Source organism: Ambystoma mexicanum, chromosome 12 (genome assembly GCF_040938575.1).
Source record: "Ambystoma mexicanum isolate Mex_15411 chromosome 12, UKY_AmexF1_1, whole genome shotgun sequence".
Lineage (NCBI taxonomy): Eukaryota > Metazoa > Chordata > Amphibia > Caudata > Ambystomatidae > Ambystoma > Ambystoma mexicanum.
The window spans coordinates 271,872,307-271,944,395 of record NC_090936.1 but is presented as its reverse complement, the minus strand read 5'-3'; positions in this window follow the sequence as shown (position 1 = coordinate 271,944,395).

The window sequence follows — 72,089 nt, the reverse complement described above, 5'->3', positions numbered from 1 at the left end:
TAACCTTTCAGGAAAGTCAATTAGTATTCAGTAGGTTTAGATGCAACATTCTCCATGTTAACAGGAGCCACGCGACCGCTCAGCATTGAGTTACTTAACAATGGGAAAAGAAAATGCTTTCACTACACGCGGGTGTTTCAGTTTTGATAATCTCATTGTGTGTTACATTTCCCTTGTTAAAATGACTCCCCACTTCTATGAACAACTCTAGCTCGCTTGAATATGTAGGCGAGTGACAATAAAGCTGGCTACAGTTACCGGAAAGGTATTTTGGTTGATTTGGACAGGCTGCTTCTGCTTCCTAGTTAGGTTTCTTCTACTGCTACTGCTGCAGGCACCCTTGGAAACCACAACCCTCTGCTGCATGGGTGTCTCCAATCCATCCTCATCAAAGGAGAGGCTTCTACTCTCCAGTTTCCCTCAGCTTGCTTCTGAATGTGGGCCTTGGGTGAATGCACAACTTCAGCCCTGCATTCACAGCAATTAGGCGCACCTGGAAAGACTGCCTGTTTCTTCCATTATCTTTCAATGCTGCCACAGCCAAACAGGGTTTGTGAGCACATTACCAACTCAGAGCCTGCAGGTGAAATCTGCTCTTCCTCTGCTACAACGTCCATTCTGTGGCAACACTTCCTTGTGAACTGTCAGCCTCATGCTCTGCTTCTTCTGCTTCTTCTACTGACAACCTTCCAGCTCCTGTTCCAGCTTCTTTCTACTGCTCCTCCATGCTGCAGCCTATTATGCCCTCGGGTAGGTTAATTGATTTCAGGTACAGGTCCTTAGAATTAATTGCCTCACCCTTCCAAAAGCAGTTAGGCTTGCCTGCCAGACCTGAGCTCCTGAATGTCTCTTTAGCCCTCTTATTCTTCACAATACCTGAGGGATTCTGGGACATGCAGTCCATTGTAGATAGTTTCAATTTCTCTACGTATTTAAAATGGTTAAGTAGAGACTTTTCTCCCTTGATGTTATTATTATAGGATTTAAAATGATTAAACTTTCTAGAGACAGATGGGGCAGGAAACAATCGCAGTTCCTGTTGGCATACCTTTGGCATTGTGGAGGATATGTATTTTTAAGGGTAGAAAAGATAGGTTCTTTAGATTCAATACTAGATTGAAGTACATCTCTAGATTTTACCTTTTTACTCTTAGTAGGAGGCTGAGATATATCAGAATGGCAATAAGCAAATTCATCCTCTAACTCTGGGGTAAAATTATTCTTCTCACAGGAAAAGTACTGTGTCTCACCCTGCAAAATCTCCCCACTATCTTGGGCCTGGTCTCCACCCAGGTGATCCTCCTGCAGAACAACACCCCTAGGATTGGGATCAAGAAGCATCTGCCCTCTCCTGGCGACCTGGGAGGAGACTTTAGGCAGGGTTTTAGTGGGGGATCTCAAGGATTCTCCACATACCCTTCCCCTTAAGACCTGACCTTGCAGTCCAGATTCCACCTTTCCCTCTATTCTGGCCACCCTGCATTTTTATTAGAGGCTTCAATTTCCCAGTTTTTAACTGACTCACAGCTCAAGGAAGTTTTGCAAAACTTTAATTTACCTGACAAGGATCATTCCTTTCCCATGTTAACTATAGTTGCTTTGCTCTTTAAATTCTGTTGGCCGATGTTAACGACCCATTTGTTAAAACATGGAACTTCACTGCCCAAAACGAAGGAAATGGGAAGATCAGACATGACTGTTAACTGTATGGCACAGCTTGTTCCCCGAATGGTGACATTAAGGACAGTAATTGGGTGGTTTTCAAATTGTCAATTTACATAGTTTACCTCCCGATAACCCAAGATGTTCCAAACTTCTGGTAACAAACTAGCTTGTATAGCTGAGTTTTACTTCCAGTGTATAAATGGGCTCAAATAGTCTTGTTTTGAAAAACGTTACAGGTATTCTGTATTTGTTTTTCGCCTCAGTATAAAACATTTTCTCTGGTTTCATTCTTACCCTTTTCTTATTATTCTGCCATTTTGGGAGAGGTTTCTCTAGGCTTTCTCTGAGCATTTCCCTGGGTTGAACACAGAGAATACTTCTATAAAATGGATCAGTCCTTGAGTCCTTATATTGCCCAACCTGACCAGGATCTTTTAATCATGATGTGGTGGGGAGATCATTTCTATTGTAGGGGCAACATCTCATCTGGTGACCATGCTCCCCACAAGAGAAACAATATTTCTGATTCGAGGGTGGGCGATATTGGTGAACTAGTTGGTATATGTTCCTCTACCACAGCTTAATCATTTAGGAGAAGTCCAATGTCCTGCCATGAAAGAATAAGTTCCTCATCACTTTCATCTGTCGAGGAAATAATTGACCTTGATATAATATCATCTTCAGATGGAGTGAAATTATCATCCAAGAAAGAGGTCTGAAAGATGTTGGACTGGGAGACTTCACAATTCTCTGTCTCTACATTTTCAAGGCTTTCCAAAAGTAATGGAAAGGCAGAAATGTTATTATTTCCCTTGTCTAGTTTTTTTACTGAAGATACCTCTATTATCTGTTCATATATTTCATCACTCTTTAAAGCATTAATTGGAACTACCATAGTTTAAAGGGTGTTACAATTTCCTTCTCTCTTAGGAAGAGGAATCTCTAATATTATGAACATTTCTGGGGTTTTACTTTCTTCCTATATTAAGCTTGACTCATTCTGTGTGTGACTGAATTCAGAGATTTTCTCTGTTACCCATTTTGTGTCAGGTGAAAAAATGTCTGCCCCCTATCTCCATCTAAAATATTTTTTCTGGGTTTTCTCCATTTCTTTGCCTAACATCAGACTTGGACAGAGAGCTCCATGGGGTTTCATGACCAACAGTCCAACCAGTTTGCCCCCCTTAACTTGTACCACTCTAGGTGACAAATTCAAATGTGGCATTTTTTATTTCTTTTTCACAAAACATCAGGGGTAGTACATGTGACATTCCACTGTATATAACCTGCACATTTATATCTACACTGTGAGATACTGTTACATTGCCTTGTAATTTTACCTGTAAATATATTCTGTCGTACTGTGAACTATTTTGTAACCTTGTAAGCCTTGCATCTTCGTACTGCTGCACCCTGTTAGCTCTGGGTTTGGTGCGCATTAGAAATAAATAAACAAACAAATAACTAGACACGTCTGCTTCTTTTCTTCAGTCATTTAAGGGATTTTAGGGCTGGTGAAATGTGAAGTACATTGTTCAGGCAAAGATTAGCATAGCTGCCCTGTTTAGCACAAGTTGTATCTGTTCAATAGGCTTTGGGATAGTCCCCGACTTGGGCCATTCCTATGGTCCCGTTTTGTCAAGGCATGGGCCTAGAAACATTCTGCTTTGTGATTTGGGTTTGAGGAATGGGACATTTTTTCGATTGTGTGAAGATAGCGGTGAGGCCTTTCTGTGAGGTTATTCACTTCTTGGTGGAAGCTCAGTATACCATCAAACGTGACTGCTTTGTTCTTTGCAGACTGGAATGGGTGTGGTTGGGCAACTAGGGCTTCTGGCCATGTGAGGTGAAGGCCATTCTGTGAGTTCCCCCCCTACATTTAAAATCCTTTTATTCACATTAAAGAAGCATTTATTCTCAAACATTCGACTATAACCGGGTGAAAGAAAAATGACAGTTTTATCATTAGGAGAGGTAGAATACACCTCCAATAATATTCTGGAATGCTTCAGTAAAGGCATCAATTAGGTCTGCTATGGGGCGAATGTAGTTATGAAACAGTCACTCGGAAAGTGAAGAGCATAGTGGAACCCCCACACCTTGCTATTAAGAACTTGGTGTACAATTACTTTTTTGTACCTGAGATAATGTATCATGGTGAAGGGTTTACAGCGATTGAATAGCTTTACTTCCTATTTCCTAGTATCATTGCAGGTCTGCGAATCAGGATTTCGGCATCTACTATGTCGTGCTCACGGGGGATGGGTCTTGGAGCATGAGGACCACAGCCTTCTTGGTTTACAGGATTTTAAGGATAGTTTTTTAAGTATCTTAAAGGGGTTCACCAACCTGGTTGGAATTTTGGTTGGTTGTCAGGTTTGTATATGTCCCAATTGGACACTGTGACCAGTCAGGGTTTATTCTCACTAGATCTACAGCATTCAACTTGAGAAGGCTGTTCTGTGTGATATTCCAGATCAATTGCAGCATCAAGAGACATTGAGAAAGCCTTTGATTCAGTTTCTTGGTGATATGTGTTCCAAGTACTCTGTCGATTTGGGTTTGGCCCTCATTCCTCTCAATATATCTTACTATGGTGCACTGGCCCGACGGCCAGAGTATGCACAAATCAGGTCATATCGGCACCATTCCCACTAGGCAGGGGTACCCACCAGGGTGGCCACTCACTCCCCTGTTCTTTGCACTTACAATTGCATTGCTTGTGGCATTGATTAGAACTGCTCATGGTCATCGGGGGATCAGGATAGCCAGGCCGCCCTAAGTGATATCCCTATACACGGACAATGCATTATTGTATATCCAAGAATCATGAACAAAACCTCGAGCCAATTATGAGGGATATAAATATATTTACACGGTACTTGGGATATAAGATAAACAGCAGCAAGTCTGAGTTATTCCCCCTAACGCCCTCCACTGAGCAGTTGGCTGACAACAGGGGGTTTTGCTGCTCCCCCGTAAACATTACGTATTTAGGGATAATGGTATCCCGGACGCAACAGTCATTATATGCTGACAATCATGAGATTTACTCTCAACAATTGGTAGCCAAACTGAAACTGTCGGCGGGCTCCCGATCTCGTTATATGGTCCGATTGCTTTGTTGAAGATGTTGGTGATTTTAAAGTTGCTATATTTGTTTGTAATGTTCCTAGATGGCCCGGGAGGACACTCTTCACCAAGATTATATCACTGGCATAGCTTTTCCTGGGAGGTAAGGGGGTTGGTGTGGAGGGATTGGCAGGGTTAGCTGGGAGAAAATGATAGAGCCATATGAGCACGGGGGCATTGCAGCCCCGGATTTTGAACTTTATTACTTAGCAGCTCAGGTTCATTTCGTGGGACACTGGTATGGTGACGAGCTGATGGCAGTGCATGTGTCACTGGAACAGTGCATGGCTTCTCCCATGGATTTAAAATCTGTCATATTTAGTGACCAGTATGTTGACTCATGTACATTTGACCGAGTTAGAACCACTGTCAATGCTTGGTCAAAAATATTTAACAGATTGGAGGTTAAGATGCTCTGTAATCATTATTGTTCTTTTATAATGCACTTAATACCAACGAGTTGCTTCTAAGCACGGGATCAGGATTCAAACCTGTGTTGCGCTGCGTTGCCCCTTAGCTAGCCTTCCTCCTCCAATGGTTTAGTTCCTTTGTGGAATTTCCCCGGTATCCTTCCCACGTTTGACAGAGAACTAAAAGATCCTGGGATGTGACAGCGCAGCTGAAGATGGCGGACATGTTTCTGGAGGGGAGGTTCATGTCCGTAATTGGCTTCTCGCATAAATTGGGTGTGACCCCCTATGAGTGCAGCAGTACGAGCTAATGAAGGCAGCGTTCCACAGAAAATTACCCTTTTTCCTCATTGAGCCAGAGACCCTGGAATGTGTTGATATGATAGTGACTGCGGAAGCAATCAGGCATGTGGTGACTAGTATGTATAACCTGCTTCAGACTCATATTACATTAAAAAATTATAATGCGTGCTGTATGCGAGTGGGACTTGGGGATAACTCTTGAGGAGGATAGATGGAGCAGGTGCTGTCAATTTACCAAAACAGTTTCAATCAATGCAAACTTCAGATGAATACAGTTTAAGATCCTTCATCATTTGCATTATACATCAGTAAGACTCGATACATTCTCCCCTGATGTAAGTGGTGGTTGTGGGAAGTGTGGTATAACACACGCTGATACGTTTCACATGCATTGGAAATGCCCTCCGGTCCTTGCATTTTGGAGTGCAGTGGCGGCTACACTGACTACTATACTGGACATTCCGCGTTCTCTATCGCCGATAAAATATTTGCTGGGAGTCATCGGCAAAAACTCTGTAATTACACTGCGCTTTTTTAATGTTCTCTGTGCTGTAGCAAAGACTGTATACTTAAGTACTGGAAATCAAAGAGTGCTCCTAGCAAAGAGGAATGGCTGCGGTACCTGGTATACACTCATGAAACGGAGGACGAGTATATTCTTACTTTGACGTCTACGTGCTGTCCCAAAGACATATGGAACCTGCTCGAACTGTACTTGGGTAGCACTGCCTCTGAGAAGACGGAAGGGCAAGTGGCTACATCAGAATAAGGGCACCCCAGTTATTGGGTTCCCCAATACATAGTAAATGTTATGAGTTGCTCAACTGTGTACTCGAATATTATGTCATGGTGCATATACTCTGTAATGCCAAATGTATATGTTATGTTATGTTATGTTATTGAATTTCTATAGCGCTACAAGCCCTAAGGCATCCAAGCGCTCCATCACAAGCAGAACAGGTCAGTGAGGACAACCAAGATGTAAGTTAGATGAAAAGTTCAGTCTTCAGGAGTTTCCGGAAAGCCAGGAGATTGCTCTCAATACGAAGCCCTAACGGTAGGTTATTCCAGGCCTTAGCCACGAGTACCGGGAAAGAACGTCCATTTCCACGGGCTTTCTTAGTCCTTGGCACCTGCAGACTTAAAATCGTTGTAGAGCGCAGATTTCTTGCCGGTTGATATATTGTGACTTTGTCCTTCAAATAATTAGGAACTGTTCCATAAATGCATTTGTGACCTAAAGTCAGCAATTTAAAGGAAATCCTGGCTGATAAAGGGAGCCAATGTAGCTCCCTTCTCGCGTTAGAGGTGGGTTCATGCCTCTTCATACCGTATATTATACGTACAGAAGCGTTTTGGATTTTCTGCAATTGCTGTAAGTCTTCTCTAGCACTATATGCGGGCGCTGATGTACGACAGTCTTTTAAATAAAGGTTAATAAAATCTATTAGAAAAAGGAAGAAAGAATTGATTTCAAGTGACTGTAATGCCCCTCACCAGCCAGTCCTATGAAGGGCTTTACGTACAGGAGACCATCCAGACAATAAACTCACCACACTTTTGAGTCACAATTAACACACCTCTTGCAAATCTTTATACTGAGGGTTCAGCCTACTGTCAGTTTTGGCAAATTCAGCAATTGTGGCACAGTTATATAAATATAGTTTGCACAGGAAGATACAACAGGGTCATGTAGGGAAGTCAGGATTGGCATCAAGGCGTCCTGCCGCTACAGTCATTACTGCCAGCTCTTGTGGTCAAGGAATGGGGAGAAGAGAGCTACAGGCTCCAAGGGCCACTCACATTTGACAGTCTATGGCCCTTATTACGAGTCCAGTGGTAGCCGCACCGGTAAAACTGGCAGGCTGCCGCGGGACTCGTGGTGATTTACCAGTGCTGGACTTGCTGGAATTATCAGGGCATTACAGCCCCGGTAGTCCAGTAAATCTAGGACTCCACGGGAATGGGGATCGCGGAAACTCTGGCACCATGCGGTAATGGTGCTGGCATTTCCGCGTCCGTCTGCGGCCGGTGGCATTATGCCCGCCAGGTCAGACCTGGTGGGTGTGAAGCCACACGGCCACAGTAGAGTTAGTCGGTCTGGAAAACGGTGCCGGTACGGTTTAACCGGCACTGTTAAATCCAGACCGGCTAACTCATAATGAGGCCCTATATCTCTCCAGCTCTTCCGAAAGATTGCTCTCTAGATACACAGTCTGTTCTAGAGTACTGGGTACTGAGATTCAGCATGAGCGTAGGTGCTCCTGTCTAAGAAGGGAAGTATATTGTGGCACAAAGATAAAGGTTTTTGGTTAAATAGAGTGGCCAGTATTATAAATCAGGTTGCTCTCCCCACAGCTGACAGTTTCACTGTCATACCAAATCTTCTATCAAAGGTGGAGCACTTGTACAATCTGTACCCCATTCCTTTAAAGTAAATTAAGAAGTTATCGAACTGACCAAATACCTCTATGTAATTGAGGCATTGATCTTCTAGTCCTGGGTGGCCTCACCCTTGCAATACCGTACTTTCTAAAAGTTTAATTTAAGGAGCAATACAACAATTACCGTTTGTAAAAGAAAAGTCATGGGATGTAGCAATAGTGCCCTGAAGAAAGAAAAGGGTCTACTGACAGCCAATTCTGTCATATGTGGTGTGCATGTGTGTGACCTGCAGATAGAAGGCATTACTGTTCAATTTTCTGAGGTCAATGCAATGTGTATCATTGGTGTGACAATTACAAGTATTATTTTGGCGACAATAACAAAATAATGTTATGTTCTTTATCGAACACATCATGCCAGATTCCTACTGATTCGAAGTGCTTCAATAATAAGTGGTATTGTCACTCAAATTCGTGGTATTCAACATATCGACCTCTGAAGGATGAAGAGATGCAGCGACTCGCTATAAATCAAGCTTCCATCTGCGCGTTGGGCCTAGAAGACTGAAGAGCGCGCTAGGCTTGAGCTGTGCACTCACTTCCTGTGGATGTTGAGGTGTGCTAGATAAGTGGTAAATGCATGGTTCCATTCCTGTTACAGCCACTCCCCTTGTTGGGCCTAAAGCTCATGCAAAATTAATTGTTCATATTTTCTGGAAGGAAATTCTTTGAGGATATTTAAATAGAACCTCTCCCATCATGTTATCCATAGTAGAACAGATACCTGTAATCTGTTCTCATCCAGGTCACTCCAGCAATGAGACAAAGGAGTGTGCTCCACCACATTTCTCCCCAACTAAATGTTGAAAGATTATTGACCACTGCGGTGGCTTACGAGTGCCACACAGTTGACAAAACTATGTATTGCCGTTTTCCATTTGCCAGCCTGTGTTTTTTTTTGTTTTTCAAAACTTCCAAATCTGCACTGTTAGATGTTTGTAAAATGCTAAAACATGATTGCAGCTGGCAGTATCTAGATGACGTAATTCCCTGCTGAAGTGATTGATAGGGATGCATTTGGAATAGTTTCTAGGAATTATAACTGAAATAAAGCCCTGGAAATGAATACACTCCAAAGCGCGGGAGTTTCCTGAAATGTTCCTCTCTGAGCTGCCATTAAACTTACTTATGAGCTGACAGTTACAATTCTGAGTCCAGAACCTTCCAGTTTGGAACATTCTGGCCTTTGTGAAATGCTGTACAGCACAGCAGGCAGTGAAGTCAGAATGACTGCTGAAATCCGAGGCTCTGCCAAGCTCACAGCCAGCATGATGTGCTTCATTTTCTTTTCTTTTTTTGCCAGCTTGTGCCAGTTTATACTCTAAAACAGCATATTTTGAAATAAAATGTGCAGACGCATGCACCGAATGCGGTTTCTGCTAGATGTGACTGCTCTATTCCAATTACACATGTATACACGAAATAAAAATAAAGGTGTTTCGTCATACTTTCTGGCAGCCTGACAGTTGCTCATTTGCATTGGGTTAGGTATGGTGATACTCATATATTCAAGGCACACAACCATACTTTAGTCAAAACTAACTGCGTCAGACAGTCTAAGCATACTTTAAAAAAAGGGAATTCGACTTAAAATCACATAATTTCAGAGATACCAGTTTGTTCATAAAATACTCGTACATCCGTAAAAAAGAGTTGAAATATAATGTGATGCCAGGAGTAGGGTGTTGGCCTTCAAACGCTTATAAAACCAATTCAATTGCTGTTTTTTGAATACGCGTAGTAAAATACCCATAAAACGAGGATGTCTTGTAACGATGTTACTGCTGTCCTGATTGGTTGAGAATATTTACTACTATCTAATGAAAATGTGAGCCAGTAGGTAATTGGCTCACGCTTTAACGATTAATCATATGCTAAACTGTGTTTAGTTTTGGCTCATAGGTGGCGCTTTAACACATTCTGTAGAGAGTGGGAAAGAGGGCATTTATGGATGGATTCACATCGGCACTACTTGATCCATACTCCCCCAGCACACTCACGCCATCAGAGTGTTAGGTCCAGTAAGCAGCATTGCCGAGGTTCCTTCCTCCAGTGAAAATTCATTAAAGGAAATAACCCCAGCAATGCTGTTTGCCTGACATGACAAGCCAAGGCTTAGGGAAAATAATGTAAAATTCCACACACACATACCATATGCCATTAATTAATTAATTAATTAATTCATGTATTTGTAATCAGTTTTTCAAAACCATACAAATATACGTTTCAACACTTATAACAAATCATACGAACTTAAAACATAAAATAACAAATTTACTACTATTAGGATATTGAACCATACCAATAACTATTCAACACTTATAACAAGTTACAAAATAAAACATTAAAGGAGGCCATTACCGGTAGGGTCTAATCTTAGATTCATAAGATTTAAAATATTTGTACATGTAATAACACAGTCCATCACTTGAAGGATTCCAAAATAGTAAAAACAGCGGTTTTAAATATAATCACCTTTCACACAGGGCATGCAAAATCACACGTGAAATGTCCAGTACACCCCCTCTACACAAGGAGCATGCTCCAGGCTCTGTATCTATACCTTTCCATGCTCTGATATCCATATCTGTTTGTATATTGCCCAGTTTAAAATTCAAATAATGCTGCCAGACTTCTGGGTATAATCATTCAACAAGATACATTTGTGGGGAGCCATTCTTACTAAGATTCATACTTTAACAATCTTTGACAATGTTCTACATCTTTTCTCTAAGTACTATCCTTTCCTTAAGACGCTCTTTAACAACTAATTTGAGAGGATTTTCATTACAAGGACTTTATCAATTCCCAGCATTGATGCGGCTTTATTCAGAAGTGACCAATAGTGCACTGTAATATACTATCCTCTCGTACAATCTTCATATATATACATCTTGGCAGTGTGTTAGGATAAGTGTTTACTAAAGAGCAAAGTGTGCAAGGGTTTTCGCTAATATCCCCGGTAACCCCAGCTCTAAACCTTTTGCTAGAATAGATGTTGAATTACAGATCCTTAAGATCCAATTCCACACGTGACTCTTTTATTATATCCATTCTTTGTTTTATAGACGTGTATTAGTAGTGACACACTTTGCATTCCATATGTAAAAGAATATTTGATTAGAGCACAAGTGGCCTGTGAGATACTAGTTTCCAGCATATTCAAGTGGGAATTTCCATTACGGCTGCAGTCAAATTTAATATCAAGATAAATGACATCATTATAGATTACCAGTTGCCTTGTTTCTACATACCACTTAAAACTACTGACATTTTTGCACCTAGTAAAAACCATAATTTCTGTCTGAATGACATTCATTGTAGGTCATGGATTTGACAATATTCCAGTAAAGAGTTTAAAGTGTTTTGTAACCCAATAGGGGCTAGGCCAATACAGATACTGTCATTGAAATATGATAACACTTGGCATTATGTATAGAAGAAGACATATTGGCAATATACAACAAAAACAACATATGGGATAAAATATAGCCTTGCCTCAGGCCATTATATGTTGGTATCTTGTATGCTCGAGACCATCAAGTTCTACCCGTAGCCAGGTATCAATGTGTACAAAACCAAAAGGATAGCTTATTCCATGGAAGATTCTGATAAACCAAATGAACCCTGTAGAGAAACCAACAAATGCACTATGCAGATATAACTTGTTCCTTATAGAATCCTTCTCAATGAGGCTTGATAACACCAAACAATCGTCAAAGTTGATTGGGTGCATCTGGGTGGACTGGGTGCATCTGTGGCCTTATTTCCCCCACCTGGGTCCATTTACCGGCAGCTTTGAGGTGGTGGTGCCTCCAGTATGTATTTGCCCATAATACCAGCATATTTTAAGTCCATGCTTATAATATACCGGTAATACCATTGTGCCGGTATTACCGGCTCATGTTTCCGGCATTGCCCATATTTGATTGATTGATTTGCTTGAAAACCAGTTTGCTCTAATGGTAAGAATTTTGCTTCTATTGCCCAGCCCTTGCAGCAATCCAAAAGATGCTTTGCAAACAGTTTCCCAGTAGTGTCTAACAGTGCAATCATTAGATCATTTGTTGGGAGCATTTTGTCTCCTTTCTTATGGATGGGTACAATTATACTTCCCTTTTAGGATGGTGGAATTTTAAAATTCAAACAGCAGTCAAAGAAGACTGAATCTGAAATGACAGCCCTATCTTTAGGACTGACTTTAAGAATGGAATTTTGTATACCCTCTGGTCCTTGTGCTCTAGAATTGGACAAAGCCGACATTTTCATTTCCAAAACAGTAATTCCAGCTGCTTGTATTTTTGAAATTATATTAATTAATTAAAGTAACCGCGAGGGTAACAAATGTATGACTAGGAATTTTATATTCAGTAGATTTCCAATCAGACATTTTATTAGGGCTAACATTCGACACCTCAATAGTTTCAATCTCCCCATGACCCCTGCAGTACAAGTCCAAAACTGCTTATTGTCTTTAGTTCTAATGGAGCAAAATAATTCATTCCACAATAAGACATCAGGTCAGTACTTCAATTTGCTTTCTCTTTAAAGTTACCAGTAGTGTAGCTCTAACGTGCCTCCAACAATTCTAACTATTCCCTAATGAGGTGGCTATCCCTAGGTAGCACTGATAGCGCTTATCTAGGGCTAGGGGATGGATAAAGGACTTGCCTTATTGCTATCCTATCACAGTCACTACTAACAATTTCTCTAAAAAGGAACACTTTTCAAAGTTTAGATCGTGTGTCACATGCCTTGCAAATGACATCTTGTTAATTTATTCTCTTTCTTTGCTTGGCATTTAAATCCAAAACAAACATATAAAGGACATATTAAAACATTTGTATCTGGAAAACCTCTCATAGGTTGGTGAAACGTACTCAATCACTTAACCAAACCAACATTACCAACAGTAATGTACTTTAATTCTTGTATCGTGTTTGAGAAGAGTGTGATTCTCCTCTACAGAATACCTTTAAACCAACCCAGTGGTCTATTGCTCCAGGACACAGGTCAATCCTGGCCTACCGGTTTCAGTTGTATAACATACTGACCACTTTCTTCAGGGCCCTTATCCAGGATGACATTGGGAGCAGGATCGGCATTAGGAAAGCCATCTCACCACATCCTGGCCATTGGCACAATCCAACACTGTGTGATCCAGCTGCATGGCATCCATACTGCTCATGCAGGTACCGGAAGCCCGACTGTGCCATGTGGGCTTGCACATCGCCCTCCCAACAACCCAGGCACAGGTAACCACCACCAAGGCCTGCTTCTATGCGATTGTAGGCATGCCAAATATGTTGGCAGCATTGGACTGCACACCCGTAGAGCTGGTGTCCCCCCCTCCTCAGAGGAGGTCTACAGGAACTGAAAGCAATACCATTCCTTCAATATCCAGGTGACCTGTGACACTGACCTGATCATCACGCACTGCTGTAACTGGTTCCCAGGATCAACCCGGCAACCCATGGCAATCAGAAAAATAGACAAAGGTAATATAGAAACCAGAGAATACCTATTCACCAGAATTAAATTGTCAGACCACTGCACTATTACACTACACATCATCGACCAACCACTGGCCCCATAGGGGACTTCCAAACGGCCCTCACTGACCTTCTCTCTGACAACCTGAAACATTCCACCAAAGCCATTCTACTAGGCAACCTCAACCTTGGGCTTCATGACACCAGCGACCCTGCAGCCAAAGCTCTCAATACAGCACTCAAAACCCTCAGGTTCTCAAACACCATCTCCACACCCACCAACATACAAGGCCGCTCCTTGGACTGGATAGCCCAGCACAACTGTCCCATCACCATCACAGCCAATATGCCCATCCATTGGTCAGACCATCATGCCATTCACTTCATAATCCCTAGAGCCAGAAATAAACAAACACCTGAGCCACCACTGCCCAAAGCACTTACCTGAAGCTCCAGGCAGCTCACTAAGGAGAACCTCCTCCCATTCCTAGCCGGACCAGCATTCAGGCCCCCATTCTCAGCTGACCCAGAGACTCTAGCTAGGTCATACAACACAGCCATCAAAGCAGCAGTCGAAGCCATTGCTCCTCTTAAACCACGTATGGCTAAACCAACCAGTCACACCAACACATGGTTCACCCCAGACCTCCTCATACTCCGATCTGAGAAGCGTGCTGCACTTACGCTGTGGCAAACCACACGTACAGGTGAATCCATACTCAATTTGAAATCTAAAGCTAAAGATTACAAAAAAGCTATAATCAATGCCAAAGCCATCTCGTTCACGGCCAGAATCCAAGAAGCCCAATCCAACACCAAAGAGATTTTCTCGATCTTCAGAGACCTAGAGACCCCCACACCTACACCACAGAATTTCACCAAGGACAAAACCTGGTGCTTAAATATCCAATCTGCCATGAACGGCAAGCTCAACACCCTCCAAACCAAAATCCAGGCAACAAGACAAGCACTCACAATACCCAGACCCACACCGCCCTCCTCAATACCACCCCCCCATGGCAGCACCAAACTCCTTCTCATTCAGGGAAATTAAAGAATCCGACATGATTAATATCCTTCCTCACTGCATTTGTGAATGCCTCCTTTGCTGCAAGTAAAGTACCCGCATGCCTTAAGGAAGCCTCGGTCCGCCCCTCATAAAAAACCTTCCCTAGACCCTTATTCACCTAACAACAACCGACCCATCATGACAGTCCCCTTCCTTCTCAAAATATTGGACAAAGCATCTTATCTACAGGTACAACAATTTATTGAGGACAATAAACTCCTTGGACTACGACAATCAGGCTTCTGCCCAGGTCACAGACCTGAGACAGCCCTACTTGATTTAAAAAACCAAATGGATGAGACAAGAGACAAAGGGAAACCCGCGCTCCTCCTCCGCCTTGCCTATCGGTGGCATTTGACCTCTTTGACCACTAAGTCCTATGCCACCACCTTTCCACTACAGCTAACTTCTCTCCCAATGCCACCGCATGGATCGCCTCCTTCTTGCAAAGGAGGACTATGCACGTTTTCTCAGACCTTGCCTCAGCCTCGCCCTCCATCGTTCTATGCGGCATCCCGCAAGGATCATGCATTTCACCAACCCTCTACAATATTCTCACACAACCTCTCTTCTACATCCTTGACTCCTTGGGCATCTCATATACTAACTACGCTGACTATACCCAGATCCTCCTCACCCTCAGGGGAGACTATGACACTGACTCAAAGACACTTAACCACATATACAACACGATTCAAGCATGGATGACAGGCAATGGCCTATGTCCTCAACTCAGACAAAACTGAGTTACTCATAGTAGGCTCCAAGGAAACACTGAAGAACCTTGACTCCAAATTCAGTCATTTTACGATTGATAATATTAAAATCCCAGTCGCTAATTCAGTAAAAACATTAGGCGTCTACCTAGACTCTAATCTAACGATTACTAGGCAAGTGAAAGCCATCGCCTCCAAAGCAGCATACCATGCCAAACTGCTCACAGCAGCCAGACCTTTCCTATCTAAGGATAACTGCATTGCAATTTCTAGAGCCATCACAGGATCAAGACTTGACTACTGTAATGCACTGTTCCTGAGCACCTCTACCAAAAACATGACCAAACTTCAGATTATACAAAACAGTGCTTTGAGAGCAGCCACAGGAATACTCAAGAAAGAGCATATCACGTTAGCTAGGAAAGAGGCACACTGGCTCCCAGTAAAAGAAAGAGTCCTCTTTAAAGCACTTGCCCTCATCCATAAGTGCATCCACCTCACTGCTCCACCATACCTCTCTGAGAGAATCCACCCCACTACATCCACCAGACCGACCAGAACTCCATATGCAAACATGCTCATGATCTCCAGAGTCAAAAGAGCCAGAGCAGGCGGGGTCAGCTTCCCAGTCCTAGTAGCACTGCATTGGAATGCCCTACCACCACCCCTGAGAGCAGAAGTCTCTCACCTAGCATTCCGTAAGTCGCTGAAAACTATGCTCTTCATCTAAAACTCATCCAAGCCAGAAACTCTACTCATTCTCATGTTGTAGCTAATATCTGTATCTGAAAGCGTATAGAATGCAAAGAGAATGTACCACAAACTCAGAACGTAACTGTACTCCTGATATGTTTTCCATCACATGTATGGAACTTTTTCGTAACTAAGGTTGCCACAAGTAACAGTGCCGCGATGCCTTTGGGCTGCATGTGTGCTATATAAATGTAAAAAATAAAATAAATAAAATAAACCCACGACTCCATGGTCCTGCGGAACAGCACCTTGCCGTGTTAAATGGTGCGTAACTGAGGACAAAGGACCTGGATATTGGGTGAGTACATGTACACATACACCTACATTGCAGCATGGGTGACAGGCAAAGGGGTGGGTTAATGCCACAAATGCATGTCCATCAATCACCCTGCACATGCAGAACCAACAAGCACACGCCTCAATTGACAGGACACACCACACAGGAGTAGCACATGACTGGAGAAGTATCAGTCACTGACCAAAGGACATCCATATGGAATGCACTACAGGTACCTGAATGCAACACTGCCACCCCTCCAAAGCAAGTGTATCAGTAGAATGTGCCACCTAGTGGCATGAGACGCATGTCCTGGTGAGACATGGGGCATGAATGCACAGACTGGCCATTGAGATTACACTGTCACAGGCAACACCACTGCAGAGCATCGTTACTCTAACATTTAAATGTCAAATGGAACGTCAATGGGTCTTGTACCACAGACTGTTTCCACTTACGCAGTCTCTTTGCAATGTGGTGGGTCTGCAATGGAAGTAGTGTTGTGGCGGATTGTTAGTGGGATTGAGAGGGAAAAGAGAAAGAGGACTTTGATGTCGCTGAACCGGTCACTGATCATTGGGGACTTCTGTGCTTGGTACCCATCATGTGGCGTTGATGCATGAATGTGTATGGGTTGTCTTCATTGCGAGTGGCATGAAGTGCGTGCAGTCAGTGGTGTGGTAGTGGCATGGTTATGTTCAGTTTAGACTATAAGGGTGCGTATGCAGACTGGTGAGTTCTCACTATGATCACTTAGTGGCAATACATATCCTACCCCCAGCAAACTGTCTCAGGGAGTAGGAACTAGCATGATACAGATGAGACACAGGGCCTTTCTCAGGGGGCAGCAAGAGCATGAGGCAAAGCCATACCATTAGACCAGATGCATGATGTGGCTAACCAACTCAGACAGGCTAAGTGTAAGACATGGCAATTTAACACAGTTCTGCCACATGCAAGACAAGACTAACCTTGTGTCTTTATCCCTTGCAGGTGATTCTGGATACCCACTGCTTCCATGGCTGATGACCCCTCTGATGGATCCCCAGATGCTGGAAGGAATGGCATACAACATGGCGTATTTGAGGACCAGGTGGACCATTAAGCGAACTTTGGCCTCTGAAGGCACATTTCAGATGCCTACACTGGTCTGCGGGTGCACTCATGTACAAGCCAGAGAAGGTGGGGCAGATAGTCCTGGCATGTGAAATGTTGCATAGCATCTGCATGGGACACCACATACCCTTGCCCCCAGATGTGGATATTCCTCCGCCAGAGGATGATGATGACGATATAGCACCAGTCAGGCCCAGGCAAGTGTGCATGGAGGCCAGGGATGGGTGCCTGGCCCATCAAGAACTCATTGATAACTTCTTCTGAGTACCCCTTTGACTCTGCACTTTCCTTGCACCTTACTGCCTATGATGAGCCACACAGTAAATACTTGCACCACAAGAAGGAATGTCCACTCATTGCTTCAAGTGAAAACTAGTATGTATTGATCAAAACATTTGGACTACCCTGTACCTCCCCCTCCACAAACCTGCCCCCCTTTCCCACACACCCTGTCCCCACACCCACCCCTTCCCCTCCCCATACACCCTGTCCACACACACCCCAAACGGCCAAAGTCCCAGTGTCAAATACAAGATTGTCACTTTGTAGGCTTCTTGGCCACAGGGCCCCTGGCTGGCCCATATGTGGCTATTAGCTGCTGGCAGTGGCACCACTGGCTCTCCTGTTGCAAGCTCACTGGGGTGCTTACAGCTGAGGGGAGGTCAGACCCGTGGACCCAAATTGCTCCAGGGTGACCTGTAGGGCGTGGGGGGAGGGACTCTGTCATTGATGATACCCCCCATTACCTTGACAGACACTTTGGCAAGAGTGACTAGGGCAGCAGTGGTGCGTCCGAGGGAATGCACACATGCAGCTGCTGGCTTGCACACACTCCCTCATGAGGCAAGACTCATTCAGCTGCTGCTGAACCATCTCAGCCATTGCCCTGTGCCAATCCTCCATGCCACAAATCCATGCATCCATGTCCCGGATGTTGGGCATGGGTGGTGGAGGGGGGCTGTGCAGGGTGGCCAGGCTGAATGAGGGTGTCAGATAGGGGGTATACTTATCTTCATCATCGTTATCTTCCTTCTCCAACTCCTCCTCCTCACCATACTTGCCAGGATAGGGCGGTGGTTGATGTGGCATCAGTGTTGTGTACTGCACGGGAGAGATGGTGGGGCCACTGGAGACATGTGTCACCTGTCTGGAAGCTGGCAGTGGTGGTTGTGGCTATGGAGAGATCACCACATATGGTGTTAGTTGTGCCGCAGGTGTTGGTGGGGCCACAGGTGTTGGTTGGCCACATGTGTTGGCTGAGCTCAGCTGTTGGTTGGGCTGTGGGTGGTGGTGCGGCATTCCCCTCCCAGCCCAATGATGTACTAGCTGTGTTGCTGTCCGAGGATGTGCCTGTTGGGTGAGATGAGCATGCAGTTAGCCTTCAGTGAGTCACATCTGTGAGCTTGCATTACACTGATGCTACATTGTGTGTGTCCTGTTACAGTCATGCCGTTTGGTAGGTCAGTTTTCTCTGATGTGTGATTCTACATGTGGGTAGTGGGAATGCACATTGACTTTTGGTCTTCCACAGTGGCCTGTTGTGTGTGCGTTGGACTATGCTTCCTGCGTTCTACCACCTAGGCTCACATTGGTGCTCCTCATGTATCCATTTGTGGGGCAGTGCATTTTCCCTATAGTGCTTTTATGGCTACCTCTGCCCAAAACCCCTGGCATATCTGTGTGTGAGATTGGCCCATTTGCTGTGACTGACATGTGTCAGACCCATTCCCTTGACCATGTATTGTTTCTCTGCCTGGGCATTCATTTATTTGGAGTCATGATCGGCATTTATATGGGGTTTGTTGTACTTAGCACCATCGCCTTGTGTCCTGGCTCCTGCTTCTGCTAACCGACTCCCTCGATGCCCTCCATGTGCAGTGTTGAGCTGCTCATCTCCCCCCAAGGCAACAGGTTTCCTCCAAGAAGCCACCATCCCTCCATCTGTGGCTGCAGATTCCCTACGATGGGTGGCCAGGATGTTCCTCACCTGCAGGTCATCCCAATGCTTGTGGCAGTCACAGGGCATGCATGGGATGGACCCCACTCGTGTCTTTAACTGCCACCTCCTGCCATAGGGCCCTCTTCCTCGTTTGCCTGCTGCAACGGCTTCCACCCCCAAATAGTGCCTCAGCATGTGCCATAACATTGTCTGTCAGGGGAGTGAGTTCTGGCTCTGCGAAGCACGGGTTGCAGAGCAGGACCTTTGGCAGCATGGATTTGCTACTCCCTGGCATGTCTGCAGTGTTGTATGGGGTGGATGGCAGCACAAAGTGGCTGATTTTGAATGGATTCTATTCTTCAAAATGGCCACCGGCGAACTTCCCGTTCTGGCGATGATGCTATTTCCGGTGCCTAGAAATCCAGCATCCATGATTCTGGTTTAGTAATTACCGGCATCAGGGATTCCAACAGTCTGGTTGCCGCTATTGGTGTTTGCAGGAGATGTTTGCCGGAATCACTGGCATTTTGAAGTATTTACTGATAATTCTGGCATGATGGTAGTGCAGTTTCCAGCAAGGGGGAAGCATGCACCCACAGACCTGGAATATGCTGGTAATTCCGCCGATCTGTCTGCTGAAAATGGTACTACTGGCACAAATGAATTAGCAGCATTTTACCGGCTGACTGGTAGTGAGGGCCATAGACTCACTTGCTACAACTAAGCCGATGGCACGCAAATCATTTACAAAATCAACACCACTGGTCAGATAGACCAAACCTTTACCAACTGCCTCACACAAATAAACGGTCGGATGAGTAGCAACTGTCTTAACCTGAAAAAACAGAAATCATGATCACTCCTAACAACCCTTTAACTCAACAGTACCTACCATGGCCTGCTAAAATGGGAAACAGACCAGAAACCTCCAAAGTAGTGACTAATCTGGGAATTTTGATAGACAACGATCTAACTCTAGAACCACAAGCCAATGCAGTAGTGAAGAATTGCTTCTTCCACCTCGTCTTGCGAGGATAGCTGAGGGGCAACGTGCTCGCCTTGGAAGCAAGATGACACAGAGCACCACAGGTTTGATCCCTGGGTCCGCGCTTGGAAACCTCTGGGTATTAAGCGCGTTATAAATAACATAATCATATCATATCATATGTACAATAAAAGGATACTAGCCTTTATCACCTTCCCACAGAGCACACTTGCCATAATGTCCCTCGCTGTGTCAAGAATAGACTACACCAACAGTATATACCTTGGAATGTCAGACTACCTTATTAGAAAACTGCAGCATATACAAGAATCTGCAGCCAGGCTATTCCTCAGACTCGCTTCAAGAGACCACATTACACCGGCACTGAGATGCGTACAAACTTGTGCACAGTGACTTTGCACTACCAACAAACACCCTGATTCATAGAGCAGGGCAAAGTCACTTTGCACTAGTGCAAACACCTTGAATCACAGAGCGGTGAATCAGGGTGTTTGTTGGTAGCGCAAAGTCACTTTGCACTGCGCTAAAGGTTTCATGAATCAGGCCCAAAATCTCCATCTATAAACCTAAATGAACCCTGAGATCCAGCAATGATACACGTCTTGAACCCAAGCAATACTATACATTGAAATATAGTGTATCTGTCTTCTGTGCGTCTCACCAAAATTCTGGAGCTCACTGCCCAGGGAAATACAAACAATGAAAAAGCATCTAACCTTCAGAAAATCACTAAAGATATGGCGCTTGAATTTCGCCAACCTAAAAGCTAAGCACACAGTGAAAAAACATGCAACCTTGACATAAAGAGTAATCCATAAATGATGGGGCCACACTCAGCCTCATGATTCAAGTAAACCAAACTGAGCATGCCCAGATAAAGGAAATGTAACAACACTAACCCCTGCATACGCCATCCCAGTCTAAACCAATCAATCTGCCAACTCTAGCACAGGGACCTTCCCCGTTCTGCTATCATCCTGCAAAACCTCTCCATGTTTCTGCAAACACAAAACACAACAACCACATACAACACCCACACACGACTGCCACAACTTTGACTCTAAAATCATATAGCAAATACACACCTTCCCCAATGAATTGACACAGCTACAACATGCTCAAACTCCAATACTCCACCATAGACACACAAAAAACAGCCAGATAGACTGACACCAGAACAACCACCAACCATACCACCTAGCATCAAGCCCAACACACAGTGACAGTTTTTTCCAAACTAAGGCTCACGTCAGAATGGCAAAATGCAGTATTATGCTCTACTTCTATTCCTACTTACAAACCCTCTGCTCTTTCTTTCCAGATATGTCATGTTCTTGGAGGCCATACAAATGGCCGAGGTGTGCAATGAAAATCACATTAACATTACCTAACACATCCCGTGCACTGTAGCTTCCCATGATAAATACATTAGTCTAACAGCATTTTAGTATCAAGAAAATCTGAAGGTGGAGGTTTAATGGCGCTACCTCAAAAACATGAGAAAATGGGTGAGTGTGTCGACTCTTAGGCATGTGCAGGCAGATAGCAGCCAGACAACCTTTTATGTTCCCAGGCAGTGTAAAAACAGCCAATTTTGTTTTTGGGCGGGTGAGAGTTCATTGAAGTGTATGAGTATGTAAAGGACATGGTGGGTAAGCGAACTCAATGCGTGACGTCATGGCGAGAACCGCCAACGATTTGGGTCTATTTGACATAAAACATTTGACCTAATCACAGTTGATCAAATTTATTTGACCTTTTTTTGGTCTAAAATGCGGGGGGAGACCCTCCTGCAACCCCTCCCCACTTCACCTCAACTTAATCTATACCCTTACCCACCCCCGTATATATATTTAATTAAATGTGACCGAAAAAAGTAAAAAAAATTCGATCACATTTTTTAGGTAAAATGTTTTTAGTCAATTATGCTAATACCCCACTAACAGCATGTGAGTTGAGAGATATGTCTGATGATCCACCAAAAATGAACCATACAATTCAAATACCTGCTTGACAACAACAATATGAGCGGCCAAAAACTATGGAGACAGCTACACCTTTCCACCCACCACACACATGCCAGGCAGACAAATATCCACAAACCATTTATTAGCTTGCAGTCATAAATCAGAAAAAATGAGAACTCTAACTTTTTAACCACATTCTGGCAAAAAAATGGAAAACAAACATGGGGGAAAATGAAACATGGCAAAAGGGGCAAGAATGTGGGAGGGAAAGAAGTGGAGGGAGAAAGGAGTAGATGCAAAGGTGGGAATGGGGTGTGAACCCCAGAAATAGAAAAACGAAAACATTCTTTAAAGACAAGGGTTCGTTTTTTTAATTGTGAAAATTAGCAATTCACATTTCTGACATACAATCTGTATAATAGCCATTTTTAAATCCCTCAAATTTTACAAAACTACATCAAGAATGTATATTCTTCAACTTTCACACAAAAAGTATGAATAGCAAGCAACAAGCTATGGATTGTAATATTGTCAGGAAATGAATGCATGAATGTCAAACACATAAATAAAAGATGAGACTAGGCGATGGAACACACAGCATTGTTATATACATACTCTACTGTTTGTAACAAAGCTGCCAGTTAGTTAAACTGTGTGGTATTTATAACCAATGTAAATTATCTCCTCTGTGCACATTGTCCTTTCCCTTTAACCACTGACCATTGACTTGTGGATGGTAGCCAGAATAATTTAGTTTTAACAGCCATAGCCTAACAAAATATTCTTCAAAGTTTTAAAATATAGTAGGAAGTCAGATCTGAACTAATCTTTCAGGCAAATCATAACGGCAGAAAACCTCCAACAATTCAATAATCAAACTCTTGAATGTGGAAGAATTGGCCACATCAGAGTAGTGTTCACAGCGACATTCAGGGTTGTACAACCCACAGTGATTCAGCATTATAGACAATGGCCACTGTAGGATAAGAGTCTGGAGCCAGATTCAAAGGTCTTCCAAATATTTCTGGAAGCTGGTGGGAACATTCATCTGAACACACCACTGATAACCAAAACACCACAGGTAAACATCAGCAGCCAGCATATTTCAGTAGACACATAATGAGGCAACTCCGGAGAAGCATTGCACATGTGTGGTCAGCTGGGGATTATGTCATGAGACTTTCCCAGTAATTCTTCCTGGCGCTTCCAGCTGGGTAAAAACGAAGCAAAGCACAATACAAAGAAAAAATATCTTTGATGAGAACTAACAGAACACATTAGGGGAAATAAATCCTCCCAATCCAAAAGCAAACTTCACTGACCCTATCCCAAAATGGACATGCCAAGTCGATTATATGTGATCTTACCAATGGAAAATTCAGAGTGGTTCATTTAATTGTGACCAAAAAACTGAAAAAATTACATTTTTATTTTTATTTGGGCGGGTCCCCCGAAACTCCCTGATTTTCTATGCTTATAATGCCACCCAACCACATCCCGACCCATTTCAACCTCTTACCCCATTACCCTATACATTTCTATTTAATATTTTCTGTATTTTATAGTATCATGATTTATGGTGAAATGTACCACTCAGAATTATTTTCGGTAAATTGACTGGGTACCACCAAGTCAACCATCCATTCTGGAGCAATCATAATAGTAGGGGTGCTCATCTCATGATCTAATTTTGGTTTAGTCATGCAAAATATCTCATCCCTAACATTTCTAGACCCTTACTGACACATTGTTTCAAAATCCTATTGGGCAAAACATTCATCCAATGAAGTCTGACATCTCTTCTGACAGTGGACTCGCTTCATGTGTGCATGCGACTGGGCTCATTAGGAATCTCAAAAGTGAGGAGAAGCATGAAACGACAATTATCACCACTCAAGATGCTTTTTCCTTATCTGGCAATTTCCTTTAAGAAACTAAATAATATCTGTTACTTGGATTCGAAGTATGACTGACATTCAAAGTCATATGGGGTCATTCCAATTTGGCCGGTATCCGGCCGGTAATTCCAACGGGATACTGGCAAACTGATGTACCATTTCCACCACCTGATATCCCGGTATTACCGGGATATTACAGGCAGCGGAAAGGGTGGTAAATCCCCGATCCAGTGCCGGAAATACCAGCAGTATTTTGCTGGTGGGGGCCTGATTTACCTCCAGCTCTTTGCAGGAGGTATATCAGTGACCCCCACCTGCAAACCTGTAGTTTGCTGATCTGGGAAAATTGCCAGTCATGGAATTACAGTAAAATTTACCAGCAATTTTCTCAGACTGGCCAACTTCTAATGACACCCATACTCTTAGACCCACAGCAGAACTGCATCTGCAGTGCAAAACATTACGAGCGCAACACTCCAGCTGAAGTGTACTGGACCGTATATGGTCAGACAAATGACAGATGCCAACTTTCACTACTTTGTTTGACAGATCTATTGTGAGCACACCACAATATAGCCACCCAGATATAATTCTCTAGTGTCTATGTCCGTTGACCCAAAATGGCTCTGGGCAATGGAAGTGCTCCTTAGAAATTGTGTATAACCTGTTTCTTTGCACTATAAACATTTATGAATAAGATAGTTGTGTACACTCCACCCTCTGTGTTTCACAGGGATTATGTCACCACACAGCAGCATCATCTGCATAAAGCCAGTCCATAATTGGTGCATGCTTTAGCCAATGTAATCCACAATGGCATCAGTCATTCCAATGAAATGAAGGTTTAAAAAGGTGGTCATCAAGATACATTTTGCCAATTGAGTACCAACTCTCCATCATGCACATCTCACCACTGCCTCACTACGAGCAAATACTTTACTGCGCATCTATGGACTTTGGACATCTGAAACTGTGACACCAACTCTCACAAATTCCCCTTTTTGAATAGTTCAAAATCTTGCATCAGGTCAAAAAAGCGGTATTTAATTTGTCATTATTTTTTTTAAGGACAATATGAGTCTCCCAAAGCCACCTGTTCAATTTCTCACTTCCATTCCTGAAGATGATGTTTACATACTCATGACAGTGCAGGGCTTCTGGCTACAAGTCACTTGCTGTCGAATGCAAATATTCTCACAGAAAGACCGTGATTACAACATGTTTAGCAAAGTATTTCTAGATATAGAGAAAAAGCAACTTTTGGAGAAAAATCCAACCGAATGAGCCCCTAGTTCCTGAAGTGTTTGCGAGGAAAATGTTTCTATTCTGCAAAATGTACTAGGGGTTCAGACCGGTCATCAATATGGTTGACCTCACAATTCTGAGTGTATCACTTCTTCAAAATGGAAAATAACTTTACTTTAAGGTTTGTGTTGAGGTAGACATTGGTTGGTAAATTCATCTTTTAGGGTGTGTGTCTAATTATTTCAATGCATGCTGCCCACAGGAGTTTAAAACAGTTCTGGTCGGAGGGTGGCCATTTACCAATTACTTACATTTCATTCAGCCTATAATGTACACCCTAGTGCTTCATGAAACTCTAACTCCAGTGCAGTCTTTACACAAGCAAGGGGGTACGAATGATCATCAACCTGGCCTACATTCTAGTAATGGACTCAGGCCCAAAGCCGGGTCTGTGGTATTTGCTGTTACTTTCTGTTATCTTCATCTCCTGTTTTCTATGCTATGGTAAACAGCTGAGTCCAGTGCATCATGTTTCAGGCAGGGGTGGGGGCTTTTATTGTCTGTGCTCATTGATCCAAGGCTTTCTGATTGAATCCCAGGCTCTAGGATATCCTGGCAATTTGGTCGAATGACCAAGGTTTTTATACATCCTACCTTCATCCTATTTTGCACTTTTCAGTGATTTCTATGATTTGAAACTGCATGACAGGAAGGTGCAAGTAATGATATGATGGAAAGACTTGATTCTATTCATGACCACGGAGGCAAGTGTTATGTCCCCCATCTAACCTTCCCGTTTTCTTTGTTTTTTATCAGAAAACAATCTCTTGGCACAGCAATATGTTTGACTTGTGTGGGTAGTCGAAGCAATGATACAAAATGGCAACTCAATATTGGGTCTGACCAAGTCTTTATTCAAACATCATTTCAGGAAGAGATTAGTAAAACACTATTAGATCTCAGGGAAATGACTAAAATCTCAAATGGAATTTCTGTGGAAAATTGGTCAGGACTGAACTGGTGTTCCCAACCTCGAGGGTGATATTTGAATCAACAGAATCGAAACATATTTGTATCAGTCTTCTCTTCGGGGATTCCCTACACTATCCAAATAATGTTTCCAACAGGATGGCAAGCTGAAATATTCCACAGGAAAATTCCACAAACTATCATTTCAATGCCCAGCCCTATACTACACAACACTCCAGTAAGATGGATACCATTAATCTTCCATAGGAGAACTAATGATACAGGAGGTCCCTCTGCCATCGGGTTTCTTCTATGATTCCTGGTGCCTTTTACACCAGGTGTCCTCTTCCCCACTCTCAAGCTTGTTGCTGTTATCTCTCGCCTTTGCTTTACAAGCCTTTACTCCCCCGAAGCTCAAGAGACTTATGAAGACTTTTTCACTAGGTTTCTCCATTCAGAAGTCTTAGAATTCCACTAATATCCTGTACACAAAGTAAAATACATAGCTGGATTTATTTCCATGTATGGTTTTAACAAGTATTGGGACTCTCTGGACATCCTTACCAAAAGGCATTACTAATATGTGGATTCCCATGGTTTCCTATTTATTAGGTATCACATGCACAAGTGGTAGGACTCTGCTGGCTTCCTTTTCATCAGGCTTTTCTACTTCCTTCCAATGGGTTCACTGCAGACTCAAAGTCCAAAAATGCACCTCTTTTACAGCCTTCATTCCCAGACCTCACATACAAATGTCTCTGCTTCAGCAGCTCCAGCGATATGTCTACCTTCTCTCAGATGGGGTCTTCCCCTTCTTTCAGGGGCACAGAGGAACGTAGCTCACCTTCCTCTGGGTGCACAATCCACCAAGGCTTCTGTGGCAACAGTCTCCCTTCCAGGCTCGGAGCAGCAATGATTACCTGCCGCCTCATTTAAACCTCTGAGGTTGTGGACTTTCCTATAAGGTGATTCCTGATTGGCTATTTCAGATTGTACACAGTTTCCCTTTTCCTGATTAAACTGTGGAACGAGGAACAATTAGCCTTCCCCTTACAGTATTATTAAATGTAGTCTAGTATTGGGTAGTTGTGAAAACAGGTTCTCCAGGCACTTGGTTTCCATATTTAACTGTGAGGTTTTAAATAGGAGCACACATTCCTCTGCCAACTTGGAAACTCTGCGGTGCTCTATGGTTGCCTGCTGCTTCTGCCATGTGCTACTGATGATTGTACAGGTTTGTGCTGTGAGCGAGCAAGTGATTTAATTCTGCTCAGAAATGCTTGGGCAGGGGTAGTCTTTGATGCACCCCTCCCCTTCTGATATTCCAACTTGCTGTGTATGATGTTCTTATTGTAGGAATTCTGGGGTGTGCAGTTCCATGTAGATATGTCTAGCTGGGGTCTCTACCAAGGATTTGGGGCTAGACTGCATCTCTGGTGACATTCTGAGCCCTGGGAGTGCTGGTCCTGCTACCATCTGGTGACTGCAGTGGGCAGCAGATGTACCACCCTAGTATCATGTGACTTGGCCTACCCTATATTAACTGCCTCTGATTCATCACACGGGTTGGCTGTTTTTGCCTGGTTTTCACCTTGGGTGAACTGGATGCTTTGTGTCCTAGCCCTGCCAAAGATATTGAAGGAATTAGCAGAGGATAATGTTTGTAAAGAGGATCTCTAGAGAAAGGCATAGTTTATTTATGGGGAACTTTGAGAGGGAATTGGTTCATGGACTAGAACACTGGAATGCTGGGTATGTAGGAGTAGTAATTGCTATTGGTTTTGCATACTGCTTGAGAAAAAAAGGGTACATTATAATAATAGCAATATTAATAATAATATTAATAATAATAATAATAATAATAATAATAATAATAATAATACAAAATAGTCTTTCATTGTACCCTTCTGCAATTTTTGTTTGCTTCACTAATTGACTCGGTAAGGAATTGGGGGTTTGTAAGTGGGGTAGAATCATAATGTGTTGAGGCTTGCAGGTCAGAAGAACTTGGTTCTTGTATGTCAATGTGATTCTATGGGATTGGCATAGTCCTTTGTGAATAGGCTACCCAGAGGGGAGTTCCCAGACACAACAATATGTGGGGAGTATGTATGGTAGTGTTGCCCACCAATGGTGTTGAGTAGACCAGTGATGGTCATCAGTAGTGGGACACTTGAGTGTAATAAAAGGGCTAAGCGGGAGATTTCAGGGGGTAGTTGGTTAGTTTGGGGTGCAGACCCAAGGGATAATTGTAGTGGGAGAAGAGGAGAAGAGAAGACATACGAATATGGGTGGGATTGTATCTGAGGTAGTACGCCTCTTGTGGTAAAGTGGCAAGCAGCTTGTTGGATGTTTTCGATGAAAGTTCGGGTTCAATTTTGGTTGCATGTTGTTTAATCCTAGGCGGTATACCTCTATGAAATGTTTCTGAGGATTGAATTCCAGAGTGTGGTTGCTAGGAGGGCAAAAGTGGAGCCTGCATGTTGTTTTGAGTTAAAGGTTGGCACTGTTTTTGGTGTGTATTCGCTAGATCTCTATGGTACGTGCTGGGAGAATTTTCTTCTGTTGGACTTCAGTCCCCTGCTGTTGTAGTACCTGTCAGTGATGCATATGGTTTGAAATGGATCCTCTTTTTAATTGGTAGCCTGTCCAGTTTGTGCCATGTTTTAGACTATTTCAAGTGTGTTGAGTAGATAATGCAGTAGTCCCAGGAATAAGATGTTGACATAATCATTTGTTAATAGCGCCAAAGAGATACATTTGATGTTCCTTTGTTTGTGTTTGACGGTGAGGTAGGGCATTATGCATCGTATGATGCAGAGTTGGAAGAAACAGCATATTATGATGGCTTTGATTTGTGGTTCTACTGTGGGGTCACTGTCCTGAGTGACTCTTAGGGTTCTTACAGTTGGTGAAGGAAGTGGGTGAGGTCCATGACTTCTGGCCAGGAAATTGGTGTGGAGTTTGATGGTGTGGTGACACTGATCATAGGTTCTGTTTCGGATGGGTTAAGCTTAAGTCTGTTAGTCGTAATCCAGAAATCCACTCATGTAAGGTATACTTTGAGATCCATAGCATCCATTGTTGGGTTATTTGTAAGCAATCTGAGCATCATCTGCATTGCTGAAGAAAAGTACACCCTTGTTGCTGATGATTTCCAGTAGGGGGATCATATTTTATTTATTTATTTTGCATTTGTAAGGCGCTTATACATCAAGTAAATTGTGTTTCAAAGCATCGAACATTAGCAGCAAGAGGCTGAGCCATTTGGGTACTATGCATGTTAAGCCACAAGTACATGATCTGAATGGGGCTGCAATTCTTGTTTTTGTTCTTCCAGGTTAGAAAAGACACAAGCCAGCATAGTGAGCTTCCCTTAGTTCCGATTTAATTTAGCCCATTAGTAGGATTGCATGACTGGTGTTGTCGAATGCTGCCAAGATGTCCAGTAGGGTGAGTGCACTAGATGTTTCATTGTCCACATTGTTCTTTAGCACATCCCAGAGAGTGTGGATTCTTTTCCTGTCATTGGCCAGAATACATGTTCCGATTCATGAAGGAGGTTGTTGTCTCAATATATACATGGAGCTTTTGGGAGATAATTGTATTTGCATGAATTTCCTGCTGGAAGGTATGTTGGAGATAAGGTGAACTTCCACCCTATCTCCAACACACCTTTCATCATCAAAATGCTTAGAATGCTTAGGCATCCAAAGGGCTTTTTGAGAAGGGAGTTAACAAAGACAGTTTGTTTTAAATGCAGGTCTGATCCCTATCTATAGAAGTGCTAAAATGATGAAGGATAGGGGTTGCTAAACCTGTGTGTTTGGTTATCGTGGGGGGCACATACCTTCGGAGGAGCCTACAGGGTTGATAGAATTGATTGGGGAAAGCAGACCCTGAATGGAGTGATTAAAAAGGCAGCATATGATGACATGGACAAGCAGTAGGTTTCTCTTTCCTAGATGTGTAGGGTACTGTTAGTTGTGTCATATCAAAGTAATCTTGCATTTTTTACATTGTGTTGCTGAAGTGTAATTCAATGGACTTATAGATATCTTGAATGGGTATGGGAGCTGTGATGCAGGCTATGGAACCCTTACATTCATGGATATTTTAAAGACTGCCTTCTGGTCATGTTGCAGAGAGTCAATACAAAGTAGCTAGTCAAAGTTTTTGGCTTGATTATTTCTACTCTGCAATGCTGGAAAAGGTGGAGGAAAGTGTACTATGGCAAATACGTCTTGCCTCCTTTGGTGGCTTTCAAAAAAAGTCAAAGCTTATGAACCATGCTCGTCAGAAATGGTGTAACAGAGATCCAGACAAGTCTGGCATGTCAAGCCAGACTGTGGGGTCTACCAGAAGTAAATGGACATTTTCCTTACGGACAGTGCAGTATCCATCCAAATTTTGCTTAATTTGGTTTGGGACTTCACTGAAATGACCAACTGCAATATTCAAAATGTGGTGTATATGATTACCTACCCATGTGGCCTAAGGCAAGACGAATAGGAAATGCTGTGTCTGCATGGTGGAACATTGTAGTTGTATCAAAAACAAACTGATTACAGCACCCTTGGTCAAGCATTTTGTAGAACAAAAACATGGACATAATGATTTCACTGGGTTCATATTAAAAATGATATGTGGGACAGGTAAGGCAGAGATTGATCGAAAACTGTTAAATTTTGTGCAGAAAACAATTTTCAGATTACATAGTCATATATTGGGGCTAAATGAAAGCACCGATTGACATGTTGTTAATATAACATGAGGATGACATCTTGGTCCATTATGACAATGTTTTGTACGATGCAATGGCATGCACCACCATTATGTTGTTTGCCTCCGTCCAGTGGCCTCCATAGTAATAATGTGATGAGACAATGTATGGGGAATGGACATCGATCATACTATGCATATGTTCTTTACACAAAGCTAGTTTAAATGCGCATATGTGTATGTACCACAACCATGTAACCTTGTGCTGGTACAGCTTTCCATTTGTTGTTGTGCCTCTGCTGAATGTACTCCTTAGAAATCATGTCATGAAACACTGTATCATGTTGGGACATTCATTATACAATGTACATGTTTTTCTCATTAAGTATGTGCTAGGTCCATATGTGGATGTACTGTTAAAAATGTAAACCAGGTTTTCCTGTTATTATTGTTTTAGCACTGATGGAAAATGGACTTGATACTGCATTATATAACATAAGATGCTATTGGCCCTACGGTGGATAACCCATGAGTGAAAAAATGTTGTTAGCATATTTGGGTGATCCATATGTCCGGGCAGTAAATGATTGCATCCAGCATGATGGGAATGACGGGTTGTGGGCCATGACTAATAGGTTTCTTCAGCACGTAAGTTTTGAGACTTTGTCCCGACATATCACCTTTTGTTCCCATTTTTGAGTGCATCAGTGCATGCCTAAGAGGCCAAAGTGACCTTGCCTAATATGGCGCTCCCGCATCACATCCCCAGCTAGTCACCTCTTCAGTGTTTAACCTTTCATGGGACCTGGGCCATTGTTGATGTCGGCCACCCGTCTGCCCCGTTTCAATATAGAGTGCGGAGGCCGTGCATGCTGTGTTTTCACCAAAACTTTTGGGGCTTGACGGCTTTACGAGTGGATTTTCCATCCATAGGTGAGGTCGGGTGTTCCATTTTTGCTTGGTGCATGATTGATTACTCAGTGGCCAAACAACGGAGGAGTTTAACGACACGCTGCACCTTTCCCATTCAGAGACACGCACATGGATTAGGGGTCCGGTAGTTGTTTTCCAAACTTGGTGGCACTGCATGAGAATTTTAATATCACAGGGTCAGCTAGCCCACCATAATGAGCAGCTTATCAGGTGTGGTGAATTATTGGCCATGCACTGTGTATCTGACATTCGGCGACCAGTGTTCTTACACCACGGTGTGAGTTTCCCCACAATATGGTGTTGGTGGCAGTTGGTTTAGACATTTGCCTTGCACTGGATAACCTGATGTATGGTGACATGTGGCTTTGTCCCTAGGTGCTTATGCTGATTTCCCTATGACTTTGGACAAGGAGATTCTTACATCTGTTGCCTGTACATGTTAACCGTCACTACATTGATTCGGTGCCCACATAATATCAACTTGGAGGTGAATTCAAATATAATCAAAAGGAGGTCTGTATCTCAGACTTGTGGACGTTGTGACCAAGATGTGGTGTTTGTTTTAGAATGGTTGATCATGGTACTCATAAAGAGCCTGGGTGCTCCGTCTGTTGTGTGTTGCACCAGGACCTCAAGAATACTGAGACGACCGGGCATGCCTTGTTGGAAATTAGATGTGTCCCATAATTGGAACATTTGGCGATTACTGAGTTGGAAGACTATGATTAAAGAAGTGCAATTCAAGGTAATCTTGTAGTTCATTTTTGGAACTGGTAGAGGCAAGGTCAAGTAGTGGGCCCAGCCTTGTGCCCCATTACACTGCTATTAATTTCCAGTGTAAGGGATCTACAATAAATGTGTTTGTTGTGAACCTCACCCCAGAATTACTTAGGATCCGCTTTTGTATTTTAGGTACAGTGGCTCCCCACTGTTGATGTTAGAAAATACCCTCTCAACACAGTGTTGAAGAAATCTACAAGTTTTCTAAATATTCCCCTGAAGAATGTTCTCCCGATACAGGGCTTGATGAAAAGAAACATGTCGGGAATGATGATGTTTTTATGACACTTTTAGAATGTTGGATGTTGTTATGTAATATCATTTGTGTCTTGTAAATCTATGGTTAGGTTGTTTTAGATATATTTTTATTATTTTTCGTCCACTGTGTGTGATGTTTAGAGTTCATATATGTTTTAGAGAATTGAATTGTTTTTTGAATAAATATATTTGATTACAAAAAAAGTTGGGAATATTTGCATACAGTCCATTTTTTTAGGAGTGTGCCAGATAACCAGCGTGTCGTTGTTTCTGGGTGATGAGGTGATTGTGTAGAAAAATGATTTAGCTCCTTCTTTATATATATATATATATATATATGATCTATTTCCCTGTTGGTGGAGTGAGACAAGTTTTTGTAAATGGGGATTGTGTTTGAGAAACCTATTTAAGCCTACTGTAGAAAATGTAGGCCAGTTGTCGGATCATCGGTTGCTTAATCCTCACATGTTCTCAAGCTTCTAGTTTTTCTTTTTAAAGTGGATTAGCTTAATGGACAACAGTTTGGAGGTTTGTTTCTATTGCAAGGTTTTCAATGTTTTTTGGAGCACCTCCTTTTTTTTAAACTTTGTTTTATTAGCATTTTCATAACAGAACAAACGGGCATGAAACCTTTTCAGCAAAGATAAAAAATTATACTTATAACAGGCCCGGTGACCCTCCACCCCACCCACTCCCCCCCTCGAACCCAACCCCCCAAACAAACTTAGTCCTCTTTGCGCCTGCTTCTTGTGAGGAGCTCAATGTATCCGGAGCTTGGGAAAGAGTCTGAGCGTTGACTGCATGTGTGGCTGTGTAACGTCCACCGTCTCCCGGGGCGTGGGCGCCCGTTCCTTCCGTAACTCTACCCTGTGGATCAATGAACGTCCCATCCCCATGCCTGCTGTATCCCGTACCAGTTGGCTTGGAATGTGCTCAGACCATTGTTCACCATTGCCGTGGGTTTATCCATCAGGAACATGTTTTTAACTTTTTTTAACCAGTCCTCCTTTGAGGGGGTCTCCGGGCTTTTCCATTTCTGGGCCAGGGCCACCCTTCCCGCCCTCAGCATTGTTTCCCACATTCTTGGGTATCTGGCTATGTCCGTGTCCTCAGCGGGGAGGCCCAGTAGCATTGTTAGAGGGTTTAGGGGGAGCAGTTCCTCCGAGACTTCCACGATCCAGCCTCTAACCTCCACCCAATATGCCTGTATTTTCGGGCAGTGCCACCACATGTGCCCTCTTGTACCGACCTGGTCGCAACCCCTCAGGCATGCGGGGGACACTCCCATAAACATCCTCGACAATTTTGCAGGATCTCTATGCCACCCCTGGAGAATCTTGAGGTTGTGTTCCATGTCCGATGTGAATAAGTTCCCATGGAAGGCTATTTTAAATATCCTTGCCCAGGCGTCCTCAGAGATCTCCTCCCCCGCCAAGTGCCTCCGGAAGGCACGGAATCTCCTCCTTTCCCCCAGGTTAATAGTGTTCAGAATTCTGTACATCACCGAGATCGCCCCCTTCCTGGTGGTCGCTGTGTCCAGGAATTTCTCAAAGGGGGTCCGCTGTCTTTTCAAATTCTGTCCCCAGGATTGGTCGCCAAGGATTCCCTTCAAGCGGAGGTATTCAAATATGGTGAGGGACCCCTGGCCCAGGGCCCCTCTCAATTCCTCATAGGGCAGAAACTCTCCTTCCCTAAACACTTGCCCCGCCCACTCCAACCCTGAGTCGGACCAGGACTGTGCGTTGCGGAACCCCCTGCTACCCAGTTTGCGGGGGTGTCCACAGAGCGAGGACATCGGTGACGGCCATGTTGTTAAGTGGGCCGTCTGGGGCCCTTCCTTCCAGATCGCCCAGAGGACTCCCAGAGTTGGGTGTGATTTGAGTCTGTTCGGGATGAATTTGCTTGGGGCCCAAAGGAGGTCCTGAACCTTAAGCGGGTGAGCGTCCATGTCCTCTAGATACGACCAGTATGTGCCCATCCCCTCTTTCATATGTTCCAAAAGTACGCGCAGCTGGGCAGCGCGGAAGTAGAGTTGGAAGTCTGGCAGCCCAAATCCTCCCTCCTCCCTCGGCAAGGTCAGGATAGCCTTTGCGGTTCTCGGGGTCCTACCCTGCCATATAAATTCCCGCACCGCGTTCTGGAGGACCCTGAAGGTTTGGTAGGGGACTTTAGTCGGGAGGGCGGTAAAGAGGTATAGCAAGCGCGGGAGTATGTTCATCTTCACCGCCGTCATCCGGCCATACCATGACAGAATCATTGCCCCCCACCTCCTGAGATCGGCAGTGACTCTTGATACTACGGGGTCATAATTGGCCTGGGCGAGGTTGGACAGGTCCCGGGTGAGAAGGACTCCCAGGTATCTAATGGAGACCTTCCCTATTGATATCCCCTCCAGGCTGACCAGCGGATCTAAGACCGGGTCCAGGGATCTCATGGGGAGCAGAACTGATTTGGAGGCATTAATCTTAAGGCAACAAAAAAAAAGCTGTCATCTGGGAGAGGAGGGGGGGAAGCGAGGAAACCGGGTCCACCAGGTAGGCCAGGATATCGTCCGCAAACAGGGAGAGTTTGAATTCCACTTCGCCTCGCCTTATCCCCCTTATGCCCGGGTGAGCTCTAACCGCAAAGGCCAGGGGTTCCATGGAGAGGACGTAGATCAAAGGGGACAGTGGGCAACCCTGCCTTGTTCCCCGCGAGAGGGGGAATGGTTCTGACAACTTGCCGTTCACTTGGACCCTAGCCCTTGGGGCCCTATATAGTGCCGCCACCCATTCTCTAATGTGTGACCCAAAGCCCATTTTCCGGAGGGTGAGTTCCATGATTCTCCACTCCACCCTGTCGAACGCCTTTTCCGAATCGAGGGACAGGACGCTTGCGTCTAGGTCAGCCACTTGGGCGTAGTGAAGTAGATCAATAGATTTGCGGATGTTGTCTGAGCCCTGTCTTCCCCTGATGAACCCCACCTGGTCACCATGGATCAGTTTCGGCAGGATCCCCTCCACCCACCCCCCTATCACCTTGGCCAGGATTTTTAGCACCTCCTTTTTAATGTTGTTGAACAGTTTGTCTGGTGTTGTGATCTTAGTTTCAGTTAAGATGTGGGGCTCAGAGGAAAAGAGTTTTTCCATTCATCTTTCCTTCTACAGTCTGTTTATGTCAGGCTGAGTCTTGTCTGATGATCTGCAGAAGCTGATGAACCCTGACAGACCCTCTAAGGTGTGAAACACTCAACCAATAATTTCCACAGCTAAATATTCCACACCTCAGGGGGAAAGGGGATGTGGAAAAAACAACAAACAACAGACTCCTTCCAGACCTCTGGACCCTCAGGATATCTACAGCAAGGAAGGAAGCAAAGATTATGCAGTCAACATACAAAATCAACTTTAACTTTGGCTTCAAGGTATAATGAACTGCTGAATAACTCATGTACCTGTTAATCCTCTGCTACCTGCCCAGAGGATGGAAACATTAAAGCTTCACCAAATTAAAGGTAATACAGCTTTCCCTAGAGTGGCTGAAAAACTGGGTTCCCAAAACATCAGTCTGTCTTTACTCCAAAAAATAAAGATATGCACAGAAAAATGGTTGCTCTTTAAGCTCTGTTTTTTCAACCTCTTTTCTTTAAACTTCTTGTTAAAACAAATTGTTTTTATGGTCCTGGATGCAAACAGAATACTAAGTCTTCCGCGCTCCTGTCTCCACTGATGGATAAAGGTCACCCCGATCTTCAAAGTCTTTAAATTATCACACGTCCTTTAACTCTGCCTCTACAACCTTAACCACTGTTTCATTATTTACTAACTCCACCTAAGCTGCATACCTGTTTAATAACTATAAACTAACGCTTTTGTTATGTTATCACTTATCAACTTTTAAAACGTAATTCCCTCAGCGGCCGCCCGGGTTGTAATTTATGGGTATGCTGAAGTATTTAACATAACGCTAGCCTAAAACACGGAGTTTATTTCTCAAAGAATATTTACATTAAATCAAAATTCTTTTTAGGAAAGAATTAACTTTCTTCATAGCGTTGACTCAGATAAAAGAAAGTCATGCGTGCACGTGACAAAAAATAAAACCTGCTTTACTCCATAGACTCTCACAGATTATATCTGATTATAACCACTTATTTACTTGTATCAGTCAGTTTTATGGTTCAGAACAACAGTTCATTAACTGATGAGGTAAAAGTCAGCCAGGAACTTATCTCTTTAACTTGAAGTGTCCACAGCTCACAGTTCATTCCTGTTTTCTCCAGTAAAACACCAAAATGTTCTTCTTAGCTCTCTCAATTTAGGCCAGGCCCAGGCAAACAGGGCCCACCACTGGATCTTCTAAAGTACTTGACTTGCTCAGCTGATGGTAGACAATGAAAGGCAGTTGAGCACTCCTTCCAGCTGAACAAAAGGAATTCTCAGCCAATCAGATCACTGCTGTGACCCTCCATCTTGACTTGGGATTGTATCAACACTCTAAATGATAGAGTTAAGGCCCACTAATCGCACCCTAAATCAACCACCATCACAGAATAAGACCCAGGGAACCCTGACAGTACCCCCTTCCCCTTCTTAAAGCCCTGTCTCAGGGCCAGGTTTACAGGGAAATCTTCTATGAAACTTATCAATCAATAACGGATAAAGGACATCTCTAGCCTCCTGCCAGGAACACTCTTCTGGACCAAACCCTGCCCAATCAATGAGATACTGCAAGGACCCTGTAACCCTCCTAGAGTCCAAAATTGATTTACCCTCAAACTCCCAGGAATTCTTAGTCTAGTTCCTTTATTAACAGGCTTCAAAAGAACTTTAAGACCAGCAGACAAATTCAACATTTTTTTCCCTTTAAGTCTTAAATATTAAATCGATAACCACACCAACTCCCCAACTTTATACTGAGGACTCAGTCTTCTTTTCATATCAGCATATCTCTTATTCTTCATTAGGGCTTCCTTAAACAAAGTTTAACTCCATTGACCGGAGTCGCACCTCCACCGCTGGATTATCATCCTCCCTTCTTAAAAAAATCAGACAAAAAAACGAGGATGAAATCCTCGGGCTAAAAAGAAAGGAGACATAGTCGTGGAATCTTTTCCACAATTATTGTAGGCGAAATCCGCCAACCAAATCAACCAAATCAATTCTGCCCACTCAGAACTCTCACTCAAATAGCACCTCAGATATTTTTCCAGCTCTTGGTTGACCCTCTCAACTTGCCTGTTAGTTTCGCTTTGATAACCTGAAGTTAAACTGACCTCGATCCCCAATCGTTTACAAAACGTTCTCCAAAACCCAGAAATAAACTGAGAGCCTCTTTCAGAAATGATCTTACTAGGCAAGCCATGTAAACTGACCACCCCTTGAAGAAAATACTGAGGCAGACTCTCTGCTGTAACCTTTCCCTTTACAGGAATAAAATGTCCCTCCCTAGTCAAAAGGTCAACCACTACCAAAATGGAAGAACAACCCTGATCTTTAGGCAGGTCAGAAATGAAATCCAAAGCTACAGTATGACAGGGCCGAGAGGGAATCGGAAGAGGCGCCAGTAAACCCATTGGCTTTCCAGTTTGACTTTTTACTTATGCACAATCTGGGCAAGTCCTCAAATGCTGATTTTATGGTCAAAAGGTCTCGATCAGAAATAGTGTAGTTAACTTCAGCTGGTAAAAATGTCTTAGCAAAGAAAGCCACAGGGTGTAACTGTCCAGTCACAGCATGCGTTTGCGACAAAACCGCCCCCATAGCCAGGTTCGAAGCGTCGGCCTCAACAAAAAAAGGCTTTGCAGGATCAGGGTGAATCAAAATTGGCCTAGACACAAAACAAGCCTTTAGCAATTGAAAATATTTGTCCTAGGGCTGAGTTGTCTAGCTTCATGAAGTGATGAAGGGATGTTATGCTTTGTGTTCCAGGAAATGGCGTGCCCAATCCCAGAGGATAATGTACAGGTTCCTTAGGAGCCTGATGACAAGCAACCCATCACTGTGTTAGAAATGCCCCCAAAATTTAACAAATGTGATTCATGCAATTGTGTGTCCACTATGAGCGCGTTGAGGAATGCTCGTCCAGTTCAGTTTTATGGAGCTGTCTGTTTTTATTTTCTCTCAGCTGATTCATCAATAAAGCTGTTTTCTTTCTTGCACTGGGGATCTCTCATTTTGATAACTTTTGTTCTTTTCCTGGATTACGTGGTGAGGAACGCCCCTGTACATTTTGGAGGCCACAGCAAGATATTCAGTTCTCCTGGTAAAATTGTGGGCTCCCTGCTGGGGGGTCTGCTGCAGGTACGCCCAAGACCAGATCGAGTGCACAAAACGAGAATGCTAGAAGACGCTGAGTTCTCAAAGGTCTGCCTGATCAAGCTCACTGCCCATGCCCTAGGCAGTTGAGGGGGGAGTCTCGGCATTCAAAGAACTCAAAGATCCTAGAGCATGTGAGTGTACCAGTGCACAAAAGTGTGGCGTTGTACATGAGTTTGGTTTTTATGGTGTATAGCTGACATTGATGGGATCTCTCCCACGATGGAGAAAAATGGAGCATGTAGTATTGCATACGAAATAGTAAAATATAGAAGGGACCATCTCCACTAGGAAAGACCTCACCGTGTAGTTGTGACATTATAACCTTTGTGGTTATTGTGATGAAAGAAATGTTTATGATGGTATGGAGATGGCGCTGTGTACATGAGTATATGGATGGGGATCTCCTCGTAAATAAAAAGGCTGCACGGTGTAGAGGTAGAGATATTGTCTGGGCTGGCGGCCTGAGAATATTGTTGGTAGTGGAGGTGTTGTGTGGGCCAAGGATTTGGGATTAGTGTTGTTAGTAGAAGCGGTAATTGTTGTTGTGTGGTTTTAATGTTGCAGTTTGTTGTGCTGGAGACTGAAGAATAAGTGGGGTATTGAATAGATAGTATTGATTGGGAGTGAGGATAGCTTGAAGAAGAGTGAAGTGAGTGAGTGAGTGAGTGAGTGAGTGAGTGAGTGAGTGAGTGAGTGAGTGAGTGAGTGAGTGAGTGGAGTGAGGTGTGTGGAGTGGTGTGTGAGGAGTGTAGTGTGTTATGGTAAAAGTGGTTGACTCGTAATGTTTATTTTGTGTTAATAACTCTTTGAAGCTTGTACAAGCGAGGTAATTACGATTGCCATTTTTACAAAACAAAACGGTTTACATGCAGTGATGGGGTTAATTGCCATTATGGAGACTCACTTGCAGTATCTCTGTAGTAATTTGCCACAATATAGAGCTAAGATAATTAAGCATCGTTACGAGTGGGTGATAGATACAGCAGGGCAATGTTTTGAAGAGTGGCCCTGAGAAGGGACTTAAGTGATATTGTAGATAACATGTATGCATATCTGATTTGATTGATTTGATTTTTGAACTTGTATAGCGCATATGACGTGGAACCATGCACAGTGCAGAGTCTGGACCTAGGCGCAGATGATAAAAGTAGTTGAATAGGGAGCTAAGACACATCAGAGGCATTGTTTAAAGGTTATGTTTTTAGCATTCTCCTAAACATACTCAGAGAATTTAATTTGATTTTTGCTTTTTTTGTATTTGTAATGTACACATGACAGCCAGAGTCGTATAGAGGTGCAGGCAGATGGAACCAGAAATTAAGCCATAGTTCTGATATGATATGATATTTTATTTATATCGCGCTCATACACACGTGTTTCAGAGCGTGACCAAGCAAAGGGAGGGAAACAAGGAATAATAAAAACAAACGATCTTACTAGGCCCAGTGACATTAAGACCGCGCAAGTGCATGCAAAAGGGAAAAGAGGGAAAGTGACAGCAAGGGGGAGAAGTGGAAAGTGCGGCAGAATGAAGAGAACAGAATAAATAATATGTGCAATAAGAATAAATAAATGCAATAAATAAATAATAAATGCAGGCCAAGGCAAGTGTGTGATTTGTCAGATAGGGTATATCTGATAAGTGCAAGAGAAGAAAGGTGGACTGTATGGGTACAGATACAAATCGCAGTGCAAGGGGAGGCTCAGAGGCAGTGTAGGAGGGTGAGCAGGTACCTGGGCCCGAAGGACAAAGGGTGGGCAGGAGCATGATACTGTCAGATAGACAGATCAGCAGGGGAGAAGAGGGGCAAAGGCAGAAGCAAAGAGGATGGTCTTAAGGTGCTTCCGGAACCAGAGATGGTTCTCCTCAAGTTTCAAGGAGGCCGGGAGGCTGTTCCAAAGGGAGGCCCCGCCGAAAACAAAGATCTGCCCGCAGCACGTTTCTTTGAAAAACGACTGACCCTGAGGGAGTTAGAAGTAGAGGAGCGAAGGGCTAGAGAGGGGAGGTATTTACAGAGGGACAGTTGAAGGTATTTTTGGACCTTGTTAAACAGAAATCAACAGACAGTGATCTCATAATAGTATAATAAATGCTCAATCTAAACAAGAAAGTCTTTAAAAATGTCCAGAATTGTGGAAGTGACTGTACAGTTCTTAATTCCCATGGGAGTGAGTTGCGTAATCTTGGGCCGAAAACGGCGAATCTTCTGTCTCCCCTTGAGTTATAAACTGAACGAGGGATAGCCAGAAGATGTAGATCAGTGGAGCGTAGGGATCTTGGTGGTTGATATACTTGGATCAGGTCTCTCAAGTACTCTGGAGCCCGACCATTGATACATTTATGTACTAGGACTTCCACTTTAAATCTGATCCGATCTTCCACGGTTAGCCAGTGTAATGCACGCCGAGAGAATGAGATATGGCACGTCGGTCCAGGCTGAAAATGAATCTTACTGGCACATTTTGAGTTTTCTGCAGTCTTAGAATTTGTTTATAAGGAATGCCAAGCAGTTTGCTATTACAGTAGTCAAGATGCCCGATAACTAGAGCGCTGACTACCATGGCATACTCTTCCCTGGAGATGAAAGGTAGTGCGAGCCTCGGGAGCCTAAGGACGAAATAAACTACCTTAACCCTTGCTTCAACTTTAGCTTCACTCCCCAGGTCGTCTTGCCAGATGCAGCCAAGATTTGTGACCTTGGAGACAAATTTCAAATTTTACCCAAACAGAGTTGGAATTGGTAGCTTCCTGCCAGCAGCTAGGCGGTGTTAACGTCTGAATAAAATCAACTCGATTTTGGCGGCGTTCAGCTGTAATTGATTATGAGCCATCCAACTACTAACCTCCTCCAGACATTGTGCCAATTTACCAAATGCATCATCAAACTTCAAAACTCTTAAAAAGATCTGGGTATCGTCTGTGTATGAATGGAAATTCAATCCATGACGTCTCAGAATCTCTAAAAGAGGGCAAATATATAAATTAAATAATATAGGTGACAAAGAAGACCCCTGTGGAACCCCACAAATCAGTCTAATAGCATACCTTCCAGTCCAACCTGCTGGTGTCGATCAGTCAGGAAGGCTCTGGACCAGCGCAAAGCATGCTCAGATACCATTCCCACTTTTTGTAGTCGGTCCAAGAGGATGGTATGATCAACCGTGTCAAAAGCAGCGGACACCTCGAGCATCACCAAATAGGATAGCTCGATGTGATATGCAACCTTCAACAATTCATCCTGGACGGCCAGAAGGGCTGTTTTGGTTCCAAAACTGGGTCTAAACCCAGACTGGAATTTGTCCAGAATACATTCCCTTTCCACAAAGGCCTAGAGATGACCTCTGACTATATTTTCTAATATTTTTGCTGGCCAGGGAAGTCCTGCAATTGGCCGGAAACTCTGAAGATTTTTTGCATCCAATGAGGGCTTTTTCAACAAGGGGGTAATTATTGTGTGTTTCAAACTAGATCCTGTGAGTGGGATTTATTGACAAACTTGGTGACAAACAGCATCAGATCAGAGGCCAATCGTTTGGCCACAATGCAGGAAGAGCAAAAAAGGAGTCATTTGTGGGTTTACGCTTATCCAAGAGATGAATCGATGTTTCATAGGTCAGTTGGCAACATGTTCCATATCTCTTAGCAAAACACAAAGGGAAAAAGATGAAGAGAAGGCAGAGCATTTTATAGCTCTGGACAATGTTCGAGGAGCGTACAGATAATTCCCCTAAAGAAATAGTAAAAAAATACAGACATGAGGGGTTCAGTCTCTGAACATCGCACACACTCCAGAGTAGTTTCTACTTGTGAGCAACATTTTCATTTTAACAACCTATACATTTCAGATTTTTACCAGTTAGTCACAGTTTTCTATGAGTCTTTTTCTCAAAAATATATTTTCTACTGCTCCAGATACACATTTGAGTCTAGCCCTGCCCCCAAGGTTTTGGCTGGGCCAGAGCAACCTGAGCCTCTTCCTGCCAGCAGCTGGTTTCTGTTGATGCCCAAAATGTGCATTTCCTTTAATTCAAGGGAGTCTTTTGTTTCTTGTCAGAGCAACAGGCCAAAGTCCCCCTCCCACCTCCATTAGCAACTCCCTGCCAGTTCCTTAGCAGAGAGCAAGGGGGGAAGATTCCTTTGTTTGGGAGAAGCTGTGGAATGTCTTTGAAGCTCATTGTTGTTGGCTTTAACTCACTTTTAAAACAATGTTTAAAATAGTCTTTTCAAAAAATACAATTAACATTTTTAACAAATATAGCCACAAATCTCTTAATTCCAGCCTTTCTAAAACATAGAGATTGAATTGTACAACCTATATTGCTTTTGATAGGAAGTCTCTTCTTTTCCATACTTTGATTTTAATGTACAAGTTTTAAATGACAGTATAAGTAAATGCCAGCTTCTGACACAGGCGAGCAGTGGTACTGCGCCCATATCTGACATATTTTTCCAAGCAAGCACCTTTGAATGTGGATTTTCTTATGATGAAATGTGCTTCTCATGACATTGTGCTTAGGTAGATTCTTTAAATAAAGTGATGTTTAACACCCAACAAGGATGTTGGATCTTTTGTGATGTTTGGGAACCATGATTTTTGCACTTTACATAGCCAAGGAAAAACAGATTTTTAAAGCAGTTATGGGTTTCCCTTTTAATGCAGCACTGCTTTTTCAAGTAGTTTCATTTTATTCTGTGGGCAGCCCAATGATAGGTTTTGGCAGTTGTCTCCTGTGTTATCACTGACATAGACAAAATGGATTGGAGGCCTATTTTTCAGGTTTCCCTCCGCACTTCTCAGATTTCTAGGGCACATAAGGCTTTTCGGTGGCCTTTCTGATGTTTCTGATGCAAGCAGCGCACAGTAATGTTCAGGGCGTAGACAAGTGGGTTAGTACATCCCACAAGCCCCCCTTGCGATTTGGCATTGATCGTCCATCAATGGGAAGTCGCAAGACTGGGATGTCAGTCTCATTTCTTTTGGTTCCAAAAATGGCAAGGTTCATTATCTTTTCTTCCATCAGGGGTGGATCGACCAGTTCTCCTCGCCCAGTCCTGATGTGAGTACTGAGCAATACCCCGGCCCCCATGGATCTTTCTTCTGGTCCCTGGGTAGTCCTCCTTGGTCTTCGTCTCCATGGTTTCCAATCCTAGGATGACAAAACAAAAGCATATTTGTAGACATTTCCCCACCACTATTAATGTAGTAGGGCGGACACATACATTTTGACAATAAGGACACACTTTTCGATTGTAATTTATGGACTATATATGGAATATTTTATAGTTGGATTCTAGGGAGCTGGAGTGACCCCCTCTGGTGTTCCAGAAAACTCCTCCTGTTGCTGCAGAGTGTGCCTAGGATGGCAACATTTTAGTTGGTTGATATGGAGCCACTTATCTTCCCCCTCTGCCAAACTGCCTTTGGGGATGCAGATCTTCTAGGCAACTGGTGAGATTTTGTCTACAATTTCAAAAGGTCCCCTCCAGCTAAGCAAAAATTTGCACTGGTTGGCTTGGTTCCTTTGGAAATTGTATAAGTAGACCCGGTCTCCGACATTGTATTATTTTCTAGTAGTCTTTAAGTCCTAGTGGGCCTTAATGCTGTCTGCAGATCTTTCTAGATTTCGCTGAGCATAGGCAAAAGCATGTTGAAGGTGTTTTCTTAGATTTTCAACATACTCATGAGTTGTGGAGGCATTGATCAATGTCTGCTCTTGGGTTCTGTAGAGCATATGCTGGGGCAGCACCATCCTGCGTCCAGTCATCAGCTCAAACAGTGACATTTTAGTTGCAGATGAAGGGGTAGATCTGATGGCCATTCGGACAAGAGGTAATCGAATATCCCAACATGGCCCAGAATCTGCCACAAACTTTTTTAATGTGCTCGCAATTGTTTTATTGTAGCTCTCTACTGCACCACTAGAGGCTAGTCGGTAAGCAATATGTAGCTTCCTTTTGACCCCAGGTATCTCGCACATCTTTGTCATTACTTCGCTAGTGAAATAGCTACCTCGGTCTGACTCGATCCTTTGGGGTAGTCCAAAACGCGAAAAGATGTGGTTGATCATCAGGGCAACTGGTGTTTTTGCCTTGCAGTTTGGGGCCTGGAGACATTCCACCCATTTAGTAAATAAGCATGTCACTGTCAACATGTACGTGTTCCCCCTAGAGGAGCGAATCATGGGCCCGATATAGTCGACTTGTAAATCTGACCATCGCAGTGTCATCCCCCTCTTTTGGAGAGGCGACGGTGTGTGAGGGATGTTGGCTGAAATTGTGCACACACAAGACACCCCTTCAAATATTGGTCGAGTTCCTGCCCCATGGGTGGCCAGTATGCAACCTCTCTTAATATTTCAAGTGTTGTATGAAACCCCCTATGACCGGCTGAGGCTGCGTCATGGGCGTGACTTAACATCAGGCTTCGGAATGAGGTGGGGACCACCCACTCATCATGGCCAGCTAGGGATCTCCTTACCAACAAACCGTCTTGGATTCAGAATATTTTTGGACATTTCATCAACACTCTGATGTCCTCTTTCCCAATGTAATCGGTATCCATCAGGAGAAGTTCTCAGGGTCCTCAATGTGTTGATAAAACGTACCAATTATTGGATCATTTTTTGAGCCGTAATCCAATCAGCATCTGGGGTCTCCTTATTCCATTGTGCAGTTGCGATTTAAATGTGAGCATTTGTCTGGGACCTAGTGATAGCAGTGACCTTGATTTCCCCTCAAAAGGGACTCAATCTCAATTAGAACCCCTGGATGGCTCCGGTTTTGGCCAGCTGCTCAGCTAAGTCATTTCCAGTTTTGTCTGGTCCCTCTACTTTGGAACGCACTTGATCTTTTTCCAGTAGATGATCATCCCATTCGAGGCGACCAGATCATCAATGTTTTGAATTAATTTCCCATGTTTCAATGGTTTGTTATTAGCACATAACATGCCTCTGGTTTTCCAGTTAACCAGGTGCTCTACGATACCGTTCCGTACATAATCCGAATCTGTGATTATGACCAGTTCGTTGAGTTGATGTTGGACAGCAGTGAGGATGGCTTGATGCACAGGCATCAACTCTGCCACTTGACTACTTCAGGGACCAACCTTGTACCCAGCAGAGGGTTCTGGGGTGTCATTCAACCATGCATTCCCTATGCTGGCCACAAGTGATTTTTCCCCTGTTGTTGTCAACATGGTAAGAGCATCAATCCACATAGACAGTGGGCATTCTCTCACACTTGTCTTCTTCAAAGACTTTGTGTGGGGAATTGAGGTATGCCTCCATGTTGTCCTTAATTTTTAGACTCTCGTCCTCGAGACAGTTTTCTCTGGCACAATCAAGCAAGTCAGTCATACCTTCCACGAGGGGACTCTTCTTGTTTTGGCCATATATGACCTCCAAAGGAAAGCCTTGCATTGACAGAATCCAGGAAGTAATTCGGGAATTACTCACATTTCCAGCCCAGATTCTGTCACTTTGGAGATATTGCAGAGGCTGGTGTGGAGTCTCCACTATGATGTGTTCCCCCTGGATAAACGGGCGGTAATTCTTCAAAGCCCACACCGTTGCCAGGAGTGCCTTCTCACAACCGTTGAATTTTTCATCCACAGAGGATAAAGTTTTACTCGCATAGGAGATTACTTTATTGACCTTGTCATGCTTATGTTATAATACTGCAGTCAAGCATGTATTAGAGAACCCTGTCTCTGAGAAGAACTCCTTGTTTTTGACAGGGTGAGCTAACCAAGGCGCTTGTAAGAGGCTTCTTTTGAGTTGTCTTACTGCCTCGGCTTGTTCTGGACCCATTCCCACTTGACCCCCCCTTCAACAGATGAATCAGGGGTCTTGTGATCTCTGCGTAGTCCTCAATGAACTTTCTACTGTAATTGGTCAGTCAAGGAGGCGCCTTAGTTCCCGCAGAGTTGTGGGGTCTTTCAATTTCTGAAGTGCTTCCACTTTCTTTTCCTGTGGACAGAGACCCTGTGGAGTAATCTCATGCCCCAAGAAATTGACATAGGTTTTACACCACTGTGCCTTTTGAAAGGAAAGTTTTGCTCCGGCTGCCCTCAACTTGGTCAGAACATAACAGATCTCGACTATGTGTTCCTCCACAGTTCAGCTTTTTATGTGAACATCATCTACAGAGGCCAGGTTACCCGTCTCACCCAGGTCGGGCATGGCCTTATGTAGAAAAATGTTGAATTCATTGCCGGAGTTGATGTATCCGAAGGGAGTCCGGGTCCATGTGTACTGCTGCTCCCCGAAGGTAAAGGCCAAGTTGTATTGGTCCTCCCTACTGACAGGCACAGTCCAGTATCCATTGGTTAGGTCTATTGCACGGAATACCTGTGACCCCTGGATCAGGGCCAGCCCTTAGTCAATGTAGGGAAGAGGCCATCGGGAAGTATGGACCCATTTGTTGAGCTCCCTAAGGTCGGCGCAGAGTCTCCACTGGCCGTTTGGCTTCAATATCTCCAGCACCGGATTATTGAAGATGCTGTGGACTGGATGGATTATCCCACGGGACTCAAGGTTCTTAATTATTTCAGTAAGGAACTCCATTGATGCAAGAGGCAAGCGATATTGCTTCACAAACACTGGAGTCATGCCAGGGTCCGTGGGAATTGTTGTTGTGTAGATGTCGGTGCGACAACAGTCATATGAGTCCACCGCAAAGAGATCTTGAAAATCCAAGGAAACTTGTTTCAATTTTTGTCTTTGCTCCAGAGTTTCACAGGCATCAGCTAGGTTGAATCTCTCTTCAACCATCTGACTGAAGCCCGGAAAGACTTCTGGTTTTGCTATCTCAGCAGCTTCCTCCAGCTGGGTGGAGAAGTCCCTGGTCAAAGTGCTGATATGGACCGGTGGCTTCAGGTGAGGAAGGCAATCCTCACGGACCTGGAAAATCACCTCATCCCTCCTGAAGTTACAGGTCACATCTTCCTTACCATAAGGGCAGGAAGTGGGCACCAGGAAGTTCCCCCCCATGCCGGGTAAAGATCCTGTCTGGTGTTGTGTTGTCATCAATGTCACTGTCAAAACAGTCCCTGGGGATTGGTCCTAACAGTTAATTTCCTAAATCTATGGAAAAATGTCGGTCATCAACCACCATTCCAATAATGGTGCCTGTGGCTAGAGTGATACTCTTTAAGTTGCTCTTATCCACCTCTATTGGAATGGTGTCATGTTCTATGTTGACTAATGGTGTTGGGTTTAACCCCAACCCTTGCTGTTGGAGAGAAGCATTTAGATGAATATAGGCATCAGGGTTTTTCAATTTCTGTCCTCTTTTAACTTTCACTTACAGAAGAATTGTCGGGTCCTTTCTGGGATGGTGACTTCCTCTCCAATCTGAATTTCAACTGCATAAGGCAGCATTTGAGCTGACCTAAATGCTTACTCTGGATCATCAAAGCCCATGGGATTATCTGCTAATCGGGACCAAGCTTTGAAGTTTATTAGGTCCAAACTAATGGCAAAGCGATTGAGAATGTCACTGCCTAAGTAAAAGGCGGCAGTGACGTCTCGCACGACTCAACAATTATGGACTATGCTCTTGTTACCTATGGAGATTTTGAGCATACACCTGCTTGGCAGGAGATGTTTGGAATTGGGTGTTTCCAGTTCCATTTCCCATTTGTCTATGAGTCTAAATGTAGGAATGGCTGGATCTTTTGGGAGTTGGCGGAACATGGCTTCGCTGATGAAGCTCTTACCATTGTTCACACACACTGGGGAGAGAACAGAGTCCTTCCTTTCATTTAACTGAATTTGGATGAACAACTGCTCTCCAATTTCCTGAATATCAGCCAGGCTCTGAGCTGATTTCTCATCTTTCTGGACTATAGGAGTGGGAATGTCGGATTGTGGATTGGTAAAGAATTTCAGAGTGTTTCCTTCCAGCGTGGAATGCCACCTTAAACTGGAAGGAAGGATGATTTTCAGAAATAGAGAGGACCCCCCATCACCAGTTTGTTGTCCTACTGCTATTACTGTCACGTCTGGGATTTGGTTGTTCTGGAAGTGAAATTCTACTTGGTCAGATTTTTGTTCAACCATGTGGCAGGTGCCCTTTAAACTAATATGGTTGACACTCTGTTTTAATTTTATGGTTCGGCTAGTCTGAGTCCAGAGGACCTTGTTTATGCAATCTATTAGGGGTGACAACCTTCACAGGAGGTCATTCCCTAGTAAACAAGGGGTGCCCTCCTGAGTTACAACTATGACCGGATGCTTCACCTTGTGTCACCCAATTTTAATATCCAAATCCGCAGTCACCTATCGGGAATTTCATTCCCGTCAAAGTTCTGAAGTTGTCCAGGAAGAAGGGTGAGAGGAATTTGGTAATTCTCCACCCTTCCGGAATTCAGTTTATCAAAGGCCCTTTTTGACAGAAGGGTAGCTTGGGATCCAGTGTCCACCAGTGCCAAAATTGTACCCTGTCCCTGTATTTGGACCGGGGCATAGAATCTTCCCTCCTTCTTCGCAAGGGGGCACAGATAATGTACATTTTCGGACAACTGGTGGGTTAGTTTTCTAGTTTCGGACCCTGATAGAGAAGAGATTTGGGCAGAATTCTGTTGTGAGTCATGGGAATCTGAAAGTAAAAGGTGGCAACTAAATATGGATGACGTTTTGGGTTCCCCTGGTTCTGGTGCTGGGCTGCCCCCCCTTTTCGGAGGCAGTCACCAGGATGGGTTTGAACCAGGGGATGTAAATGCTGTTGGTTCTGGGGTTTGATGATGGGCGGCGCTAGCTCAGTCCCCACATCTCCCCAGTCTGGATGTGAATCCTTTGGGACCCATTTTTCTTTGGGAAGAGTTCCCCCATCTCTGAAGGAGAAGATCCTTTTCCCAGGATCCTCTGAGGATCCCTCGCCTTCAAATTGGAAGATTTGTACCTCTGCCACAAAATGGGTCTGTTTGGGTTCTTTGTTTCTCCTACCCCCTCCCCCCCTCTGCTCCTTGGGTGGCAGACTTTCGGGGCAGGAGATTTTGGTTTCAGTTCCTGGGTTTCCAGGGGCTTTTCACAAGTGGGGAAGGAAGCTTCCTCCAAGGCTTTACACCCCCTTCCCCTTGTGCTTCCTCTTTGGGAATCGGTGGGTTGTTGGGGTTCTGCCGCTGTCATTGTTCTGGAGCACCAGGTCCGGAGTTTGGGGCATTCTGCACCGGCATGCTCATCTGAGGGCTCTGTTGAGCCCTCAGCATGTGACCCAGATCCTGTGCCATGTTTTGACCTGGCGCTCTAGTTGTGATACCCGCTCAGGCTGATAAGGGGTTCTCATTTCTCCCCTGGGCTGATCCCGGGAAGGGTAGCTATCCCTTCTCTGATAATACCCTGGGTTTGGAAGATTTGGGTACCCCTCCACCCTTGGCCTCCCCTCTCTCGGATTGGGTTGTATGGGCTCAGGAAAGTGGGGAAAGAAGGATGAATTGTTCTGGGGTTGAAAGGTGTGTGGATACCTGGCGAAAAAGTTCTGTCCAGGATTTGGGGAATTTCTGCCCTCCGGGGGAAGTGATGAGGGAAGTTCCCTGGGTTAGGTGCTGTTTGCTCCTTGGGCTGGAGGGGTCCACACATAACCCAGGATGGGTCTATTCCCCTTGTAGCGGGGACTTATGTAGTCAGGGGAGTGAGAGAACCCATTTGTGGGCCTACCTCCTTGGCTCCCTGTCTGTGACTGGCCTGAGGGCCTTCTGGGCTTGGGATTGCTCTGATTTTGTGCAGGTGGGTTTTTAGGCCCCCATCTCCAAATCTAAAATGGGGGCAACCTTCACCTCTGCTACTAGCAGGAGTGTTGGTTGGTTTGGAGCTTTTTTGAGTATTTTTGTTTTCTATGGGCTTTTGCACCTCATAGATTCGGGTGGCCTGTTCAATGATCCAGTCTAGTGATCTTTTCTCATGAAAATCTCCCACTAGCTGGGTCATGATGTACTTTGGTAGAGCGTGGAAAAATGTATTCACAAATTCTTTGCTGTCCGTGCGCACCCTTCTGGTGGTCTGCGCAAAGGCACGCTTTAATTCCTGCACAAATTCTTGTGGGGCCTGATCCTCCCCACATTGCAAGTTGTAGGCTGCCTTGCGAGCCTCCTGAGGATTTCTGTGTACAGAAAAATGCTTCAAGATGGCCAGCCTATAAGTGGACATCTAGAATGATTTTGGTCCTCCAGCCCTTCAAAGAAGCTGGAGTATTCTGGTGAGAAGGTCTGTTTCACATATTGAATACAGCTCTGGCTGTCCTTCAAATGGAAAGTTTCCATAATCTGCTCAAAGAGCTCTAAGTGCTCCCAAACAGAATACTTAGCGTTCTTATGATATGGTGTGATGACGCTCCTTATCGCCTTGATTTGCTTTAAGGGGTCCTTAAGCATTGCCCTTTTTTGTACTATTGGTCTTCTTGGTTCGGGTAACCCTGGTCCATTCCTCCTCTGACTCAGAGGCACTGCTCCCAGAGGTGCCCGTCTCGTCTTCTAGGTTTTCCCGGATTCTGCGAGCCTGGGAACGGCTGGCAGAATGTGGGGACCTAGTCTCCTGTGCCTGGGGTGCTCAGAGGAGTCTTCTGATTCCTCTGTGCTCCCAGGATCAGATGGCTACCCCCCGCCCCCACTGTCCTAGCTGGGCAGAGGTTTTCAGGATGCCCTTAGTGGGCCTACTCTCATGGAGTTCCCCACTAAATTTCACAGTACTTGGGTACCTATACCCAGATGCCCGCCCATCCATTCCTGGGAGGTGTTGGTCTATGAGCCCCATATTTCTGATTGGATTGAAATCTGCCATCCCAGTGGCCCTTGGCTCATGTGTGCCAGTGAACATAGGGGTGGCAGAGTTCAGAGATTGGAAGAGGTGAAGGCCTCTGGTACTAGGGTTCGTGAGGCTATGCTCAGGTGTTTCCCTTTCCCAGCGAACCTCATCTTTATCAGCCCCTGCTCCCTGTTGCCATGCAAGAACCTGAGCTTTCTGTTCCTCAATCAAGGCCTTACTAGTCTCTATCAATCTTTCTTGCATGGCTACCTGTCTGTGGAGCCTGTCATTGTTCTCACGGAGAGCCTCATTTTCTCTCTGTGCTTCCTGGGTTGTTTTTGAGCACTGGGCCAGTCTTTGCTGCAGGAGGGGTATCTCCTGAGTCCTGTCCATACTGGCCTGGTCCTTCCTTGCTAGAGCCTCTTCCACCCTCCTGGTGTGCTCTAACAATTTTTGATGATCTTTTTGGAGGTCACCCAGTCCCTGGAGCGCCAGGTGATTATCTTCCAGTTTCTCTTTTAAATAGCAGACTTCCTGGCCTAAGGTGTCCCTTTCCTGAGCAAGAGCCTGCCTCTGTGCAGCCAGGTCATCTCTTATTCTTTGAAGCGCACCAGCTTTCTGGCGCTCTTCATCAAATTCTGCCTGGGTGCCCAGGTCTTTCACGATTAATTTATTGCTCTCCTCTTTCTCTCTGTCTAGTTGGCTTTGTAGGGTGGCTACCTGCTCTGTGCATGCCCTGTTGAAATGTATCTGTTGCTCCAGCTTTTTCTGGCTCTGCAGTAGAGAGTCCAAACTTTCTTGGTACTCCTTCTGCAAGGCCAGAATTCTGGTATCCTGTTCTGCCTTTTCCTACTGCAGGATACCCATGTCCTCTTTTACTTTGATTATGTACTGCCTACTTTAATTTTCGGACTCTTGGCTCCTCTGTAGCCTCTGCTCAGCAGAGTCCAGATCAGTTTGGGCCTTTCCTAATGCCTGCAGTTGCTTACTTGCCAGATCTTGGCCTTCAGCATATTTATCCTGTATGGATCCAATATATAAGTATAGATATGCTGCTATTTTGGCAATCTTGTTTTGTTCTTCCTTTGCCTTAGAGGCCATATATAGTTCACACAGGGCCATGTGTAACAGACACTGATCTTGCCATATATCTAATCCTGTTGTGTTGCAGCGATCTGTTCTGTGATTGCCTGACCCACACAGTCTGATCCTGCTCTGTCCATTCACCTCTCACAAATAACTTATGCAACAGGTGTTCTCTAGCCATATTGATCTCTATCAGTGTCGCCATCCTGGAAATATTGATTTCCTTCCTGATTTGCAGAAGTTTTCTTTTATTTTTGTAAAACAGACCGATTCCTTAGAGCGTTCCCTTTTGAGGGGTGCTTTACACAGTGTAACACACCGCGGTAGCCCAACAGGTTTTATGTACCATGTCAGTTAGCACACTGTATTAAGCTGTCACAAGTGGTATATCTAATTCAGAAATCCAGGACGAGCTCCCAATCTGTAAGTGGTTTCAACGCTGCACTTCACGTAAATCAATGCCTAGCGTGTGATGCCCAGCTAGAACCCTTAATTATATATTTTTATGTCTAAAATTCTTTTATTTCTGAATGATGTACCCTTATATCACGCCCCTCTCTTTGAATTCCCCCGGTCTCACTGAAGCAAGAAGAAGGTTGTTTTGCAAAGTTAAACATTTATTTGATGAATTAAACAATATATATATCACACTTTTATGAATATGAACAATATCTAAATATCACGCTATTAATATTTATACAATGATCAGCAATGGGGTGGTATAACAATGATCAACAATCTCTTTAATCAATAGGAGTATGGATGAGAAGAATAATGTAGCATAGAAGAAAACTTTGTGTGGGTTCAATGAAATGCAATGTTAGGAAATTAATGTAGCACATAAATAATACTTGATATGAATTCAATCAAATGCAATGTAATCACTCTTTCCCCCTAATTCTACTCAGTCCCCCCTAATATGCAATATAGAGATGGAGGGAGAGAAAACAGGTTTCAGGAATAAACACTCTAACAATCCAGTTTCAATCCCAGTTCCCCCCAGCAAGCTTAGAGAGAAACAGGAATGATTTCAAAAACAGGTCAATTGCTTTTAAATGTGATTTTAAATGAATGTGAAAAATGCTAAAAATTGATTTAATTCTGTAAAATGGATTCAGAACTAGTAGGAGCCACTTTGGATAGCTCCAGGTAGACACTAGCAATGATGATTGAATGGCTGGCAGAAAGAAAACTGAATTCAGAGGTTGAATGCAAAGAAATAGCTATTTTACATGTGGTGAAATTGAGCCAAATGCAGACTCGCGCGTGTTAAGTGCGATTGCGGCAAAACTATAAGGCGTTTAAATGGCTTTTGGATTTGTTTGAAAGCTGAGGATGTTAGCTTCAATTTGACACTTAAATTTATATTCTTAGCATGTACGGTTCTGAAGTTATGAAGGTTTTAGTAAAGGTCGATTTTTCTCAAAAAGAGTCAAGATTTCAAATGAAAAATGCACTTTTGAAGATTACAAACAAGGATTGGCTTTACACTAAGGGGCTATGAAGATGCGAGATACCAACGGTACAGCCACCAGTCCAGACATGCCTTTGTCTGATCTTTGCCCGCTGCAACACTTGCCTTTCTTCAGCAACTATATATTAGTGCAAAGATGATTATCATTACAATTATCAGAGGACTATATGGATGAGGGAAGGATTCAAGTTAGACAAAATAAATTCTACAATGCAGTCTGGATATGATAGAATGGGTTGGATAGGATTACTTAAGGATAATAAATTGGCTATGGACAATTTTATGCTAAATACTAACAACTATGGTTTTGGAATAGGCCCGTCAAAGATCTGGTCCAAGGTATTGGACTGGAACCTGTTTGCCACCGGACAGGAGTCAGGGCACCTAGTTCTGCTCTCAGCACAGCACTCTGTCTCTGCGTGGCCTCTTGGACTGGATCTGATGGGTTGGTTCTGGGTTACAGCTCTGCTCTACTGGTTTGGATCTCTGGGTTCTAGCAAGTGTTCTTGGCAAGAAGCAGAAAAACAGCACAGCCCAGCCATTCAATTGGTTGTGCCCCTTGAAAGTTTGGGGTTAAATCAGGTTGCAAGATTTTAAAGGCCAGCTGAGAAGGGTTCAGCTTTGGATTTGGGCCTTTAGCTTTCAGGGTTCTATATATATTTACCAAGGGGGTGGATAGGCTGATTATAATAAGCCCACTCTCTAGGAAACTGATTGGTCAAAGTATTCCCTCTCTCCCGATTTGAGAAGGAAACAGTGTGTCATGATGTGTCATGATGATGCTTTGTTTATGGTCCAGGGAAAAAACATCCCCTTTGTTTTTACACAGAAAATCTATTTTTCATTTAAAGCATATTCACAATATCACCAACTTGCTAATAATACATACTTAAATCCCAAATTAAATAAGGCGCGTATCTGTCCAAGTCCCGTCTTCTTAAGAGTTTCGGTTCACAATTGACAGTTTTTTGTGCTTTTGGTTGGTTACCAGTGTCAGATCTGTACAAATGTTTCCACATACATGCGCATAACACCTGGGCACCATCATGTAAATTTTCATATTCCTAGCATTATCACAATTGCTACAATATCAACATTTTCGTGGTTTAGTCTCTGAACATCGCACAAATTCCAGAGTGGTTTCTACTTGTGAGCAACATTTTCATTTTAACAACCTATACATTTCATATTTTTACCAGTTTGTCACAGTTTTCTATGAGTATTTTTCTCAAAAATATATTTTCTACTGCTCCAGGTACACATTTTAGTCTAGCCCCAAATTTGCATTTCCTTTCATTTAAGGGAGTCTTTTGTTTCTTGTCAGAGCAACAGGCCAAAATCCCCCTCCCACCTCCATTAGCAACTCCCTGCCAGTTCCTTAGCAGAGAGCAGGGGGGGAGATTCCTTTGTTTGGGAGAAGTTGTGTAATGTCTTTGAAGCTCAATGTGGCTGGCTTTAACTCACTTTTAAAACAATGTTTAAAATAAAAAATTTTTTCAAATATAGCCACAGATCTCTTAATTCCAGCCTTTCTAAAACATAGAGATTGAATGTACAACCTATATTGCTTTTGATAGGAAGCTTCTGACACAGGCGAGCGGTGGTACTGCACCCATATCTGACATATTTTTCCAAGCAAGCACCTTTGAATAAGGATTTTCTTATGATGAAATGTGCTTCTCATGACATTGTGCTTAAGTAGATTCTTTAAATAAAGTGATGTTTAACACCCAACAAGGATGTTGAATCTTTTGTGATGTTTGGGAACCATGATTTTTGCACTTTCCACAGCCAAGGAAAGACTGATTTTTAAAGCAGTTTTGGGTTTCCCTTGTAATGCAGCACTGCTTTTTCAAGTAGTTTCATTTTACTCTGTGGGCAGCCCAATGATAGGTGTTGGCAGTGGTCTTCTGTGTTACCACTGACATAGGCAAAATGGATTGGCGGCCTATTTTTCAGGTTTCCCTGCGCACTTCTCAGATTTCTAGCACACATAAGGCTTTTCGGCGGCCATTCTGATGTTTCTGATGCAAGCCGCGCACAGTAATGTTGCAGGGCATAGACTAGTGGGTTAGAACATCCCACACAGTAGCCAGCAGCACGAAGGGAAAGAACACATCACAGATGCATCATAGCAGCAGATGGAGTTCCCTCTATAACAGATGAGTTGAGGGATTTGAAGGGAGCCTCATTACAGGCCCTAGCCAAACATAGATAAAGAAAATGTGATGTGCAGTGTGAGAAACCTGAAGGTGTCTCACCCGCTTGTCCCCGGGGATCTGTCATCCAGGTGACCAGGACACGGCCATCGATTTTGGATCCAGTTCACTGGGGCACTGGATGGTGAGATGCAGTATCCCCTTCCTTGTAACACCTTTTCCCCATCCTATCAGGTAGTATACCTTGGAACTGAGCACCCCCCACTTTCACAACAAAACGCTTTCTCATGGACAGCTCACAGTGAGCGACAACAGACCAACACCAGAGCTGTATACCTGACATGCTCCGATGCAATGGTCAGGCAAGGTCAGGCAATTACTGATCATTATGCACACCTGACTTTCATCACACTTGCCCACGCAGATAAAAGGCAGAGAATGAAAGCACACTCTGACCAAGGGAAAGCACATGAGGAAATAGCAGTTCCAAGATGGCAATTTAATACAAGGAGAAAGACGGTGAGACCAGACAAGGTTGTAAGGAGGGAAGTGCCCATGACCTTTTCAGACTGCTCTTTTTGTGAACCTTGGAAAGTACGAAACCTAAGACTGGGAAATAAAGCTGATCAAACCTACACTGTGTATCAAATGTACTGGGGGTTCTCACACATCAATAACTAAGGTAGGGGGGGAGCAATTGCCTCTGTGGTACTGTCTTTGGCTCCTCCAACAAAGCAGCATCAGTAAAGACAGCACAATCAGTGAGTCGGAGAGACTGATACCAAAGCAGCTTGTGTTTGAACCAAGGTTGCAAGCAGCAACATTGTTTGTACAAATACAAAGAGGACAGTGTGTGAGACGTATGTGATGAGCGATGCAAATATAATTGGAAACCAAGGGAGTGACTGAACTTTGTGAGGGCAAGAAAGATACCATATACAGAGTCGTCCAGCACCACATTAGTGCTAATTTGAAATTCTCTGTTAGGTATCCAACTGATGCTAAGTATCGAAAGCCAAATCTTAAAATCGAAGTGGTCCTGCAGCGGGTCAAGCAAAACCTTGTGCAGATTCAAAAGTCTTCAATGGTTTCATGTAAACTACAATTAGTCCGAGCCCGGCTGAGGGAGACTAATGGGATAAGAAGAAAAATCTGAGCCCCGCTGAAGGGTATTTGGGGTAAACCGTGAGTCACCCGAGAAAGAATATTCTCTGAACATTGTAAAAAGGTAATGATCGTGATAGAAAAGGGATCTGAGGCTTGCTGAGGGGAATCCAGGGTGAGTCACCCGAACTGGATACTTGTAAAGAAGAAAAGAACTTTGAATTTTGTTTTTGTACATCAGGCCCTCTGAATCAAGAGACTTTTAAGAAGAAAAGGGACTTTTACACAGAAGGTCCTGATGCTGATAATGGAACTGTATCCTTGTGCCATAGAAGCCAGAGTTTGTGCTTTGCTCGAGTGAACTGCCTTGCCCCATGCTGAAAACGCAGTGACCTCCTCCCATGTGGCCAGGGGACAGCAGCCGCTACCTGATTGTTAAGATGGATTTCTGAACTCTGACCTGGAGGGACAGAGGTTCAGAAGGCCAGCCTAGTTTCTAGGAACAGGTTAACCTCTGGACAAGCCAGACCAATCAGGGTAGCTATGGCAGGCGGTCAAGACTAAGTCTTAGGAGGGGTGAGGGTGACTGAAGGACCTCAATGAGCACACAAAGCAAGGACACTTACAAATTACTCCAGACAGGTGTTATATCAAAAATATAGACACATTTATTACAGGGCCTTTAGACCATAGAAAAAGAATCACAGTAACACTAAGTAAACCAACACAACACTATCAATACAATGTATATACAAGACCATTGGGGTCTAAAGGGTTAAATGCACAAAATATATCGACAACCTAAAGGGGAAGGAAACAGGCAGTGCAGATAGTCTTTAGGCCCCTTTTGACATCGACAATACACCTAACTAAGAGGCAGTCCAAGCCCTAAGAAGAGAGGAGCCTTGAGCTCAATAGTACATGCAATGCAAGTGCACGCAGTTGTTCCTATGGGCAAAATAGGGTCTCTTCAGGGGTCTCTAGAAGCTCGGGAAGGTGGATGAGGGGATGCAGAAAAAGTTCTGACTATTCATGGAGGACCTCCACTTGAAGGCAGAGGCAGTTCCAGAAGCGGGATGGAGTCGTGGGATAGGCCGCTCATGCATAAAAGGGGCCCTTGGTGCCAGGGGCCACTGGTTAGTAATGGAAGTACTCACTGGTCCCAGGCACACTCAGACCCAAACTTCAACCGTTCAGTCCACTCGGGTTGCAGGTTCGAACACAACAAAAAGGACGTCTCTGCAGCTTTCAGTTCCTGAGATACAGCGATGATTCCCAAATGGGACAGTGGGGATTTCTCTGCTGTGGGTGGATGAAACAACCCAGTTTTACTGCAGCAGACTTCAGGGGCAAGATGGTCACAAATGCAGCATACTTGCAAAAGACATTGCCGCGGCAGGGCAACACGGTAACGGCGTTCACTCCCGTCCTGGCGCACTCGTCTCACTTCAGACCAGGGAATGCCAACAGTACGAAATTCGGTGTGATGGTGCCGGGGACACAGCGCTAGCAGTATACCAAGTTTCAAGGGCTTCCTCAAAATGGCAGAAGTGATACATTGCACACTTGTTACATGTTGCACAAAAGTTGCAACACGGGAAAATGACTAAGGGAAACAAAGTCTCCCAGTACTGACTGTCTTAAGGGCATGTCAGTTTCCCCATAAAAAGTGAGCGAAAGCCCAGAGGTGTGCAGCTGAAGGCTGTGCTTCTCTGGCAAAGTCAGTCAATGGTGTCTAAAAGGCAGCAAAAAGTTCGGGGGTGTACACATGGAGGGTAAAATTACATACAATTGTGAAATCTCTTCTAACACTGATCCTGACCCTGCGGGTGCTTATAGGTGGGAGGATTACATGGGAGGAGATAACTACTGGAGAGATGTTTTGACTACATTGGAGAAGATGTGGTGACCCCCCACTTCTCATTAGGAAGACCCCATAATACCTTTGTTTTGGATGGTCTATGGTCATTCTGATAAGGCCATAAACATATATATATATATATATATATATATATATATATATATATATATATATATATATATATATATATTCAGTGAAAAAACTTTGTTAAAGGGACGTTATGGTTAAGTTGCGCTTCTAAAAACCTATGAATTTCAGTGAAAAAAACTTTGTTAAAGGGACGTTATGGTTAAGTTGTGCTACTAAAAACCTATGAAATTCAGTGAAAAAACTTTGTTAAAGGGACGTTATGGTTCCAAGTAAAACCGAAAAACCCTTGAAATTCGCCAGTTATGGTAAGCTAAGCAACCATAACTCGCGCCACCACCGTGCACTGCTCAGACAAACACCCAGGACATCAAAGATGACATCACAAATGTCATTGATGACATCACTGATGACATCACATGTCTGGCTCACTATTTTTTCTTTTGCTGACATATCTAGGCCACATGGTTTTCTTCAGTAACAGTCAGAAACTAAGAATTTTATTTTATTTGTGTTCTAAGAACACACGCGGTGTCCTGAAATGTTTGTTTCACGTGTGACACACTTTTAATTACTTCAGAACCCGAACAGTGTCCGTAGGACATCAATGCGCATGCGCTAACCAATCTCCGTGCACTTGGTGTCCTGCGGACAGGCGCTTCCTTCGCGGACTAGTTCGCAAACGGATCATATAACCGCGCCCACGCTCATCGTGTGTCCTGAAATGCGGACACTGTTCGTGTCCCCGAACAATTTAAAAGTACATTTTCAGTTAATCCATAATATGTTTCAATAAATCTCACCATGGCACAAGTCCCACATAGCAATCTTGAGTTTCTATATACCTTTTGAAACTTTCCGATCCTTTATTTGTGTTCGATCTGTCCGCGGACAGTGCGCATGTCCATGGACCGGGCACAAGCACCCCTATAAAAGACCACGCCCAAGAGCTTATTCCCATTGTGTTTCTGGCTATTCTTCAGAACACAGTGATTTTTGCTGCCACCTGCAGACTACACCATCATCGAGATGGCATCCTTGGCTGCTGAACTGCCACTTGGTGCTGCACCTGCTTCAGCACCACCCCCACCCCCTCCACCACCACCACCTCCCCAAGGGCCTGAAGAGGGGAACAGGAGTGAGGATGCGGAGGAGGAAGAAGAGGATGATGAGAATGAGATAGAGGAAATCCCTACTACCCGCACGAGTCTTGGGTGTGGCGGTTATTTACTATTCATGGGAATGGTCCTAAGGCTCGTGTGCGAACCGTGTTACCTGCAATGAGTGCAAAATGATACTCAGTCGCGGGAAGCACGGTAAGTACAGCTTTGGGACCACTAATATGAAGCAACACCAGAGGTCATTTCACTCTGGGGCTATTTGCAGGGTTGTACCTTGCGAAGAACGCAGCAGGTTGATTTCCTCTACTTCATCCTCTGTTTCTGATCCTGTCACCACAAGGACCACCTCTGTGGGACAGCGTCTTTCTCAAGCTGCCTCAAAGGCCATACAGAATGCTGATGACCCTTCCCTTTCGAGGGTCACAGTTGTATGTATGTACTGTGACACAGTACTCTGCAGGGGGGGAGCGACTTCGGAGTGCTTTTGAGAATATCGTCTCAGAGCACGAGAAGACCTGCTCACTACCCAAATAAAACCCACTCTACATCTTCCTCTCTCAGCTCGCCTTTTCTTATACCTGTGGTTGGTGTCCCCCCCTTTACCCTCCTTTACCCTCCTCTCCTAGTGTGTCGTGTCTGAAAAACCAAAAGAAATACAGAATTACAAAAATCAAAAAAAAAATAAGGCTCTTTTCAGAGCCGCCTTTCCCAGTTAAAAAATAGAAGTGAAAATAAATGAAGCAGGGCTCTTTGTATTTTTTAGAAGTCCGCGGACAGTTCGCGAACATTAAAAAAATTGGGTTGCTACTCCATCACAAACATTGTAATTTTCTCTGGAAAGAAGTGGTGGCTCTGAAAAGAGCCTTTGGGTGGTGTTTGTAAGTCAAAAATTAAATTGTAAATGCTTAACATCTACTTCAAAATCGTTGTTGTAATTCCAAAAAAGGTTGCAATGCATTTTGTACATTTCTCAGAAAAATCTTATTGCCAGCATAAGTAAGATGGACTCCATCTCTGCGAAAAATGTATGTACTACAAAACATAATATTTTCATTGTGAAAAGAAGACATGCCAAAATCTCTTAGAAACCCACAAACAGCCTTATTAACATTGCACCTTGCTTTTTCCATTTGTGGACCAAATGAAGAAGAACAAAGCCACATTTGTATCTGCGCAATCCGTGAAAATATCATTTGAGAATTAGGAAACATGTCCATAACCTTCCTAAGTCCTTCTTTCATAGCAAATTGCAAAAAAAATCCAGTCACATGTCCTAAACTGTTCCCTCCACAATGAATTACAATTATGTCTGGATGTTGCTCTGTCTCCAAAGTAGCACAGAGAGGTAGCAAGTCCAACCACTTCGTTCCACATACTCCATGCCAGTGTACTTCCACATGTGGGAATTCAAGATCTACAGCTACTCCAAACAATCTGTTTTCTGAAACACACAGCCATAGCTATCTTTTGTTCTCTCAGCAAAAAGAGTATCTGAGAAAATCTCTCCTGGCACAACACACCCACCAAACTTTCCTGACCAATCCCTTTCAGTGCTTATTCTCATTTGCATGACTTCTGAACCCAAAAATCCCCGGATGTAACTCCCGATGTCCGCGAACTACCGCCATGTCCGCGGACATATCGTAACATGAACAGCCATTCTACCATTTCCACTACACTCTCTCTGCCATTCCCTCATTGGATGTACCTCAAAAATCACATGACCATGCACCAATCACATTCAAGACCTCTACATCTAACTGCATCATCATAGATCAGCACTGCAAATGTACTCTGAATCTCTCTGAGTACAAGTGTCATATCATTGGCAAGCAGCATCTACCAGAAATACTGTACAAGTCTTCAAGATTTCTACTTGCAGCTCCATGCATATCCATATGCATGAACACAAACCTCAGGTATGCACATTTTTTGTATAGTAGATGAACACATTTTCAAACAGACTTTTACCTTGTAAAATCTGTAAAATGAATTTACTGTACTTTTTTCAATTTCCTAAAATCAACTATCACTTATACACCTTTATACTTTTTACTTTCTTTATACACACACACTCAAATCATGTTAAACTAACATTTTTTAAATGAAATATATAGACTACATATATTCAAACAAAATTGCATGCAAACACAATCTATGTTTAAACCTTTATAAAAATACTTATACAATTTCATATTTTTTGTTTTTATTTATTTATTTACTTAATTACTTTAAATTAGACATGACATTGAGGCGCTATTACCTAGAACAGTTTACTTACAGAAATAGTGGTATTCACTAATATATTATAAATTTCACAAGACATAGTAAAGATATTTTTTTTTTGCTACAGTTAGTCATTCAATACAATTTGTTCATTAAGAACATATCATATGTACTGAACTGATGCAATGTATCTTATGTAAATAAATTAGTTTAATGGTTTTACAGATGGCACTGAGGATTTCAATTAAAAAAATCAATATCTAAATTAAAAACAGTGCTATATACAAACAAAGTTATTAATTTGAAGCTTTTACAATTGCAGTGAAGACCAGTTTCCTGAAAAGAAGCAGCCGAATTCGAAGAAGAAAGAAAAACTAAGAAGTTACCTGTTAATTTAAAAAAAAAGTAAGTAAAATATCACCATAATATTTGTATTATTAATCAAATATACTATAACATTAATACGAGCTATTTCGGTTTCTAAAAATAGAGATTTTGTACCATTTTGTCCAAAAATTTCCATGTCTTAAACAGCGATTTACAGCCAGAATGGCCCACAAATTTCTATTTTTGGACACACAAATTACCCAACTGAACCACTACAATTGTCATATTATAGAACAAACAACTGTTTTAATTGTATACATTAGATTTACTATTTGTACTTTTCCACACCACTAGCTTACTTTTTTTGTCATCTGAACCCGTTTAGTAACACAGAAATTCAAGAATACCTATCCCTACTAGTTTTAGTTCCCAATGCACAATCACACACCATTACATACATCTTTATCATCTTACTCAAACACTCATGCACACAGCACACATACATTCCAGAACACCCCAACCCATATCTTCTTTATTTTTTTCAACAGACCCTAAAGAATGCCTACCAAAAGTCAAGTCCGTAGAAAGCAACGCAAAAGTAGAGCAAATGAAAATAAAGGTGTCCAACATAAGCATCCATCTCTATCAGAATTTATAAAAAAAGTTGAAACAAAACAGCTAATACAATCATTTAGTGAAACACAAGAAGTATCAAGTACAACAACTTTGCTTCCTCTATCAAAATGTAAAACAAACCAAAAAACAATTAACAGAAAATCAGCTATCAGTACAGATAAAACTACTTCTTCAAATTTTAATATAGTGCAAAGTAAGCATACCAAGAAAAGTATTTTAGCCAAAATATACCGTCACAAAGTCCTTCAAAATCTTATAAAAACAGGAGAGAAATCACGTTCAAAGCTTAAAACCTATTGTAGGAAATTAATCTTAGAAGCATTGATGGGCAATGCAATTCTTCTCAAAAGAAATGTATTTATTTTACTGTTAAACAAAATGAAACTACTAACAAAACTAATAACTAAATTACAAAAAAGACTTCTCAATAAGCGAAATATCAACAGAAAGAACTTCTTAAGTATCAGCAGAGGTGAATGGAATCACACTACAAGCACAGAACCATATTTTAATGAAAAAGCGTACAAACAAAAGCAAACTAATACAATTGCCATAAATAGCAGTGGTCGAGGTTATGAAAAAGTGAATAATACCATAATGGAACAAGAAGTACTTCTTACAAAAATATGCCCTGAAAACTTAGAATTACCCCTCCATTCAACTGAATCAGAACGTCTAGTGTACAAATGGCCATGCACGTCAATGTGTAACATTCCCAAACAATGTTTCAAATCTTTACGCCAATTCCTCAATAAATATGTAAAAAGCAAAGACAAAATCAAAATTAAATTACTGCAAAATATAGATACCTGTCCAGTGCGCAAGTACACAGGACTACAAGGACATTCATTGGCCTGCATTACAGGACCTACTTGTAAAACCACTTTCCATGATAACAAAAGGATATCAACACATCATTCAACTATAAGAAATCTAGTCTATAAACTGTACTATGCTAAAAGTCCTGCTTTAGCACTAGCAAAGTTAAATAACATCCTTCTACATGGTACAGCAAAAGACCTACTTGAAGAAATTCACTATATCTAGAAAAAATATTTTGGAAGTGAAAGCCATTTACAGAATGAAATAGCTTTAAACCAATTAAGCAACAATTCTACACATGGCAACCTTTTGCTAAACACATACAAAAAAGAAATACTAAAATTTAAAAGTACATCAGCTGAAGTACCAAACCAGGTATGTGTATGTTGCCGTAGAATTTTTTATAAAAGTAACACAAAATCTGTGGACCTATCATACAAAATAGAAGACAATGAAGATTCTAAATGGTTTGAATTAGCTCTCTACCTTGTAGCAGAAAACAAATATGAAATAACTGAGGACTTAATACTTTGCAGTTATTGCACTACAAAACTTGACAACAACCAAACTCCTTCACGTTCTACCACAAATAATTTGGAATTATACCCAGTACCAAAACCTCTACAACAACTTAATTTATATGAGAGCATTATAATTCAAACAGTACACCCATTTCAAGCAATAATACGCCTTCAACCAAAAACAGCAAAATTACCTCCCTCTGAATTGGTAAAAGGCATTCGTGGAAAAGTAGTTTATTTACCATTAAATCTACAAGAAAATGTGCATACTCTAGGAGTGCAACGTCCAATGCAGCAATCTTTAATTATATTAGTAAATTGAGTACCTACAAAAGACAAAAAAATATGGCAACAGCTGGTAGATTTATATAAAGTTAGACAAGCCTTCCAATATCTTAAAGAGAATAATGAATATTAGAAAGAAATTAATATTGAAGAAAACTTGAAAGATACAACTGAAATAATTCAAGAAACACAAGAAGCTGGTCAATTTGAGCTACTAGAGCCTGCTACAATATCAAATACTTTAGACCATTATACAATTCATCCTTTGCACTGTAATGACACCGTACAAGATGTACTGGAAACTTACCAAATGCGTCAAACAAAAGGATCGCCAATCAGTATATGGGAGAAAAGTATAGAAGCACGTGCTTTTCCTCTACTCTTTCCTACTGGCAAAGGAGGAAGGTATGATGATAGACCTATTCAAATATCAGCTTCAGAATACCGCTCATTACGGATGTATTCTGAAGATCCCAGATTTAGACAAAATGTGGAATACATATTCCACCTACTCTTTGAAAGTGAACTAGCAACTTTATGTTACGGAGTTGCACACATATTAAAATCAGGATCACACTTTCAAAGTATGACAGCTACACAATTATTAGAGAAAGTGCAACAAAAGGATGAGGTTTTACAATCAAATATTACAAATCTATTAGCAAATATGCGTGGTACTAAAGAGTACTGGTTTCGACGTCATGGAGATGTACATTGTATGATCAGAAACCTTGGCCCACCCACTTGGTTTGTTACATTAAGTTGTGCAGAATATGCATGGGAAGATTTACATGATTTCCTACGCATATCAAATAAAAACAAAACAAACATAGATATTCTAACACCTGGAGAACTTTGTTCTTTGGATCCTGTTAATGTTTCAAGATATTTTCACCATCGCTTCATTGCTATGCTACATTTATTTGTAATAAAACTGTTCCTCCCCTTGGAGAAGTGCAACACTTCTTTGGTCAAGACAGTGATGCCACTGTTGTACAGTTTATTGAAAAAATATGTCACTTGTGAAATTCCATCAGAAGCCACAAATAGTGATCTTTGTGCACACATTTTACAATTTCAAAGACACAAATGTGGAAAATATTGTCGTCGCAAATACAAAAACAAAGTTACAAATACAGGTCAAGTAAACAACCTCATGTCTTCAGTTAGACATAGTGTTAAAGGTAAGTCACCTAAAATACATATTACATAAAAAGAAAAGAAGAAGAAAAATATATCAATGATTATAATGCAATCATTGCCCACTTATGGAATGCAAACATAGATGTGCAGTACATTGCAGACAATTCTACTGCAGTTGCACGATATGTCACAGCATACTTAACTAAAGCAGAAAAGACAGAGCTCCAAGACCTCTGGAATGACCTGTCATCAGATAAAACAGTATCTCAGAAATTATACAGCTTGGGCATAAAAATGCTCACCCATAGAGAATGTGGATCTTATGAAGCAGCTGATCGTTTAACTGGTACTTCATTGTATGGTAAATCTGAAAATATAGTATGGCTAAGTCTTGGTCCAGCTAAATCTAGAAAAAGAGTTCTAAAATCATATGAAGATATAGAAACAATAGCCAAACATGATCCCAACAGCCAAGACATTTTAAAAAACAATTTATTGGACACATACTACCCAAACAGAAGTAATACTTTGGAAAACATGTGTCTATACCAAATAGCCCAAAACTACACATACAAAAATAATATGAAACCTGATGAAAAAAAAGGTAAATATAGAGTGACAGACTGTGAAGGCAGCTTAGTTAAACTCACTAAACCAAATTTAATTAATCATATCAAATTGTCATTGAAGACTCCTCAACATAAAGAAGTATATTACATGTCCCTGCTACAACTCTTCAAACCATGGAGAAAAGAAGAACAATTACTAGATAACTATGACTCATATGAGGATGCTTTCGAAGCAAATGAAAGCACTATAACTGATGTAAACTTTACACATTACAAAACAATGTTGCACAATGAACAGCAACATGAAGAAGAACTCCAAGCCCAACTAGATAAGGATACTCCTGACAGTAGCCAACCTTCTGTAACAGGAAGCCAAGAACCACTGGGAGAACCACTAATAACAAATGAGGCAGAATTAGCTATGATAGAAGTAGAAAACACCATTTGTCAGTATGAAGATAAGGAAGACTTAACTATACTACAATCAAAACTAAACAATGAGCAAAGTAGCATTTTTCAAGAAGTAACAAAACAAATTGCACATGGTGTAAAACATGGAAATAAAGAATGTTCCTGCCATAATTATAAACCTATACTACTGTACGTCAGTGGTGAAGCTGGTTCTGGCAAAACATTCCTAATCAAAAACATTAGTAAGTTCCTTCAACAATTGACAAACAACAAACTGTCAGCTGTTGTCACTGCCCCCACAGGTTTAGCTGCCTACAACATAGGTGGTGTTACATTACACCTATTTCTACTATTACCAGTAGAACACCAGAACAAATTAGACTATTACAAACTTTCTGCAGAAGCTGCAATGGATTTACGCAGAGTATTGAAACAAATGAAAATGCTACTAATAGATGAAGTGATCATGGTCTCCAACCTGATGTTAGCTTTGATTCACCTCAGATTACAAGAAGTACTCAAAACAGACTATGAAGAGCTCTTTGCAGGAGAACACATTATTGTTTTTGGAGATCTGCTTCAATTAACACCAGTAAAAGCTGAACCTATTTTTAAAACATTAGGGCACAAACTCTGTGGTAAAACTGTTGGCAGCATTGGAAATGTCAACCTTTGGCAACATTTCCAATACAGAGAATAAACAGAAAACATGCGCCAATCTGCAGATCTAGCTTATGCCAACATTTTAAAAAGTTTGAGAGTTGGTATACTTTCTAAAGAAGCAGAAGCAACATTGGAAACCCGGCACATTAATGCACTTTATGGCGATAATGCATGTGCTACAGATGTTATGGAACAATTAGCCCACAAAAATGTCAATTGTATGGCCTTAATGCCAACTCTTGCAAGCTGTCTCAAATTCAATGAAATAATGTTAAGTAAAGAAATGCAACCAATAATGGAAATTAGCGCCACAGACAAACTAGATGTACATGGTATGACACTACCCATGTGTGACCAAGCCACAACAAGACTAAATAATTTAGAAAAATCAATCTCAAACACAGCAGGCTTAGAAAAGATGTTAAAATTATCCTTAAATTGCAGAGTAATGCTTAAACGTAACTTTGACGTGGACCAAGGACTAGTTAATGTAGCACTGGGTACAGTTGTTGGCTTTCAAAAATACCCACGTGACAACAAAATTCAGTTTGTCAATATATTCTTTGACAAACTTTCAGAAGTAAAACGGATAGGACGCTCAACAGCTAGATTCCTTCTCTTCAAAGATATGTATGTACGCAGAGAACAATTTTCTCTAAGTCTTGCATCCGCAGTCACGATTCATAAATCACAAGGTCTTACCCTAGACAAAGCAATGATAGATATTGGTAACACAGTCTTTAAAGAAGGCATGAGCTACGTAGCACTATCACGCTTACGTACACTTGACGGTCTATTTCTAATCAACTTTGATGCAAGTAAAGTAAACGCTGATATTGCTTGCATTTTAGAATATAATAGACTTCTCTCACTATACACTCCCCATCTAAACACATATTCTGTTCCACAAAAACTAAAACGTTGTAAAAGAAAACTAAATCAAACAGAAATGCAACAGGACGTCACTGCAAATCCTCCAAAGAGAGTAAAAGAAACTAATACTTCATCAAGTACCACAAACAAAAAAGAATCAATTAGAGAAAGTAAACCAGGTACTTCTTTAAAGAAGGAAGACAAACTCCAAAAAAAGCAGTTAGATACAGAACTACCTGGACCATTTAAATTCTCAAATATAGTTGGTGTAAGTTGCTATGCAAATGTAGCAATGAATATTCTATTTCAATTACCGCCAATTGTTGACAACATTTACTTACACAGTACAGACCCATTGTGTTTGCAAATGTTAGTACTTCACAGAAATGCAGCAAACAATCCTGACAACACATATAGTGTTTTTGGAATAAGACGACAATTGGACTACTGTGCTGGAATGGTGAAATTCACTATTAACTCACATGAAGATCCACAAGAATTTCTAATGTACTTACTACAAGTACTGGAAAACAAAAACATACCTATAAATGAAATCTTTTAGATTTCATACATGTGGAAACATACATGCACTCTCTGCAACAATGTGACACAAGAAGAAATCCCCAATGAACGCTTCATATATATCAATACCAAATTGTAAATCCATTCCATTTCAGCAACTTGTACAAAATGCAAACCATGGTAGATTATGCTCTACCTGCAATTCAGATAATCGCTCCACGTTAGTAATACAAACACATAGTAAATACGTAATACTAATGCTTCTACGTTACAATGCAGATGGTACCAAAAACAACTGCAAGCTGACTGGATTCACACATGGTTAAATATCACTTGGTAAGAAAACCTTCACAACAATAGGTATAATCTACCACGCAGGAGCCACAACCAATTCAGGGCACTACACTGCATACATAAAAAAGAAATGTGGATGGTTTGAATGTAATGATAGTACCATAACTCTAAAGCAGAGATTACCAGCAAATCTTACAAACGCTTATTTGATGTTCTTAAAACCAAAATTTGATAAATAAACTGTATTTAAACCTTTAAGTAAATTTGTGTTACAAAATATAAACTGTTAGAATACTCCAAAAGCTATCTAACTGCTCAAAGATTCTACAACAACTAATCAGATAAATGAATACCACTAAATTAGACCAAAAAATGCACAGTTAGAATACGCCAATTGGTATCTAACTGTCCCAAAATTATAAATTTGTGTTAAAATAATATAAACTGTTAGAATACTCCAAAAGCTATCTAACAGCTCAAAGATTCTACAACAACTAATCAGATAAATGAATACCACTAAATTAGGCCAGAAAATACACAGTTAGAATTAGAAGTATAAAGCATTAGCCAGAAACAACAAGTGAACACTGAAAACAAACAAACAAATAAACTGTAGCAGAAAAAGGTTTTTTTTAATCCAACATGGATTTTTTTTCTCCCACAGACCCAATGATTTTAGCAACAAATACAGAAACTGAGCAAATTGCACAGTACTCTGATTTGTACTCTACTAAATATGAGGGTCGAAAAAAAATAAAAGTATATTGCTTATACAATGTAATAAGTCATTACAAAATATGAATACTAACATGCTATTTTCTTTTATCACAGAAATGAAGAAGAAAAACATGGACTCCCATTACTAGACCAAACAGTAAGTATACAATAATAAGGACAACCATAGCAGCATATCACATCCATAGTATCTAATACCTTTGTTCCTTATACATTTGTTTTTCACCCAAAGTTATAAGCAAATATGAATGTGATATGCTGCAGTGGTTGTTGCCAGGGCATAGACTCTTGGGTGCATGGCCAAATGGCTTTTTAATGTCCGCGAACAATGTGAGTGTTCTTAGAACACTTTGAACTTGCCAGCGAACAATATGGACACCGTTTTCAGGACACCCCCTACGAACATTTCAGAACAACGTGATAGTTCTTAGAACACTTTCAACTTAACAACGAACAATACGGACAGCGTCCTAAGGACACCCCCTACGAACATTCCAGGACACCGGGAGTGTTCTCAAAAACATCTTCAGAACACCCCCATTTTGTTTATTTAAGAACATTTCAGGACACTGCGTGTGTTCTTAGAACACATTCAACTTGACAGAGAACAATACGGACAGCTTTCTCAGGACACCCCCTACGAACACTCCCAGGACACCGCGAGTGTTCTTAGAAGCGTCTTCAGAACACCACCATCTTGTTTATTTGCGAACATTTCAGGACACCGCGAGTGTTCTTAGGACACATTCAACTTGACAGAGAACAATACGGACAGCGTCCTCAGGACACTCCCTACGAACACTCCCCGGACACCGCGAGTGTTCTTAGAAGCGTCTTCAGAACACCACCATCTTGTTTATTTGCGAACATTTCAGGACACCGCGAGTGTTCTTAGGACACATTCAACTTGACAGAGAACAATACGGACAGCCTCCTCAGGACACCCCCTACGAACACTCCCCGGACACCACGAGTGTTCTTAGAAGCGTCTTCAGAACACCCCCATTTTGTTTATTTGCAAACATTTCAGGACACC